At 38.3% G+C, this 64,787-nt stretch overlaps 3 protein-coding genes and 2 pseudogenes across 3 annotated transcripts; 3 read left to right on the top strand and 2 right to left on the bottom strand.

Annotated features, from left to right (window-relative positions):
• Nucleotides 1-12,169: 12,169 nt before the first annotated feature.
• LOC109246949 (olfactory receptor 5B2-like) lies at nucleotides 12,170-13,138 on the bottom strand. Its single transcript, XM_019415315.2, has one exon. The coding sequence runs from the start codon at nucleotides 13,118-13,120 to the stop codon at nucleotides 12,170-12,172; it is 951 nt and encodes a 316-aa protein (XP_019270860.2). The 5' UTR covers nucleotides 13,121-13,138.
• A 12,158-nt stretch (nucleotides 13,139-25,296) lies between these two features.
• On the bottom strand, nucleotides 25,297-26,235 carry LOC109246950 (olfactory receptor 5B3-like). The gene has a single exon (XM_019415316.2). The coding sequence runs from the start codon at nucleotides 26,233-26,235 to the stop codon at nucleotides 25,297-25,299; it is 939 nt and encodes a 312-aa protein (XP_019270861.2).
• A 1,539-nt stretch (nucleotides 26,236-27,774) lies between these two features.
• LOC109246951 (olfactory receptor 5B3-like) lies at nucleotides 27,775-30,827 on the top strand (annotated as a pseudogene).
• Nucleotides 30,828-52,923: 22,096 nt separating this feature from the next.
• LOC109247010 (olfactory receptor 5B2-like) lies at nucleotides 52,924-53,868 on the top strand (annotated as a pseudogene).
• Nucleotides 53,869-57,752: 3,884 nt separating this feature from the next.
• Nucleotides 57,753-58,700, top strand: LOC109246952 (olfactory receptor 5B2-like). The gene has a single exon (XM_019415317.2). It carries the CDS (start codon nucleotides 57,756-57,758, stop codon nucleotides 58,698-58,700), a length of 945 nt encoding a protein of 314 aa, XP_019270862.2. The 5' UTR covers nucleotides 57,753-57,755.
• Nucleotides 58,701-64,787: the final 6,087 nt, after the last annotated feature.

The following is a 64,787-nucleotide window of genomic DNA, read 5'->3' as shown; positions in this document are numbered from 1 at the left end:
ATCATCACTGTAGCAGTAGGGGCTCGGACAACCAGCAGAGGCAGTCTGGGGAGGGCATGGCATTGAGTATAAAGCTTGGGCTCTGGGACCAGGTTCATGTCAGTCTTAGCATTCACCACTGAGGAGTCTTTAGTCCGAACCTAACTCCCAGTTTTCTTCATCTACAAAATGAAAATAGTAATGAGACTTCACTCAAGGTATTATTGTAAGACCACTGTAAGAATTAAATGAGGTAGTATATAATAATATAAAAATCAAAGTGAGCAAAATGCGGAGTATTTAGTAGAACCTGATTAGTGTAAGGGATAGTATTCTTAGTAGGATGGGATGGTAGCCTCTCTGTTGGCTTAAGAAAGGTCTGGGGTGACACACAAGCTCAGCGTGGTTGAGTGGTCTGCTGGCATCCCTCTTCAATATGCTTTATATCACACACTCGGTTGGTTTCCTGGGCTCTTCTGTGCCTTCAGAGTTTCTCAGTCTGTCTGTCTTCTGCCTACATGAGTGGCTGTTTCGGCTACCTCATGGGAGCCATTCTTTTGCTTCATTTCTTTCTTAAGATCCATGTTTTAGTTTGTGTTGAAATTGTCCCCTTTCTTAAACTCATTCTTTCTCTCTTTATTTTTATCCCACAGTCTAATTGCAGGGATCACTGGGTAGAAGTTCCTAGTTTGTTGGTCTTTAGCCTGAAGATCTGTGTTTTGGCCAATTACATGTTTTGAAATTGTTTACTTGAATGTCATCTTGTGTAGGAATCGTATTTTTAATCTTTTCATTTGACTTGGATGCCTTTAGAAGGACATTTGTCCCTTGCTAATCATTGGTTCAGGGCTGTCCTCCTTAATTCTTTCAACAGATAGTGAACAAGATAAAATTAACAGCTACTCAATCAGAGCACACCTATCCATCTATTTTTAAAATCTCTTTTAGGAGAGCAGCATGATAATGTTTCACAATGATCAGTAAACTCCCCACAGATGGAAGTCTTGATACATGTGTCTAGCCTCAAACCACTGCTTTAGACGTGCCAATGAGGAAAAATGAAATATGGTCTTTTGTAGCAACGTGGATGGAACTGGAGAGTGTTATGCTAAGTGAAATAAGTCATACAGAGAAAGACAGATACCATATGTTTTCACTCTTATGTGGATCCTGAGAAACTTAACAGAAGACCATGGGGGAGGGGAAGGAGAAAAAAAAGTTAGAGACGGAGGGAGCCAAACCAAAAGAGACTCTTAAAAACTGAGAATATTCTGAGGGTTGATGGGGGGTGGGAGGGAGGGGAGGGTGGGTGATGGGTATTGAGTAGGGCACCTGTTGGGATGAGCACTGGGTGTTGTATGGAAACCAATTTGACAATAAATTTCATATTAAAAAAAGAAATTTATTTCTGTGCTTGCATAATTCATAGTATGTGTAGATGCCCTATTGGTTTTGCTTGAATTACATTTCTCACTGAAAGTGTATATAGGACATAGAAGCTTACCTTGCTGCTGGGAAAGAAGGAACAGTCAATCCTGAAGAGTTAGCTTGGAATCAGAAATTCAGCCATGGGATGATGCACACATACTGTGAGAGATAGTCTTTACCAGGTACTAGTCAAATAGTTCCAACATGTTTAAGGTAAATAAAGATGAAGGGAAGAATGCGACATGGAGCCAGGAACCTTTGTTGAAGTGCTGAATCCACGATGCAATCTTTGTGTACCTTCTTATCTCTAAAATGAAGCAGAAAATTACTTCTCCCGCATGATTCGAGAAATTTGTGAAACAGGCTCTATGACATGCCTGTCCGAGGGGTTATCATTCTAAAGTCAATGAATATAATTTTCATCTTGAGGCGTGTTCCCTGGCCATCATTGGAAGTTCATGACAAATCCTCAGGTGAGGATTTGGCGATGGGAGGAAAGTGTATGTACTAATGACTACTAACATTCAGACAAATATATGATGGCCAAAGGGGTTCAGCACATGTCTGCTCCTTTTGAAATGAGATCACATTGAGACATACTGGGAGTTTTAAAAGCTATTTCATGGGGATTAGGAGGGAATTACAGAGACATAAGGTCTCTGGGGATGTCCCTCAGGAGGGCATCTGTAGCTCTTATCTCACTTTTCTAGGAAAGTATCAATTAGCTTTCCTATGGGGACTTAATTGGATATGTTGAGGGTGCACACATGTTTTTATATTACTTGTTTTCTCTGTCTCCTTGCTTTCTAATTTTTAAAAAAAAATTTTAATGTTTTATTTATTTTTGAGAGAGAGAGAGAGAGACAGAGCATGAGCAGGGGAGGGGCAGAGAGAGAGGGAGACACAGAATCAGAAGCAGACCCCAGGCTCTGAGCTGTCAGCACAGAGCCTGACGCGGGGCTCGAACACACAAACTGTGAGATCATGACCTGAGCCGAAGTCGGATGCTCAACTGACTGAGCCACCCAGGCATCCCCCTGCTTTCTAATTAAAGTGTAATCTACAAACAGTAAAATTTATAGTTTTCAGTATTGTAGTTATTGAACAACTGTTCAAACTGGGTCAAATTCATCCAGTCACACCACCACTAACACAAACACAATATAGAAGAGTTCCATCATCTGAACAAAATCTCTGAGCTTCTTTGCCATCAACCCTCTTCCTGCCCTAAGGTGACTACTAAACCATTTTCTGTCCATATTGCTTTGTTTTTGTAGGAAGGTCATTTAAAGAGAATCTTAGCACATGTAGACTCTGATTCTGGCTTCTCCCAGTTAGCATGGTGCATTTGAGACCCATCCATATTAACTATATTAATTTCCTAGAGCTGTCATAAAAAGTTACCACATACTGGATGTCCTATATAACAGAAACTTATTATCTCACATTTCTGGAGGCTAGAAATCTAAGATCAAGCTGCTAGCAATGTGGTTCTGTTGGTTCTCTCTGAAAGCTGTAAGGGAGTATCTGTTTCATACTTTTCTCTTAGCTTCTGGGTGGTTTGCTGGCCATCTTTCGCATCCCTTGTCTTCTGCTATCACATCCTGATCTCTGTGTTCATCTTCACATGGTGTTGTCCTTGTGTGTATGTCTCCCCAAGTTTTCCATTTTTATAAAGACACCAGTCATAATGACTTGGAAGCCCATTCTTTTCCAGTGGGACCTTATCTTAATTATTACATCTGTAGGGACCCTATTTTTGAGCAAGATCATCTTCTGAGGTACTAGGAGTTAGGACTTCAACATATAAAATTTAGGAGACACAATTTGACCCATAATACATCAGTAATTTTTTTTTTCATTGCTGGTTATATTCCATTATATGGACATTACAGGTTATTTATGTGTTTCCCAGTTGGGGGACACTTGTGTCCCATCTAGTATCTCAGAATTAGGAATAAAGTATATCTAAACATTTGCCTATTTTTTCATGAACTAGATTTTAATTTCATTTGGGCAATTATCTCTGAGTTAGATTGCTGGGTCAGATAGTAAGTACACATTTAATTAAGTAGAAACTACCTAACTGTTTTTTTGAGTGTTGACATGGAAAGAACCTACCCCTTCCCAGACAACCTGTGTTATGAACTTGTACTATCATATGTGGGAAACAAATCTGTAGTACACTGAATAGTCACTGCCAAATATGAGATCTTGTCAACTGGAATGTGTTACGCTTTCCATATAGCAAAGACTTTGCAATTATGGTTAACTTAAGGGCATAATCTTGGTAGATTATCATGGGTTCATTTTCGGACCCTAAAGGCAATATCCAGGGTCTTTATGAGAGAAAGGCACAAAAAATGGAAGAGTAAGGATTCCAAGGGTCTGTAACTTCACAGAAACGCTAGCTAAACAAAACAAAAACAAAAAATAAGCCAAACTATCAGAAGAAACTTGGTTTCAGATATATGGAAAATACCAAAAGGTATAACAACCAAATAAATGTCAAATCATGAAAATGACTCATCTATAGTGTTTATGGAAACAGGTAGGTGACAAGCAGGTAAGTGACCTCAAGCTACAACAGAGGCATGAGACACCACACACAAAGCATATAGTCAATAATAATAGTTTAGAAAACTCATGAAACAAACAAATACAATCTACAACAAACAAAACAATAAAAGCAAAAACCTGAGTTGGAAGAATCTGAATTCCCAAAGTTAGCACACTATATATTCACAATATTCAGTTTTCAACAAAAATTGAAATATGAAGAGAAACAAGAAAGTATATCCCATCCACAGGGGGAAAAAAAAGAAATTAACAGAAACTTCCTGAAGAAGCATGACATTACACTTATTGGACACAGTAAAAATTGTACTGGACACAGATTTTTAAATCAACTGTCTTCAATACACTGAAGGAACTAAAGGAATCCAGGATAATTATGTCTCAGCTTTAGAGAATATCAATAATGATACAGAAATGATCATAAAAGAACTACATATAAGTTCTGGAGCTGAAAATACAACTGAAATGAAAATTTTACTAGAGAGTTTGATCATTATTTGATTAGGAAGAAAAAAGAATTAGCAAATTTCAAAATATTTCAAATGAGTTAATCATTGTGAGGAACAGAAAAAAAAAAGAATGAAGACAAGCCGAACAGAGCTTAAGAGACCTGTGGATCACCATCAAGTGTACCAACATTTGCATAATGACAGTTCCAGAGGGAGAGAAGAAAGAAGAGGCAGAAAGAGTATTTGAAGAAATAAAGGCTAGAATTTCCCCAAATTGGATTTTTAAAATGTATCTTTACATTGAAGTAGCCCATGAAACAGCAAGTAGGATATCACCACCGCATTCTGTGAGGTCAATATTACCTCAATAAGAAAGCCAGATAAAGACATTACAAGAAATGAAAGCTACAGGCCAATATTTCTTATGAATATAGATGCAACAATAACCAACAAAATGTCAGTGAACCAAATCCAGGTACCTAATAATATAATTGTATAGCAGGACTTAATAGGATTTATCCTAGGAATACAAGGATGGTTCAATATGCAAAAAGCAACCAATGTCATAAGCCACTAAACAGAATCAAGGAAAAGAATATGGTCACCTCGGGGTGACTGGGTGGCTCAGTCGGTTAAGCGTCTGACTTTGGCTTAGGTCATGATCTCGCAGTTTGTGAGTTCGAGCCCCAGTCAAGTTCTGTGCTGTCAGTTCAGAGCCTGGAGCCTGCTTCGGATTCTGTGTCTCCCTCTCTCTCTGCCCCTCCCCTGCTCACGCTCTGTCTCTCTCTGTCTTTCAAAATATGAATAAACGTTAAAAAAAAAAGAATATGATCATCTCATTGATTTATAAAAAGCCTCTGACAGGGGCTCCTGAGTGGCTCAGTGGGTTAAGCCTTTGAGTCTTGATTTCAGCTCAGGTCATGATCTCATGGGTTTGTGAGTTTGAGCCCCATGCTGGCTCCACACCGTCAGTGTGGAGCCTGCTTGGGATTCTCTCTCTCTTCACCTTTCCTACTTTCTCCCTCTTTCTCCCTCTTTCTCCCACTTTCTCCCTCTCTTTCAAAATAAATAAATAAACTTAAAAAAAAGCTTTTTACAAACTCTAACTACTTTTATTATAAAAAGAAAAATGCAGAAATCTAAAATACTGTGAAAATTCCTCAACTTGATGAAGGGCACTTATGAAGGAAACCACATTATTATTCAAAAATGGAAGGTAGAATTCTTTCCCCTAAGTTAAAGTGCAAAATAAAGATATTGATTTCACCACTTCCACTCAAAATTGCACTGGTAGGTCTAACCAGAGCAATTAGGGTGAAAGAAAGAAAGAAAGAAAGAAAGAAAGAAAGAAAGAAAGAAAGAAGAAAGAAAGAGAAGGAATCCAAAATGAAAAAGAAAAATTAATATCTTTAAAATTTTTTTAAATGTTTATTTATTTCTGAGAGAAAGAGAGAGAGAGAGAGAGAGAGAGAGAGAGCATGAGTGGGTGAAGGCAGAGAGAGAGGGAGACACAGAGTCCGAAGGAAGCTCCAGGCTCTGAGCTGTCAGCACAGAGCCTGATGCGGGGCTCGAACCCATGAACTGTGAAATCATGACCTTGAGCCCCTTCAAGCTGTGCACCTGCATAGTGCTGGCCCAATTCCTGTCACTGACCTCCACTGCTATAGATCACCTCAAATTTTCAAACAAAAGTAGCCTTCTCCAAGCATATGTTTATAAGCCTGTCTAAAATCACAAAGAAAGAATGTTTAAAGCAGCAAGAGAAAAAAATGATCTCATACAAGGGAATCCCCACAAGGCTATCAGGGTATTCTCAGCAGAGACCTGGCAGGCCAGGAGAGAGTGGGATAATATATTCAAAGTGTTGAAAGAAGAAATAGCTGACCAACAATACTTTACCCAACAAAGTTGTCCTTCAGAAATGAAAGTGAGATAAGGTCTTTCCCAAACAAACAAAGTCACAAGAACTGCCTTACAGGGAATACTGAAAGGAATCCATCAAGCTGGAATAAAAAGGTGTTAATTAGTAACATGAAAGCAGATAAAAAGAAATGATGCACTGGTAAAGGCAAGTGCATGGGCAGATTCAGAATATTCAAATAAATTAAGTTTATTTATTTATTTGGAGAGAGAGAGAGAGCACAAACATAGGAGGGGCAGGGAGAGAGGGAGGGAGAGAGAGAGAGAGAGAGAGAGAGACACAAAGAGAATCCCAAGTAGGTTCTTCACTGTCAGCACAGAGCCTGATATGGGGCTTAAACTCACGAACGGTGAGATCATGACCTGAGCAGAAACCAAGAGTCAAATGCTTAACCAATTGAGCCACTCAGGTGCCCCTTAACTTTTTAAATAAGAGTATGAAAATAGCTGTTGCTATGATAATTTCTTTTTTTTTAATTTTTATTTTTATTTTTTTAAATTTTTTTTTAACGTTTATTTATTTTTGAGACAGAGAGAGACAGAGCATGAACGGGGGAGGATCAGAGAGAGAGGGAGACACAGAATCCGAAACAGGCTCCAGGCTCTGAGCGGTCAGCACAGAGCCTGACGCGGGGCTCGAACTCACCGGCCACGAGATCATGACCTGAGCCGAAGTCAGCCGCTTAACCGACTGAGCCACCCAGGCGCCCCATATGATAATTTCTTAATAGGCACACAATATAAGAAGATGTAAAGAGAGATATCAAAAACATAAAATGGGAAGGGAGAATTAAAGAGTAGACTTTTTGTGTGCAATTGAAGTTAAATTGAAACCAGCTTAAAATAGAATGTTGTACCTATAGAGTGTTCTAGTCAGCATCAGAGTAACCACAAAACAAAAACCTATAGTAGAAACAAATGAGAAAAAGAACAAAGGATCAAAATATATCACAACAGAAATATTATCAGTTCACAAAGGAAGACAGAAACAAAGGAATTACAAAACATTCAGCAAACAAATAACAAGATGGCAATAGTAAGTCCTTACCTTTAAATATAAATGCATTAAATTCTCTAATCAAAAGATATAGTATGTCTGAATGAATAAAAAACCCTACAAGACCCAAGCATATTCTATCTACAAGAGACTCATATCAGTTTCAAAGACACACATAAGTTCAAAGAGAAGGGATGCAAAAAGATATTCCAGGCAAATGGAGACTAAAGAGAGCAGAGGTAACTATACTTATATCAGACAAAATAGGTTTTATGTCAAAAACAGTAATAAGAAACCAATAATCATTACATAATTATAAAAGCATCAATTCATCAAGAGGATATAATGATTGTACACACACACACACACACACACACACACACACACACATCCAACCTCAGAGCACCTAAATATATTAAGGAAACATAACAATACTAACAAATCTGAAGGGAGTAATAAACGACAATACAATGATAGTAAAGGACTCCAGTATCCCACTTTCAACAACTGAATAAATATCAAGACAAAATCAATATGGAAATTTTGGATTTGAACTATATTTTAGATCAAATGGACCTAATGGGCATATACAATGCACCACATCCCACAGGAAGAGAATATACCTTCTTCTCAAGTACACACTGAATATTCTCCAGGATAGATGCTATCTTAGGTCGCAAACAAGTTTTAGCAAGTCAAAAAGATTAAAATCAGATCAAAAATCTTTTCAACCACAGTGGCATGAAACTAGGTATCAATAACAGGAAGAAAACTGGAAAATTCACAAATGTAGAAATTAAACAACACAGTCCTGAACATTTAATGGGTCAACGATGAAATAAAATGGGAAATCAAAAAATATCTTGAAAATGTGAAAATGGAAACACAATATACTAAAATGTATGGATCGCAGCAAAAGTTATTCTAAGAGGGAAGTTTATAGCAATGCATTCTGACGTTTTAAAAATTTCAAATAAACAACATAATTTTATACCTCAAGGAAATAGAAAACCAAGAACAAATTAAGCCCAAAGTTAGCAGAAGAAAGGAAATAACAGATCAGAGCAGAAACAATGAAATAGATAAAAGGAAAATAATAGAAAAAAATCTATGTAATTACAAGGTTGGTTTTTTGAAAAGATACTCAAAAATACCAAACCTTTAGCTAGACTTACCAAGAAAAGAAGAGAAAGAGTCAAGTTAATAAATTTGTAAACGACATTATAACTGATGTCATAGAAATACGAAGGCTAATAAAAGACTACTATGAACAACTATATGCCAACAAATTGGACAACCTAGATGTAATGGATACATTCCTAGAAACATATGAACTTCCAAGGCTAAATGATAAAAAACAATTTTTAAATCAGAACAGATCATTAACAAGTAAGAGCCAGTAATCAAAACTTTGCTAAGAATGAAAATCTCAGGAACAGATGGCTTCATGGGTGATTTCTACGAAACATTTAAAGAAAAATTAACACCAGTATTTCTCAGCTTCGTCCCAAAAATTGAAGAGGTAGGAACGCTCCCAAATTTCACAGGGCCAGCATTATCCTGCTGCCAAAGCCAGATATGCATTCTACAAAAAAAGAAAACTACAGGTCACTATCTCTGATGAATGTAGTGGCAAAAATTCTCAATAAAATACTAGTAAACCTAATTCAACAGCACATGAAAAAAATCATAAACCATGATCAAGTGGGATTTATCCCTAGGATTCAAGGATGGTTAAACATATGCGAATTAATAAGTGCAATACATCACATAGATGGAACAGACAAAAGTCAGTAATTGTAAGTACAAACCAACACGATTAATAAGTGTCTCAATAGTTATATGGAAAGGATTGACAATATAGAGGAGGAAATTTAAAAAGGCAGGGAATGGAACGGAAAGGAAAGGAAACATTTCTTGAACATTTTGTTCTGTTTATGACATTGCACTATGTTCTAGCTTAATCAGTATATAATTGTGTGAGGCAGGCATTATTTGCCCCAACGGAAGCTCAGAACATTTGATTAGCTTGTCCTATATTGACAAGCTTGTTGGGGAGGGCACCTGTTAGGATGAGCACCAGGTGTTGTATGGAAACCAATTTGACAATAAATTTCATATTAAAAGTAAATGAATGAATAAATAAATAAATAAGAAAAGCTTGTTAAAATAGGGTTCATGTCGAGCTATTTTCTGTCTAACACCTGTGCTAATTTTATGTGTGCTAGCCATTTTTGTTTCGATTTGGAGACTGAGTTGAGGGCTCACAAATAAATAATTGTGGCATTAAATTGTGTTAGAGCAGTTTGACAGTTTTCCTCATCATATAGCCCCTCACTTCTGACTTACTTCAAACAGCATGTAGATCGACTTACAGGAAATGTTCTGTATTCGTTAGTGGGAATAATACCAGCTGCCATACAAGCAGATTCCAGTATTTCAGTGCCATGGTCATAGACGTTTTTGCTTACATACTGTTCAGTTCGTTGTTCTATGGGAAATCATCCTGTGGTTCAGTGACCCAGAGTCTCTCAGCTTAGTGGTTTTCCCATGTCTTGCAGTATGAATTCTATCAGCCGATGACAAAGACTGACAGTGAGCAGAAGATCACACGGAAAGTTTCAGGAGACTAACTTGAAAGGAGCACATGACTCACGCTCACGTTTCAGTCACGGGAACACAATCCCAGGAACTCAGTTTCTTGAGAGCTGGAAAATGGAGCCTACTAGCTACATGCTCAGGAATGAAAGAGAAATTGCTGGGAAAACAATTAATTGTATTTTCCATTATAATGTTTTGATCGGCAAATGTCCGTTTTACATTTCCTCCATCCAGAGGACACTTTATGCACCTGCACCAGGGAGACAACCTAAAATCCATAGACCCTAAAATCGCCAGAGAAGTTCCACATCCAGCCTAACGAATTGATTAAATTGCCTCTCCATCGAGTCTAGAAATGGCTCCTTATGGTCTGACAACTTACAAAATGAAAAGAAAATTGACCTCATTCTATAGTCATACCCAGCAAATAATGTTAGACCAGGTTAAAAAAAAAACCCTCCCATTCATAACAGAGAGTAATGGAAGACATACCAGACAGTTCACAAATCTTGCTGAATTGACATTACAAAGCCCTGGTGATGGGAAATATTTCTTTATGAGACTTGATTTTTTTTTTCTCTAGGCATAATTCGATTTTTCACTGTTTTCCTTGGTTCCTTGTTCCAACCACTTGAACGTTTTTTTTCTTACCCATTATTCTTTATTGCCACTTCTGAAACATATCAAACACAAAACTATGTCGCACACAACACTAACAAAAGTAGTTTATTTGTGAACTTGCATCAAAAAAAAAACCCCATTTCCAGTAAATTTCATTTCAGCAGGAGTTCAAGGGTGTTAGCAAAGAGTAAATTCATTGAGTGAAATGAAGAAATACTGAGCCAGTGTATATTTGGCAGGTGCTTTGTTAAGATATGGCTTTTGGAAGTGGGGGAGATGTTCTAACTGGTCTTCAGGTACATTTGTCACTGATTGGTTGGCTGCAAGTAGGCAAGTGAACAGTTAGGGAAATTTAAAAAGAGGAAGAATTATTCGCTGTTAGAGGTGGCGAGTTTTTGAGACTGCTAATTTTCTACAAGAGCTGAGATCATTATCAGGTTGATATTGGTGGTGTTCCCCCCTTGAAGTGAGTTTTTGTAACTCGCTTTCACCTATATAACTTGGAATTTCTGGAGTTGTTTTGATGCTCAGAAAAGTTATTTTTAAATAAGGCTCAAAGCTTTATTTTCAGTGAAATAACCATACAAAGCTATTGCTTAAAAGGACTTTCCATGCACTCGAGGGAAATAAATGAAATAAATAAACGTAAGAGCTGAATGTTGATAATGCCTATGAAAAATAGAGCAGGCTTAGGGAAAAAGTCCATGGAAAAGGAGTCACTATCTTGTAAAGTTCTCGTGGCAGGCGTCTACGGACTCCTTGAGTGGGTAACATTTAACCAGCACTCTGAAATAAGTGTAGAAATAGCCCATGGAGAAAATAGCTAATACCGAGACAAGGCAAGATTGGGGCTGTCCAGTATTTCCAGTACAAAGGTGAATGAGGTGGATGAGTGATTACTCCACTAAAGTACAAGTTAATGAGTGGCATTAACCATTTCAAAGCATTTATTACCAAAAAAAACCCCCAGGTACCATTATTATTTTTGAATGCATTTTTAATTTTAGTTTTGCATGTTTATTTTTGAGAGGGAGAGAGCATGCGGGGGAGGGGCAGTAACAGAGGGAGACAGAGGATCTCTGAGGAGACAGTGGGCTCTGAGCTGACAGCAAGGCTGAAACTCACGAAATATGAGTTTATGACCTGAGCCGAAGTCGGATGCTTGGCCACCCAGATGCCCCTTTAATGCAATTTTTAAGACAAAATGTGAAGAGTTGGTACTCAAAAGATAAAGGTAAAAATAATGTAATTACATCTCCTTTTATTCTAACATGCTTATTTTCTTTGGCAAACTTCCACGTGAATATACTCTTTTCTTTCCAAATCACTCAGTAATGACTGAAGCTTTAATTTGTTGAGTTGCTATCATTATTTGCCTCTGGATGGAATGTGCCAACAAAAGCACATACTTCATCATGAAATAAACTTTATTAAAAACCATTACTTTTTTTTTTTTGCATTTTAGAGGGTTGGACTTATTCCTCAACAAAAATAAATAATATTAGACCAATATTTTTTCTAATACCCCAAATGTCCTTAACATTTGAGTTGTGGCATGGAGTAAATCTAATAAGGATTTAATAGCTTTCTGTGGATTCTACTTCATTAAGACAAAACCTAGAGAAAAATTTGCCTTTTTAACAACCTTTTTGAATGCATTCTTGACCTCTTTGTTCCTCAGGCTATAGACCACAGGGTTCAGCATGGGGATGAGCACAGTGTAGAACACGGATGCGATTTTGTCTGTGTCCATGGAATGGCTGGAACTTGGCTGTAAGTACATGATGATGACTGTCCCATAAAATATGGAAACTGTAATGAGGTGAGACACACAGGTGGATAAAGCCTTCTGGTATCCCTCACCTGAGTGTATCTTCAGAATGGTAGTAAATATGAACAGGTAGGAAATAAAGATAACAAAAAGTGCAAAAAAGACATTGAAGCTTGAGATAAAAACAAGAATCAGCTCACTTTTGTGTTTCTCAGAGCACGTCAAAGTCATGACAGCTGGAATATCACAGAAAAAGTGATGAACCACACTGGACACACAGAAAGAGAGACTAAAGGTGTCTCCAATGTTTATAGAGGCATTTAAGACACCACAGGCATAGGAGCCTATGGCCAGACGAGCACACAAACCTGTCGTCATGGTGGTGGTGTAATGGAGGGGTTTGCACACTGCTGCATAGCGGTCATAGGCCATTGAGGCCAAGAGGTAATTTTCCACAGTGGCAAAGACTGCAAAAAAGAACATCTGGGCAGCACATGCATTGTAGGAGATGACCTTGTCTCCCATTAGGAGCCCAGCCATGACCTTGGGAGTGACTGTTGAGGAGTAACAAAAGTCAACCAGAGACAGGTTACTGAGGAAGAAATACATAGGAGTGTGGAGACGAGAGTCCAGCAAGATCAGCACGATCATCCCCAGGTTTCCAATCAGAGTGACGAGGTAGATGAGCATGAACATTATAAAGAGAGGAAACTGCAGTTCTGGGTTATCGGTTAGTCCCAGCAGGATGAAATCGGTCACGTCTGTACGATTCTTCATGGATGTGATTTGAGAATCACGAGACGCTCTGTGGCAAAGAATGATCAATAAAAAAAAGTTGCACGGAAATTGAAGAGCATGAGCATTATTTTATTATGGCCATACTTTATTTGTGAATATTCTCCATTTCTAAGCATGGGAATGACAAATGTAATTTAGTGATAACTTATCCATAAAAGAATAGACGTTTGTAGAGGAAGGTTCATCACAGATCGTCTTCCCAACTTATTTTTGTATATGAGTAAATTGAGTCACAGGAAAGTGTAATGAGCTGTCTAAGGCCACATGCCAAGAAATGTTTGAACTCCCAAATCAGATCTTTTGGGTTCACTAATCATTTCCACTTCAATAGTGTTTATGTGTATTTATTCATTCCTCTCCATATCCCCGTTAGATTGATTAGTTATTATGCTCATATATATCATAAATAACTTGGCAGCAAAGAGATTGAGTATTCAAGTTTACCCGGTTACTGACAGAGCCGTTCTTTAGACACATTCAGAACGGCTCCCAAACTAAATGTCATCAGTGAATTTGAATTGATTTTAATCTCATTCAATTTACACTTAATCATGGTATCCATTCTTCCAAACTTAATGCTTGGGGTTGCAGAGCAGTGCAATCCACAAATATATGTACATATATGCAGTGAGATTAGTGCAACATTAGAGACACATACAGTCAACAAAGGCAAAAGAAGGTACAGAATTGGGTGTAAAATATTGGACTCTGGGCTTATGTGTACATGCATTCACACAGAAGAAATCCATTTACCACCTGGGAGATATTGGTCCTAAATGAAGTTTCCTGAGCCTCATTTTATCCATCAGTAAAACGAAGGTGATATTGGAACCTACCTCTGTGTTCCTGTGAGTGTTAGATGAAATAATCAGGACACACAGTTCACGCGATGTGGGTATTCAGCACCATCCCGATGTGCTCTATTCATAATCTTATAATTAGGATGGAACAAGGTGCCAGTGGGTTTTGACATCCGGCACCTTTACTCTGATGTGAGTTTTCTGACACGCTATGCCTACTTAGATTTTTTGTGTCTTCCAGTATTTCTCACTCTGTCCTATATCCCCCGTGTTCGTGGCTTTGTCACGCATTCTGTGTGAAAACCCTCACACAGACCTCTTTTGTTTAATTTCTCCTTTTGGTCCACATTTTAGTTTGGGTTGAAAGACTCCTATTTTATCCTAGACATATTCTTACAGTCATTAGTGTCAGCATGTAGCTGGATCATATACACTGAGGGGTGAAAATCCATATATGTGAAGTTGACTCTAGTTTGTAGATTGTTTTTGAGCAAGCACAATGGTTTAAATCCTTTTATTTATACTTGAAGTGTTGAGGGACATCCATTTTCTGGTAACTACTATTTTCCACCATCTTCTTTCTGGCCCCTCTACACATTGCATGTCTGGAATTTAAGGAATTTGTGTTTGTGAACCCATCACTCAATAATAGTATCAAGTTATAATTTCTTGTTTAGCATTTGTCATGTTTTATGATGACTGGAATGCTCTTATTGGGCCCACGTGGATAATCCAGTGTAAAATTGTTATCTCAAAATCCTTAACTTTACTCATATGTGCACAATACCTTTTACCATGTAAGAGAACATAAGCACAGATTCCAGGATTAGGATGTGGGCATACAGGGGAGCATTATTCTGACTGCCACAGTGGGGATGAAAAGAATACATAATAGGTAAATTATGTAGGGAGTTAGACACTGTTGAAGCTGAGACACCTTCACAGATCTCGTGGCCAACTTTCTGATTGTGTATAATTATCAACAGAAAGAGGTATTAACTTATTCAGGGTCACATATCTGGAATAAATCCATTCCCAGATCATATTTCTGGGAATTAGTAACAACTTTAACCCAGTGTTTATGTGCCAGTATATCTCACAGATAAAAAATCAGAAACGACAGACAAGTAGGCAGGCAGAGAGACACCAAAGACAGGAATATAGAGGATGGATCAAGAAGGGATAGATGGATGGATGGATGGATGGATGGATGAATGGGTGGATGGATATAGAAGAGGAAAGGTATAAATTGTGTATATACACACACACACACACACACACACACCCTAATTTACAGTTAAGAAAATGAAGGATTTGGAAGTTACATGCCTTCTTAAAATTCTACATCTAGTCCGAGTTAAGATAAAAACCCATATATCACTGATTTTAATGCCTGTGGCTTGAATCATTGCATTGTTAGATTTTCTAGATGATCCAGTAATAAAAGGGCAGGTTGTAGGGAAATTACAGTAAAACTGGAGTAAGGATCTTGGTAGCTTTATGATGATCCTTCTGGAGTCTGAAGGAGTGTCATTTTGCCCTGTTTGGTTAGTTATCCCTTCAATAACAAGTCAACACATAATAAACAGGAGAAATTTACCACCTACCCAATCTTACCATCTATCATAGTTGCAGTGTAAGCCTCGACAGAAGGTTTTCTTTTTTCTAATGCAAGTGCCTGATTTATGGTTTGATTGCCTAGGTAGCCACCCAGAGAGACACCCACTTCAAAGATGTCTATCTCACAAAAAAAATGTTTATCTCACATGTTCTACCGACTGAGCCAATCAGGTGATGTCTATCTTGAATAAACACATTGCCAGCCACTAGATAAAGAGTTAGCTTCTCACCTCCCAGACTCCTTGGTTTTAGAGATCTTGGTGGATTTCAATAACCTACCATCCCAGGCCACTTGTTTTTCTCTTACAATGCTTTAAATTTCCTCTTTTATGCTTTAAATTCACCACTCAAGTGTGAACCCCAGATACCTTAGGTGTCCATCCACCACACCAATAAAAGCAGAACCCAGACCTGCTCTCTCTCCCTATCCATGACCTTGCTGTGTGGCCCCAGGAATGCCATGTGGTTTCCAGGATCTGTGAATAATAAACTTTATCTCTTTCAAGTCTCCTGATGGTTACGGCTGAGCAGGTCTTGCAGTCATAACGAGAACCTCAAGAGTCAGTTCAGCCACAAGTCTGGTTGCCAACAGACTTGGACCAGCATAAAACAATAGATTTTTGCTATCTTCTTAAGGAAAGCAGCACGAAATTTCGTAAATACTATTCTACCCTCTGAGGATTAGAATGTTGTGGTTTGTGGTTTGTTTTTTGTTTTTTGTTTTTTGGTTTTTTTTTTGCATTTGAATCCTATACTTAAGTCAAGGTTTCAGAAAAAGTGTGCAAACAACTAGATAGGAGCTCAAAAACTCTCAGAGGAGGTAGCTGCCTCGCTGCTTCTGCATCAATTACATTTTTCACTAAAAGCATATATTAAACAGAGAAGCTTACCTTGCTCTTGAAAAAAAATAAAAGACAATCCTGAACTGAGTCTGAAATCAGAAATTCAGACCTAGAAGAATGTATAAACAATTTTGGAGCATATCTCAGGTATTGGTCCCAAAGTTCCAAGGTACATGGAGAGATGAAGAAACGATCATAAACATGGAGTTAGGAAGCCCAGGCTCAAGTCTTGCATCTACCGTGGATTTTTCTGTGTATTTAGAAGAGTCATTTACCTTACACAGAGCTCAGTTTCCTTATTTGTGGTATAGACATAATAAAATTACTTGTCCCCCGATTTCACAGAATTTTGTCTGTGAATGAGAGTGGGTCTTTAAGGACCTTAGTAAGGGTTATCCTTTCAACATAAAATAATATAATTATTATCTTAGGGTGTTTCCCCTGGCTGTGGTTGCAGGGTCACTGCCAACACTCAGTTTGGGAAAACACTGGTGTGTGTACTAAAAAGCATTAGCATTCATTTAGATAAATGGTGACCAAAAGAGTCTACACAGAGTCTGGTCCCTTTACAATATTGTCATGTGGAGTCATGATATGATTTCAGGCCCTAATGAATGGGAACCAGGAGAAAATTTGTAGGTGTGAAATTCCTAGGGGACAGGCCCGTATGAGGGCAATCACTTCTATCTAGGGAAGAAGCAATTAAATTGTATACAGGGATATAATTTCTTCTGTTGAGTAGCACATAGATGCATTTGTGGTAATTTTCTTTCCTTCCCCAAATTTTATTAAGCTGTTACTCAGTCCATAACTAGTGGGTTTAATACATTCACATTTTTATATTATTGATATTTATATTAGATTATAAAAACTTACTTTGTTTCTTGTATGCCATCTATTTTATTTTATTTTTTTCCTTTCCATTCTTTTACTTGTAATTAAATTGTAGACTGTTGGAATTGTAGAGATTGATAAATGAAATCCTGTTTTCCTTCTTGGGTTTACAACAAAGCAAAAATATTACACATAGGCCAAAAATATGGAGAGTACATTCAGCTTTAATACTACTAAGGCCATTCAAAAATTTGATTCTGGTATGTAGACAGATGGGTTTCTTTTCCATCCTGAATTACCTTGTTGTAGTCAATGCAGCTGATGTTCTATCCAAATCCCCTAGGCACTCATGTGGCTCCAGAGGTAAAAGTTGAACAATCGAGAAAACAGGTAAAGGTGGCTAAAGGTACAAATATCTAGTTATAAGATAAATAAGTACTAGGGATGTGACATACACCACGATTACTATAATTAACAATACTGATACGTACACTTGAAAGTTTCTAAGATGTTAGATCTTAAAAGTGCTCATCTCAGGATAAAATGTTGTAACTATGTGATGTCATAGATGTTAGTCAAACATCGTTGCCATCAGTTCAAATAATTATGTTATATATCTTAAACTTATATAATGTGATTTATCAATTATATCTTAAAAAGCTGGAAAAAACAAAATTTGAAATCACTCAAGGTAACTAACCACTTTAATAGATTGAGGAGAAAGAACACATTAAATTATCTGATTTATTAATTCAGAAAAAGCGTTTAACAAAATCTCCAGTGCCTTCATAAAAGCAACCAGAAATCTGATAGAAGTGAACTTCCTCAAAAGTAGAAAGAGTACTAATGAAAAGCCCACAACTAACATACTCAAATGTGAAAGAGTGAAATCCTTCCCTGTAACATCACATATTAAGCAAGGATGCCTGCTTTCACTACTTACATTCAAAGTTGTACTGGAAGTTCTATCTAGAGTAATTACATAAGAAAATAAGAGTTAGAAGGCATATAAATTGGAAAGGAAGAAGAAAAGCCATATGATTTTCAGATGATATCTCACATAGAGAAAATCCAAAAGAATGTACAAGAAACTATTAGCTAACAAACTTATTCACCGAACAAAAATATGTAGTGCTTACATACACTAGCAATAAACAATCCCAGAAGAAAATTAAGGAAAAAATTCCACTTACAATAGCCTCCTTATGTTAAAATACAGAGGAATAATCTTAACCAAGGGTGAAAGTGTTATACACTGAGACTACAGAATAAATTGTTGAAATTCAGGAAGGCCTAAGTAGGTGGAAAGACATTCTGTGTTCACGGATTGGGTCATATGATACTGTTTACTGGCAATACTTTCCAAAGTGATCTACAGTTTTGATGTAATCCCTCTCATAATTCTAATGACCACAAGGAGAAAGGCTATTGCGAAAATTCAAATGTAATTTTGAGGGACCATCAACAGCCAAAACAATATTGAGAAGGAAGAACAAAGCGGGAGGACTCACCCTTCTGGATTTCGAAACTAATACAAATCTAAATTAATCAAAGCAATTTGATATTGCCTCAAGGATAGTGACGTCGGTCAAGTGAATAGAATTGAGAGAAAAGAAATAAACCCATGTGTCTATTGCCCGTTGATTTTTGACAAAAATGCTAAGTTCATTCAATGGCAAAAGAAATCTTCAACAAATGTGCTGGGACAGCTGGATATCCACATGTAAGAGTGAAGTTGAATCCCTTCTCACAGCATATATAAAACTCAACACAAAATGGTTGATGACTGAAATATGAGAGCTAAAAACATGAAACCATTAGAAAATGTGAGAAAAGTTCCAGACCTTGGATTGGGCAATGGTTTCTTATGTATTACATCAAAAACACAAGCAACAAAAGAAAAAAGAGATAAGATGAACTTCTTCAAAATTACAAACCTTTGTATATCAAAGTATATTTTCAAGAAAATGAAAAGAACGGCTTAAGAATGGGAGAAAAAAATTTGCAAATCACATTACTGATAAGGCTGTAATATGCAGGCTACATAAAGGACTCTTACAACTCAACAACAGAGAAACCAATAGACCCATTGAAAAATTGGCAAAGTCCTTGAACAGACATTTCTCCAAAGAAGATTTACTCAAAGCCAATAAGCACATGGAAGTATGCTCAAAATCATTAGGCATTAGGGAAAAGTAAGTCAAAACCATGAGATACCATTTCACACCCATTAGGATGGTGTGTAAAAGAAAATGGAAGCTAACAAATTGTAGCAAGAATGTGGGTAAATAGGAACCCTTGTACATTGCTGGTGGGAAAGAAAAATGGAACATTTGCTGTGAAAAACAGTTTCATGGTCTTCAAAAGGTAAGCATAGAATTATCGTATAAACCAGCCATTCTGTTCCTAGTGTTATCACCCAAGAATGAAAATAGGTCCTCAAATAACACTTGTGCATGAATACAAATATTTCTGCTGCATTATTAACAATTGCCAATAGGTGAAAACCATCCAAATGTCTACCAATTGAGAATGGATGAAAAGATGTGGTATATATGTACACTGGGGTATTGTTCAGCCATAAAAAGAAATGAAGCATTGATACATGCTACAACACAGATAAGCCTCAAAAACAATGAATTGAGTAAAAGAAGTCAGACATAAAAGATCACTTATATGATTCTATTTACATGAGATATCCATAATAGTTAAATCCATAGGTTATTGGTTCCCAGGGACAGGGGGCCTTCATGGGTACGGGATCTTCTTTGTGAATAAAAAAAAGTCTTTTGGAATTAAATCGAGGTGATGGTTGCAGAACATTGTTAATGTGCTAAATACTACTGAGTTGCACAATTTAAAACAGTAGATTTTTTATGCTAATCTCACATACATTAAAAAAGGCCAGGCAGAGGGAAATTAAACAGACAATAGGAGGAGAAAATAATGTGATCACAAAGGCAGAAACTGATGGAAATACCACTGAGGAATGCTGGCGGTCACCTGCAGATGAAATACACCAGGGACGGAGTCTCCCCTAGAGACTCCCAAGACTGAGATCTTTGTTTCATCCCAGTGAAACTGATTTCCAACAACTGGCCTCCGGAACTGCGAGAAAACAAATGTGTGTGGTTTTAAGGTCCCAGAGTGTGGTCATTTGTTACAGCAACCATAGGAAACTAACATAAAATCTTTATTATCTTTGCTGTGTTCAACCACTGGGTTTTCAATTTAACGTGTTCCTGCAGTATGAGCTAGCTTACTTTGTTGTCTGTGTTCTGTTTTTACAAACAGATGATGAGTTTCTCTGTTCGGTGTCAGTTCCTCTTCTCATGCAGTTGTTCATTCCTTAAAATCTTTTACTGAGCCTCAGCTCTGAACTCTCAAGAGTCTTTGTTAGTGAACAAATCAGAAATTGTTCCCGGCTGCATAGAACTTTTATTCTAATAGAGAAAACAAATGAAAGGAGTAAACACATAAAAATGAATAAACAATATTTTGACCACTGTTATGAAGAAGATGATAGAGATAAATATTGGTGCCCTTTTTTTCCCATGTAAATTTGTTCCTATACAGAATCACATTTCATTAGCTACTCTTGAGCTCTGTGGAATAAACATTAGTCTAGACTCTGAGAATACATATCTAGGTGAGATAACATCTGTGGGCTCAAAAGTCTTGCAATTCAGTGCTATAACTAAACCTATAAAAACAAATCAATATAATTCGTAACTGTTTTAGTAGTTCTATGGAGAAGGTTGGCATTATAGATGATTGAAAGAGAGATAAGAAAAGGAACAGAAGGGGAAGGATATTGACATGTTTTGAGCAGCTACTCTGTTCCAGGCACTGTGCTACAGTCTGGCTCATTCAGTGCCCGTTTAATAGAAGTCTGTGGGAGAGGCAGTAGTTTCCCCATTAGAAACTCAGAACACTTACATAACTTGCCCTACATCACAAAGTTTGGTTTGGAACGGAATTCACATTGGATTTGTTCTCTCTCCGAAACGTGTGCTAAGTTGGCGTTAGCCATTTTGGTTATGATTTGGAGGCTGGTGAGTTTTCAAAAGAAATCATTGTAGAATCAGGATATGCTGGAGAAATTTGATAGTTTTCCCAGCATAAATCCTCCCCACCCCCACAACATCCTCCAGATGATCTTATGGGAAGCTCTCTGAATCTGTTAGGGTCAATAATACTAGCTGCCTAGCAAGCAAACTGCAAACAGCAGTGACATGACCATAGACGTCTTTCGTGCTTGCATATTGTCCCATTAGTTGTTCTGGGGGAATCTCTACAGAGATTCAGTTGACCCTGATTCTTTCCATTATTAATTTTGTCATCTCTTGTGGTCTGAATCCTCTCCACCCAGCTGGTGACAAAGAAAAAGAATGAACAGGACATCACCTGGAGAGTTTTGTGGTTCAGACTCGGAAGCAGCATGTATGATCTGTACTCACATTCCATGGCTAAGAACACAAACATATGGTCAAAATTAATTGTATGAAGGCAGAGGAACAGAGCCTATGTTTTTTCCAGGAGTATAAAAGAAATAGTTTGGGAAAATAACCAACCAGTCTTTTCCATTGTAATGCTTATGATCATCAAATATTCATCTTAAACCTCCTTTCGTACAGAAAATTTCTTATTCACCTCCACCAGGGAGACAACCTAAACCCCAACTAATTAATATAGAAGCACAATGTCCAGGCTATTGGAGAAGTTAAAAGGTCTTCTCCACCCAGTCCTTGTGTGGCTCCTTGTTGCCTAGTAACTTATGCACTAAAAGGAAAACTTAGCTTCTTCCACATTCATTCCCAATAAATAAAATTGGACTAGAGTAAAGATAATGGGAAAAAAGGAGCTCCCATTCAGAATAGATAGTAATGGAAGGCGCACAGATTTCAATTTAGAAATCTTATGGAATCGACATTTTGAAGGCCCCTCAACCCTGGTGATGGGGTATATTTCTTTATAAGACCCTGATTTTTCTTTTTGGAAAAAATTCCATTTTCTATTAGTTTCCTTAGTACCTGGTCCAATCTCTTAAATGTTTTTTTTAATCCATTATTTTTTTTAACCTCTTTTGAAATATATCAGAGAAATAACTATGTCCAATGCCATATTAACAAACAACAACATCAGCATCACAGTTTGGTAATTTTTTTTTAAGTTTATTTCTTTATTTTGAGAGAGAGCATGAGCAGGGTAGGGGCTCAGAGAGAGGGAGAGAGAGAATCCAAGCAGTCTTGGTGTCTTCAGTATGGAGACCGATTCGGGGCTCAAACTCACAAACTGTGAGATCATGACCTGAGCTGAAATCAAGAGTCGGTTGGTCAACTGACTGAGCCATGCCCTAAAGTTTGGTAGTTTTTTATTTAGTTATCTTGTTAGATTTATAACTATTTGATTTGGGGGCTTCTAATAGGAAAGGCCTCATGTTTTTAATTTCAGTTCCTGTTTGTTCATTTCAGTATATAAGAAAGTGATCAAATTTAGTATATTAGCCCTGCATCCTACAATCATTCTATAATCACTTATTAGTCCCAGGAGGGTTCTTTTCTCCTATTTTTTCCTATTTTTTACGTAGGCATTCATGTCACCTGTGAACAAAAAACAGTTTTTATTTATTCCTTCCCAAGTCTCCGTGTCATGAGATTCCATTCACGTACCGTAGGGATGGAGGAAAGCTCAGTGGTTTCCACAGATGAAGGAGTAGGGACTGGCAGTCTATAACAGAAATGGAAAGGGAAATATTAGAATTATAATGTATTCTCCATGGTACAGTGCTGGTATGACACTTGATCTTAGCCAAAAGGCTGAGAAGTGATAGGGCAGTGCTGGTGAACACAATGCTCTGCATTTGTTAAAACCCTTAAAACCCTACATGGCAAAGTAAAATTAATATATACAAAGCTTGGGTTCCTAGTGTTACAAATGCCCCATGGTAATATAAAATTCCTTTTTAGAGGAGACTAGGTGAGAGTTGTATTCATTTTCTATGGCTGTTATAACAGATGACCACAAACCTAGAAGCTTACGCAACACATATTAATTCCTTCACGGTCTAGAATCCAAAAGTCCAAATCAGGTTCTCTGGACAAAAGTCAGTGTATTAGAAGAGCCACCCTCCAACCATAGGCTCTAAGACAAAATCCATTTCTCTCCTCTTCCATTTTCTGATGGCTGTTGTCATCCATGATTTGTGGTCACATCACTTCATCTATTTCCAATGTCATATTGTCTACTCTTTTATCTGTGGTCAAACTTCTTATAATTATACGTGGGATTTCCTTCCTGGTCCACACAGAAAATATGGGATATAATCTTTAAGTTAATCAACTCTACATAGTCCTTTTAGGCCATATAAGGTAACCTTGGAAGATTCCAGAAATTAGGACGTGGATCAAGTCATTATTCAGATTGCCACAGGGTTACACTGAACATTCTGCACTGTTCTGAAAATTTTTTGTAACTCTAAAATAGTTCTAAAATGAAACAATTATTTAAGATAATTATAAAAATTTAGGTAATAATGTTTTTGACAGGAGAAATATTTCCATAAACGTAGAAGTGAATGTTTGTGTTATATTACACTGCCCCCAAATAGTAGGATGAAAATACTAGTATATTCAGGCACAGTCTTACAAATATTGAAATATCAAAGCCTCTTATTATCTAGAGGTAACATATTAGTTGAGGGTACATATTTATGTGGGTAGATTTTTATAGTATAAAGCTTTCTGAGGATCAAAATTAAAAATATAAATATTGTGCATTATACTAGCATATTGAATGTACATTATCTTTATTATTGACAGATATTGTCGTATATATTTCTATGTAGATATCTAGAATCATTTCAGTTAATTATATTTCATACATATGAAGTAATTTTCAAATATAATGGGATACTAACATTTAAATAATTTTTTTGAGAGAGAGAGAGAGAGAGAGAGAGAGAGAGAGAATTTCAAACAGGCTCCACATTCTGTGTGGAGCCCAGTGAAGGGCTTGATCCCACGACCCAGGATCATGACCTGCGCCGAAATCAAGAGTTGGACACTGAACCGATTGAGCCACCCAGGTGTTCCAACACTTCAAATAATTTTAAATTTAATGTCTTTTTATGATTTACTAAGGAGTATTTATTTGATACGTTACTTCCCATTTAATGAGGCATCACTTCAAAGTAAAAATTATAGAATTGTTTCAGATGATTCACTTGATTATGGGATCCAGGAAATCATTGTGCCCAAACTTTGGAGTACGAACACTGAGTGAAATAAAAATATTTCAGCAAAGCAGAAAATAAGCTGTGCCCCCTTAGGGTAGATACACTCATTTAGTAGTATATTACTTTAAGTATATTCTCAAGGTTATTCTTAAGTTAGGACTCTTTGAACAGCATTTAACTAATGAAATAAAAATATTGGACATAAATTTCTATTCTAATACATGAATTAAATATTTAAATTATTATTATTAAAAACTAACAAAATTCCAGTTAATTCTGGGAAATTCCCTACTCCAATGTGTATGTATCCTCATGGCACATAAGGATATGTGCCCTTCTGTTCATGGTCTCATTTGTGTCCCTATTTTATGTGTTTCTGCATTGATGTGGTAGAAACAAATTCATGTAGAATAAATGAAGAAATCAATACCTGCTTTTACAAGTAGGCCCCAGGCGATTTTTTTTTGACAGAGAGAGATGGGGAGCCAGTGAGCAAAGGGCAGAGAAAGAGAAGCAGAGCTCACTTAAGTGGGGCTCAAGCTCACCCAAGACGTGGCTCCAGCTCACCCGATCTGGGGCTCCAACTCAAGAACCCTGAGATCATGACCTGAGCAGAAGTCACATGCTTAATGCCTGAGCCACCCAGGCACCCAGGCACTGAGACATCTTAATCATTATTGTTCAGGTTATTACATTTCCGGACATATGTTTTTTTCCTTCAGGATAAGAGGCATTGAATAAGCAAAGATATCACTTCAGAAACTTAATTTCATGGTGGTCTTAATGAAACTAGATTAGTGTACATTGTACAATGTTAAAAAATCACAATCTTAAAGATAATTTTGCCTCTGAAACGACCTTCGTGAGTGCACTCTTAACCTCTTTGTTCCTCAGGCTATAGACCACAGGGTTCAGCATGGGGATGACCATGGTGTAGAACACAGATGCCATTTTGTCTGTGTCCATGGAATGGCTGGAACTGGGCTGTAAGTACATAAAAATGAGTGTCCCATAGAAGATGGAGACTGCAGAGAGGTGAGAAGCACAGGTAGATAAAGCCTTCTGATATCCTGTAGATGAGTGCATCTTTAGGATGGTGATAAATATGAATATGTAGGAAATCAAGATGACCATGAGAGCAAAAAAGCTGTTGAAGCTCACTACATAAACAAGAACCAGCTCACTGACACGTCTATCAGAGCAAGAAAGAACCATGACTGCAGGAACATCACAAAAAAAATGATGAATCACATTGGACATACAAAAGGAGAGTCTGAACGTGTCTCCAGTGTGGATAGAGGCATTCAGGAAACCACAGGTGTAGGAACCTATGGCCAGACGCGCACACACACCTGTCGTCATGGTGGTGGTGTAATGGAGGGGTCTGCACACTGCTGCATAGCGGTCATAGGCCATTGAAGCCAACAGGTAACTCTCCACAGTGGCAAAGGCTGCAAAAAAGAACATCTGAGCAGCACATGCATTGTAGGAGATGACCTTGTCTCTTATAAGTAATCCAGCCATGACCTTGGGAGTGACAGCTGTAGAGTAACAAAGGTCCACGAGAGACAGGTTACTGAGGAAAAAGTACATGGGAGTGTGGAGACGAGAGTCCAACAGAATCAACACTATTATCCCCAGGTTTCCAACCAGAGTGATGAGGTAGATGAGGGTGAACACGATAAAGAGGGGAACCTGCAGTTCTGGATCACTGGTTAGTCCCAGCAAGATGAACTGTGTCACTTCTGTCCTGTTATCCATCAGTGTTGAGAACCACAAATGCTGTGGCAATGAGAAGAAAGAAATGGGTGATAAACCAAGAGACTTATATTGAAAAGTGTATACATACAGTATGTGTTATTTCATTAGAGCAGTAGCTTGTATATCAAGTTTCTCCAGATAAAAAAAAATTAGCTTGACAACAAAAGTCAGCGCATTAATGATGTGTAGATTTGCAAACTGTTGAATCTGAAGTATGGAGCATCTCTTCAATTCTGAAGTTTTAGAAATCTGTAAACTGAGACGTAGAGAATTAAATAACTTGATCAAGATGGCTCGTCCAGAAGGAATGTCTGGCCGTTCACTTCCCCCAAGCCTAGTGAAAGCAGGTACTTGCCCATGACTCACCCACCAGGAACTGCTGCAGACCCTGTAGAGGTACAGACGGTCCCCAACCTACGATGATTCGATTTAATGATTTTTCCACTTTACGATGGTGCCACAGTGACGCACATTCGATGGAAATCAAACTGTGACTTTTGAATTTTGACCTTTTCCCAGCCTACTGATGTGAGGCTTGACTCTCACGATGCTAGGCATTGGCACCAGCCACAGCCCCCAGTCAGCCACGCAATCATGAGGGTCAACAACCCAGACACTGGCAACCGTTCTGTGGTTCACTTTCAGTGCATTACATGAGATATTTATTAGAAAACAGACTTTGTGTGAGATGATTTTGTGCAACTGTAGACTAATGTAAGTGCTCAGAGTATGTTTGAGGTAGGAGAGGCTAAGCTATGATGTTCAGTAAGTCAGGTGTATTAAGTAAATTTTCAACTTACCATATTTTCAACTTACCATGGAGTTATTGAAACATAAGCTCATTGTAAGTCCTGGAAAATCTGTATATTCCTTACATCCTCTCAAGAACATCATGAGTTTAATTTGTTATTACGGTCATTTAAATTATGATGCACAAGGGGTTCCTGGGTTGCTGTCACTTGAGTGTCTGACTCTTGATTTTCGCTCTGGTCATGAGATTGAGCCCTTGCATCAGGCTCCACGCTGATTCTCTTCCTGTCTCTCTGCCCCTCGCCTGCTTGTGCTCTCTCTCTCTAATAAATAAATATGCACAGGACATTGAGTAATTTTTTATATTTATTTATTGAAAAAAAGGTCTAATGTTTATTTGTTTTTGAGAGAGAGAGAGAGTGTGAGCAAGTGAGGGGCAGAGAGAGAGGGAGACACAGAATCCAAAGCAGGTTCCCGGCTCTGAGCTGTCAGCACAGAGCCCAAAGGCAGAGCTCGAACCCGTGCACCATGGGATCATGACCTGAGCCGAAGTTGGAGGTTTAACAGACTGACCCACCCACAGGCCCCGATTTCTTATATTTAAATGAATATTAGTTGACAAGCCATGCTTTGAACCAACTTTTGAACCCACACTGAATGGTTCCTAAGATGACAGTCTAAAATATATTGAAATGAAATTGAATTTAACTCAACTTACGATTGCTCATTGTCTCTACTGGTCCAAAATCAGTTTGTGGTTTCCCACTGAAGTGTCTGAGAGGCACATGCATGGTGCACACGGTGGGCTACCTGGAGCTTGAGGAGCTGGGATAGTCAGTACTCCTCCATAGGAAGAGTACTATAAATCTGTTCACTTAAACTTGAAGCCTTGGAAGGGCATCCCTCTTCTGCTAACTACTCACATCTTCCTCCTAAACTTTGACAATTTCCCGTACAATAGGGGAATTACTTGCCAACATTAGACATTGTGGACATTGTTGGCCAGCCTTAGCACACTTGTCCACTTGGATCCTATACTACATTCTATAGCAATAATACAGGGTTTATCTGTAAATGCATGTGTGTATACATACGTAGGTGGTATTATCATTCCTCCTTCACCATTGTGGAGCATGAAGATTTGAGAAGTTATGCGATGCTCTAAAATACACAGCTAGCATGGGAAAGAGTCAAGATTCAAGAGTTAAATCCACCTTCTGTGTAATCAAAAGGCTCTGCTTTTAGCCATTCGCTGTCAACATCTGTGGTTGTACTGCTGACGATAAGCTTGAAATTATAGGGAAAAGTTATAGGGAAATTATAGGGGATCTTGTTAATTCATATGAGGGATTTTGTTTAAAGGTTTAAAGGGTAGTTTAAAGGTTATTTCACTCTTGCTCTTGCTTGTTTGTGCCCAATGAGAGGCCAGCATTGAGTGACCAGGATGAAATCACCACTCGATCAATTAGAGAATCATCTGTGGCTCTTTTGTTCATATCTTCAGCAAAGCAGAACGATGTTCCTTAAGTATCAATAAACTCCCTTCTGAAGGAAATTTTGACATGTATACTCCAGTCTCACCTCCGTAGTTTGGAAAAACATTGAAAACATCGATTTCTGTTCTCGAATAACTCGAAGTAAGCAGAGCTGCCCTACTGCTTTTGCATGGATTACACTTGTTAAAAATGTTTACGGAATATGGATGCTTACCTGTCTTCTGGGTGAACAGGAAGAGCCAATGCTGAGTAGCGGGTCTGAATCAGAATCTCAGCCATAGGATAATGCATAAATCTTACTACAGGAGCTCTCTCAGGACATGGTCATAAGGCTCCAAGTTCTCTGAGGCAGGGAAAAATGGAGGAAAGCATATTAATATGGTTCAATTTCTGAACCTACCATGCATTCCTTCTGTGTCCTTAGAGGAATCACTGACTTCCTCCTTATTTGTAAAATAAAGATGATAAGATTACCTCTTACATAATTCACAGACTCGTGTCTGTAAATAACAAGCAGGGAGGGTCTGTAAAACATCTCAGCAAGAAATTATCATTTTTGAAGTCAATCGATGTGATTTTTCTCTTGGGGTGTTTCCCCTGAATGTGGTTGCAGGCTGATAGAGAATCCACGATAAGACTTCTGTGCACTAGCAAGTTTAACATTCACATGAATAAATGATCACCAAATGGGTTCAGCATGCAGACTGGTGCCTCTACAATGATGTCATATGGAGTCATCTTGGGATTTCATTGGCTAATGCATGGGGACATGGAAAGAATTATAGAGACACAGGGACTTCTGGGAATTTCTCCTGGGAGAACATTTCTGGCACCTCATCCCACCTTCTCAGGATGGAAGCAATTAAACAGCCTGTGGGAGCCACTCTGGTTATTTTCACTGAACACACACGTTTTTGTATTACTTGTTATTTTTGTCAGTTTATAATTAATGCATGATTTCCATACAGTAACATCCACAATCTTAGCATATAGTTTTAGGAATATTGTCAGGTTCATGTCAAGTAAGCACTATCACCTAAAAAAATTCATACAAACCTCTCTGTGTAAACCCATTCTCCCACTCACTGCCCCTGGAAACCCATAAACTCTTTTGTCCAAATAAAGTCGCCTTTTCTAGAGTGTCCTTACCCATAATCTTAGAACATGTACTGCGTAGGTCTATAATTTTTCACTCAGCATTTGAGGCCCATCTGTATCGTTTCCTGTATCAAAGGAGAATATTTTTACTGCGGGGTAGAATTTTACTATCTGGTTGTTACTGATGGTTTATCTTATTCTTAGTTGAAGAACATTTGTGTTGGTGCTAGTGTTTTGCGATTACAAATAAAGCTGATTTAAACATCTGCCTCGAGTTTTTTTGTTTGTCTGTTTTCATGGCAAAAATTCTTATTTTTTAATGGAAATGTAGTTAGCACAAAATGTTACATTAGTTTTAAGCATACACCACAGTGATTTGACAACTCTATGCATTATGCTCTGCTCACAATTGTAGCTACCGTCCGTCCCCAGGCAGCACCATTACAATACCATTGACTATATTCCCTGGGCTGCACCTTCTATCCTTGTGACATATTCATTCCATTCCTGGAAGACTGAATCGCCCACTCCTCTTCACCTATTTTGCCCTTCCCCCACATGGCTCTGGCACCACCAGTCTGGCAACCCAGTCTGGCACTGGCAACCACCAGTCTGTTCTCTGTATACATGGGTCTCTTTTAGCTTTCTGTGTGTACGTAACCTCTGTCTGGTGGAATGTGTTAAGTCTTCCGCTGTCACTCCTACGGTGACGGAGGGCTTCTCACAGAGGAGGAAGTCATCTCCTATGACGTATGCGGTGCTCGGAGGTTCTTCCTTCTGGCTTTTGCCACCGTAGACGGCTTCCTGGTAGCTGTCGTGTGTAGAGTGTCAGCGCTTACTTGGCACCCGCCGCTCTGACCACCATCGTGTGTGCTCAAATGGTGGTAGGCAGGTACGTTTGGGGCTTGCTGAATTTGCCATCCACACTGGAGTCACCTTCGGCCTCTCTTTCTGCCATTCCGATGTGGTCCACTGCTTTTTCTGTGATAGCCCCTCGATCCTGGCTCTTTCCTGCTGTGCCATCTACGTAAATGAGATTGTGCTCTTTAATTAGTGGATTTCTAAGTCCGTTTTGCCCTTATAGTTATCTTGACCTCCTATCTGTTCACATTCCTTGCCATCCTGAGGATGCTCTCAGCACAGGGACAGCGACTTGCTACGTGCACGTGGGCTTACTCATGCGGTTGCATATCTGCTGCACAGTCAGCCGGGCTCAAAGGCTCAACATGGCATTACTCACGTTTCTGACCGTTGATTCTGGTTATTCTCTCCCTTTTCTCCACATGCTCTTTCGTCTTCCAGAGGTTGGACCTGCTTTCTTACATAATATTTTCAGTGTGAAAGTAAAACCGACTCCAAACTCACACAAGATTTTCTCTGCCACATCATCCTAATCCATGATGTCAAAGGGCTGGCCCCGATGCAAGCATGGATCGGGCATGGAAGACTCCATCTCTTGAGGAAAACAGCTGCAAAGAATTTGTGTCCATAGTTCATCTATCACAATTGGAAATTAGATTAAACTGCTATAACGAAGAAAGCCAAAACACAGTGGCTTAAATACAATACCAATTCATTTCAAATGGTGGATACCTGGGGTAGGATAAATATGAACTCTCTGGACATGGCACCCATCGGTCATTCTGGGCCAAGTTCAGTCCACACAGCCTCTCTCTATCATCTTGCAGAGTGTTGAAATTCTGTCCTTATCATCACTATTCTACCTGGAGGAAAGGAGAAAGGGATGGGTTGAAGGAAATATAATTTCTTTTCAAGAAAGTGATATAATAGCTGCTCACATTACCTCTGAGTACATTCCACTGGCAAGAGTTCAGTCATAAGACCACAAAAAAATCAATGATAAACCAACCACAAAATTTTACCTCTGCCTGAAAGGCAATGTGCTTAGCTGAAATCTCAATAGTCTGGAATTTTAAAAAAATGTTCCTTGAGGAAAGCCAGTATACTGCCACACAATTAGGAACTGAATCTGAACTTCTACTCTGTCTCCAAAACTGTGTCTCTGGCTTGTTTTTGCCCTAGTGGAAAGTCCTTTTCCTGGATCTCACACTGCTTCATTAAGAGCCCTTTTCTCAATCACACCATCTAAAATAGCTTTTTATCTCTTATCTGCTCTTATCTTCTTCAGATATTTAAATAAATCTCTTAAATTACATTTTATTTGTTTAATTGCTTATTTTGGTTTAGCACTGGAGCAGAGGTACAAATTTGGAATTTTCAGCATGTAGATGGTATTTAAACCGTGAGAATGAGAACATAGGTAAGAGAATGTAAGTAGAGAGAAGCAAAGTGTTTCAAGGACCAACACCTGGAACTTTCTCAATGAAAGGTCAAAGAGATGAGGAGCCAACAAAGGTGAGTGGTGTCCTGGAAACCAAGTGATGAGAAATGCATCAGTAGGGAACAGACGTGTCAAATCTGCTGGTAGGTTAAACAATGTCAAGACTTAGAACTGGCAATACGTCATAGTGATATGAAGTTGGTGGATGACTTTGAGTGGTTTTGGTTGGATGGTGGGGTGACAAATCTCATAACGGTGTACTCTACAATCTAGTCCACGATTTTTCTTTGCTTTACATAGCTTCTCAGTATTGTCCCAACCTGTATGATGGAGTAAATGCATACTGTCTTTTCCCAGAGAAACGAGAGAGATAGGGCTTTGAGACTTTCAACTCTGAGAAGAGAGAAGATGGACAGAGGCTAACAACATGGTGGGAAGCCAAGGTTTTAGGAGAGAGTTGACTGGGAGGAGATGTTTGACAGTAGATGATGCTTCATGAACCTGAAGGTCAGTTTTATATCAAATATTTACTTTGCAGCAGTTCATCGATCTGGGCTTCACTTCCCCTCCATTCTGACTGAGTACAAGGTTACTGTTTATTTGTTTCTCTGGAAGAATGAAGGAGAATGAGTAGTTTATGTTACCTTGGGGAAAAGCAGTGGAGACACAGGGGAAAAAAAGGCTCAGGAGGAGGTGTGGTGCTTGAAGTGATGAACAAGTAAGAAAAAGGCAGGGACTTAGAACAGGAACCGAGAGACTAAAAGAGAACTTATGTGCACACAATCCCTACCCCAAGATGCCTCAGAAAATTTAGGAAGGTCCTTAGCCTCCTGTAGCTAGTCGTTATTTCATTTTCCAGTTAAAGGAAAGAGGGCTGGAGGGTTTGGGTTCATTTGAGTTTCAATGGAGAGTGAGCTGGACTCTTTGGAGAAAGAGCTGATGACTGGATTGGGACCGGAATAGCACAACAGGAGCCTGGAATGTTTTATAGTTCCAGAAAGTAAGGAGGAATTCAAAAAACAGAAAGATTGAGCAGCTCACAAGGAAACAAGAGTAAAACTGCAAGTGCCCCTGATGGTCAAAGATGGAGTGATCTGAACAATAAAATAAATAATATAGTACAAACTGTACCCCAAATTTTAAAGCAGATCAATGTAAGTACATACTGACGTAAGTAAGAAATTAAGTAAGTAAGTAAAGTTTTCTTATAGAAAAACCCTAAATAATATATTTAAGTTTCCCCTAGGAGGTGGAGTGTAGTCCCTTCCACCATGACCGTGACCTGAACTTAGTGACATGTTTCTAAAGTGTAGAATTTGCAGGGGGAGAAAGGTAGCATTATCTGAAGCACCCAGAAAACATATCTTGTTTAGATGACCAAGATTAAGATCCTCAGTGACAAGTCATGTAGGTAATATATGTCCCCTGATCGGAGGTGATAAGAATGGTACTTGTCACTCTTTCTCAAAGACCAAACCTCTGTGTAACCATGACAAAAAGATCAGGTGAACGCAAATTGAAAGACTTTCTACAAAATACCTGAGTAGTACTTCTCAAAGCTATTAATGTAGTGAAAAATCCAGGAAGAACTGAGACACTGTCACAGATCAGAGGAGACTAACGAGACAGGACAATATATGCAGTGTTGTATCCAGGGTCGGACCCTGTAAGAGCACAATGACATTAGTTAAAAAATAATAATCTAAGTAAATTCTTGAATTTTAGAGAATAGTAGTGTATCAATGATGGCTTCTTAGTTTTGACTAATGTATTATGATAAGGGAAGATGTTACCATTAGGGGAAACTGGGTGAGAGGTATGTGGGACTTGTCTGTAATATCTCAGAAACTTTTTTGAAACTTTAAAATCCTTTTTCAATGTAATGATATATTTAAAGTAATTATTAAGAAATGGTTCCAGAAAAGGACCTACCATTTTTATAGACTTCAGACACAGATATATCCATATATCCATATACATATCCATATCCATATACATATATATATATATATATATATATTTTTTTTTTTTTTTAGAAAATCTGAGTAGCCCTGTATTTTTTTAATTGGATCTGAAATTCAAACTTTTTCTCCAAAAAAATTCTAAGTATAGATATCTTTACCAGTAAATTCTACAAACACGTAAGAAAGAAATAAAACCAATCTGAGTGTATTCTTTCAGAGAACTTAAATTTTTTTTGTTTATTTATTTATTTATTTATTTATTCATTTATTTATTTGCCAACCCTAGTTTATTTACTAAACAAAAGTCCTTTAAAAAAAAGGACACCTAGTAAATAAGTTACAGATGATCCCTGACCCCAGGCAGACCATGCCTCTCTCATGTTTAGCTTCTGTAGCACTGACTGATGTGTGTGTGTGTGTGTGTGTGTGTGTATACATGTATATATATATATATATATATATATATATATATATATATATATCATAATTTATTGTCAAATTGGTTTCCATACAACATCCAGTGCTCATCCCAACAGGTGTCCTCCTCAATGCCCATCACCCACTTTCCCTTCTCCCCCACCCCCCCATCAACCCTCAGCTTCTTCTCAGTATTTAAGAGTTTCTTATGGTTTGCCTCCCTCCCTTTCTGTAACTTTTATTTTCCCCCTTCCCCCTCCCATGATCTTCTGTTGTTTCTGAAGATCCACATAAGAGTGAAAACATATGGTATCTGTCTTTCTCTGCCTGACTTATTTCATTAGCATAATACTCTCCAGTTCCATCCACATTGCTACAAATGGCCAGATTTCATTCTTTCTCATTGCCAAGTAGTGTTCCATTGTATATATGAACCACGTCTTCTTTATCCATTCATCACTTGATGGACCTTTAGGCTTTTTCATAATTTGGCTATTGTTGAAAATGCTGCTATAAACTTTGAGGTACAAGTGCCCCTATGCATCCTCACTCCTGTATCCCTTGGGTAAATTCCTAGTAGTGCTATTGCTGGGTCATAGGGTAGGTCTATTTTTAATTTTTTGAGGAACCTCCACACTGTTTTCCAGAGTGGCTGCACCAGTTTGCATTCCCACCAACAGTGCAAGAGGGTTCCCGTTTCTCTACATCCTCGCCAGCATCTATAGTCTCCTGATTTGTTCATTTTAGCCACTCTGACCTGCGTGAGGTGGTATCTCAGTGTGGTTTTGATTTGTATTTCCCTGATGAGGAGTGACGTTGAGCATCTTTTCATGTGTCTGTTGGCCATCTGGATGTCTTCTTTAACGAAGTGTCTATTCATGTCTTCTGCCCATTTCTTCACTGATTATTTGGTTTTTGGGTGTGGAGTGTGGTAAGTTCTTTATAGATTTTGGATACTAGTCCTTTTCCGATATGTCATTTGCAAATATCTTTTCCCATTCCATTGGTTGCCTTTTAGTTTTGTTAATTGTTTCCTTTGCAGTGAAGAAGCTTTTTATCTTGATGAGGTCCCAATAGTTCATTTTTGCTTTTAATTCCCTTGCCTTTGGAGATGTGTCAAGTAAGAAATTGCTGCAGCTGAAGTCAGAGAGGTTTTTTTCTTGCTTTCTCCTTTAGGGTTTAATGGTTTCCTGTCTCACATTCAGGTCCTTCATCCATTTTGAGTTTACCTTTGTGAATGGTGTAAGAAAGTGATCTAGTTTCATTCTTCTGCATATTGCTGCCCAGTTCTCCCAGCACCATTTGTTAAAGACGCTGTCTTTTTTCCATTGGATGTTCTTTCCTGCTTTGTCAAAGATGAGTTGGCCATATATTTGTGGGTTCAACTCTGGAGTCTCTATTCTATTCCATTGGTCTATGTGCCTGTTTTTTGTGCCAATACCATACTGTCTTGATGATTACAGCTTGGTAGTAGAGGCTAAAGTCTGAGATTGTGATGCCTCATGCTTTGGTTTTCTTCTTCAATATTACCTTGGCTATTAGGGGTCTTTTGTGGTTCCATACAAATTTTAGGATTGCTTGTTCTAGCTTTGAGAAGAATGCTGGTGCAATTTTGATTGGGGTTGCATTGAAAGTGTAGATTGCTTCAGGTAGTATTGACATTTTAACAATATTTATTCTTCCAGTCCATGAGCACGGAATGTTTTTCCATTTCTTTGTATCTTCTTCAATTTCCTTCATAAGCTTTCTATAGTTTTCAGCATGCAGATCTTTTACATCTTTGGTTAGGTTCATTCCTAGGTATTTTATGATTCTTGGTGCAATTGTGAATGGGATCGGTTTCTTTGACTTTCTGTTGCTTCATTATTAGTGTATAAGAATGCAACTGATTTCTGTACATTAATTTTGTACCCTGCGACTTTGCTGAATTCACATATGGGTTCTAGCAGACTTTTGGTGGAGTTTGCCGGGTTTTCCATGTAGAGTATCATGTCGTCTGCAAAAAGTGAAGGTTTGACTTCATCTTTGCCTATTTGTTGCCTTTGATTTCACTTTGTTGTCTGATTGCTGATGCGAGAACTTCCAACACTATGTTAAACAACAGCGGTGAGAGCAGAGCTAGTTGTTTTTGTTGCACCACACAGACATCTTAGGACATTCAAGCAGTTTCACAAATCTTGAGAAGTTGAGTGTTTCTGAAATTATAGAGATAGAAAAGGAAGGTGGGTATATATTCCTTTTGGTAGGTTTCTTATAAAAATACCTCTCCTAAAAGCCAATAAAATACACCATTATTATCTATTATATTAGCACATTAAGGTAGGATATGTAATATTGTTGTAAAGAATTTCCATACTTACATTTTCTATGGATGTTTAGAATCATTGGAGTTGATTGACTAATCATTTATCAAGAAATTTTGCAAATTGAGTCAGTTAGGAAACTTTTTGCAGTATCAGATTTTGTTATTACACTTCACTAAATGTAATGTATTTCATGTGTTATTTTTCATTTAGTGAGAAATTCCTCATAGAAAAGAATTATAATGGTTTTTGTATGATCTGTTTGACAGTGTGGTTTCCAAAAAGTTATTGTCCAAAAGTGGGAAATGTAAATAGAGAATGAGAGAATGTTAAAAAAAGAAAAAAGAAAACGGCATCTTATGAAATGCTCTAAAATTCCTTTCTAAAGAACTATATAATGAGTAATCAACTATAATTATCCATGGTTCAGACATAGTTACTGATGGACTCAAACGAGTAGTTTATTCATTCACTTAACCAATGTTTGTTGAGAAATTAGTACAAACCAGGCCATAACTCAATTATTGGGGATGAAGTTGTAGCAAGGAACACAAATCCACTCTTCTCGTGCAATGTACATTCTAGGTAGATAGAGAAATGAATAAACAAAGAAATAAATAGAAATAGTTGATCACAACCATGAAGAATAAAGTAAATTGGGCACAGTGTCCATGGGGGTGGGGTGACTATGATACCGTAACATTTAAGCAAAGACTCGAGGGAAGCGAGGGGGCTTTCTGAGCGTTGACAACAGTAAAGAGCTCAGTGTGAGTGAAGAGGAGGGAGCGAATAGGGGAGCAGAAGACACGATGTAGCTCATATGAAACTAACGGAGGGGCACTAGCCATCTCATAGTATTTCCAGACAGAAAAATAGATAACACTATCATACTCAGTGTATTTATCTTACAAAGTTGAAAAGTTGGTAGCCCTACACGGAAAATTTTTTAAAATGTCTTTACTATCCACTGACCATTTTCTTCCCTTGTATTTTGGTCTTCTTGCTTTTGAAAATGATCCTGTGACCATCCTGTTTCTACCACACGCTCCTGAAGATAGAAAAATTAATTCCTTTGATATATTGTATGTTTATAGATCTGAATAAACGTGCCCCCAAAGCATATAACTTTATTTAAAAAATTATGTTATTGCACCCCAATGTTTATAGCAGTACTATTGACAATAGCCAAATTGGAAAGAGCGCCAATGTCCATCGACAGATGAATGGATAAAAAAAAAAAAAAAAAGATGTGGTATACTACTCAGCGATGAAAGAGAATGAAATCTTGCCATTTGCAACAACATGGGTGGAACTGGAGTTAGTGTATTACACTAAGTGAAATAGAGAAAAACAAACATCATATGCTTTCACTCATATGTGGAATTTAAGAAATAAAACAAATTAACATAGGGGAAGGGAAGTAAAAATAAGATAAAAAGAGAGAGGGGGACAAACCATAAGAAACTCTTAAATACAGAGAACAAACTCAGGGTTGCTGGAAGGGTGTCGGGTGGGGGGATGGGCTAAATGGGTGATGGGCACTTGTTGGGATGAGCATTGGGGTGTTACAGGTAAATGATGAATCACTAAATTCTATTCCTGAAATCATTATTACACTATATGTTAACTAATTTGGATTTAAATTAAAATTTTTGTCATGTTTTTCTTCATTTTGGTCTCTTGAAATAGTTTTTCTTTCTTTTCCAGTTTATTTATTTACTTTGTGAGAGACAGCGTGCGCACCCACGAGCAGTGGAGGGGAAGAGAGAGAGGAAGAGAGAGAGAATCCCAAGAAAACTGCACACTATCAGGCTGAGACCAATGCAGGGCTTGAGCTCAACAACCATAAGATCATGACTTGAGCCAAAATCAAGAGATGGAAACTTAACCAAGTGAGCCGCCCAGTGCCCCAATAGTTTTTCGCCTAGAGAAAAAAATAATGTCGGACACAAATTTATATTCTGATATCTAAATTTACTACTCAAACTTTTTAAAACTAGAAAACACTGCATCCAACACCTTTAACAAATTCCCCATTCCTTTTTGTCTGTGCACATATGGGATTCTTGCGTATGCTTCTCTTCATGAGCTTATGTGTGCCACGATTACATAGAGGTATGCATTGCCACATGGTAGACTAAATAAGACATAAAGTTATAAGGTTGATTAAAAACAGGGCTCCAAAATTTTAAGGCCCCTTTGGCCATCCTTGTTCAGGTATCACATATGTGAACATACCATTTTCTTTTCCAGATGAGAGACGTTTGAATAAGAAATGACATCACTCCAGTAATCTAGGTGCAGTATGGCCAATTATATGTCATGTGTGGATTCAGTCATATGTGGAATTTGAGAAACAAAACAAATGATAAAAAAAAAGAGACAAGAAGTGACAAAAAAAAAGCTGACTCAAATGTAGGGATCTGGTGGTTGCCAAGAGAGGAGGTGGATAGGAGGATGGATGGAAGGGATAAAGGAGATTAAGAGTTAAGCTTCCAGGGGCACCTCGGTGGCTCAGTTGGTTGGGCCTCCGACTTCGTCTCAGGTCAGGATCTCACAGCTTGTGAGTTCTAGTCTCGCGTTGGGCTCTGCTCTGACAGCTCAGAGCCTGGAGCCTGCTTCGGATTCTGCGTCTCCCTCTCTCTCTGCCCCTCCCCCACTTGCACTCTACCTCTCTCTCAAAAATAAACAAACGTTTAAAAAAAGAGTTAAACTTCCAAAATAAATAAACTTCCAAAATAAATAAATAACTTTCAAAATAAACTTACAAAATAAGTAAGTCATGGAAACGAAAACTACCGCATAGGGAATATAGTCAGCCAATAAGATGGTAATAATGTTGTTTGGTGACAGATGGTGGCTACAATTATTGTGGTGAGCACTAAGTAGCATATAATTGTTGAATCATTATGTTGTACACCAGCACTAATATAACATTATACGTTAATTATACTTTGATTTTTAAAAATGCGAATCATTGCCTATTGGGGATCTGAGAAGAACAACACAGGTCACTGTGGATCTTATAACTTTAAGAGGCAACGCTTAGAGACAATTTTGCCTCCTCAACCACCTTCTTGAATGCGTTTTTCACCTCTTTGTTCCTTAGGCTATACACCAGGGGGGTTAGCATGGGAATTACCACAGTGTGGAACACGGACGCAATTTTATCTGAGTCCGTGGAATGGCTGGAGCTGGGCTGGGCGTACATGAAGAGGACTGTCCCATAGAAGATGGAGACTGTAGTGAGGTGGGAAGTGCAGGTGGACAAAGCCTTCTGATATCCCTCACCTGAGCACATCTTCAGGATGTGCACTAAATCCATATCTTTCAATAATAACTCTGAATGTAAATGGACTGAATGTTCTAATCAAAAGACATATGGTATCAGAATGGATAAAAAAAAAACCAAGACCCATCTATATGCTGTCTGCAGGAGACTCCTTTTAGACCTAAAGACACCTGCAGATTGAAAGTGAGGGGATGGAAAACTATCTATCATACTAATGGATGCCAAAAGAAAGCTGGAGTAGCCATACTTATGTCAGACAAACCAGACTTTAAAACAGACTGTAATAAAAGATGAAGAAGGGCAATGTATCATAATTAAGGGATCTATCCATCAAGAAGACCTAACTATTGTAAATATTTATCCCCACATCCTCAACCACCAAAGTATATAAATCAATTAATAACAAACATAAAGAAACTCATTGATGGGGCGCCTGGGTGGCTCAGTCGGTTAAGCACCCAACACCAGCTCAGGTCATGATCTCACAGTCTGTGAGTTTGAGCCCTGTGTTGGGCTCTTTGCTGACAGCTCAAAGCCTGGAGTCTGCTTTGGATTCTCTCTCTCTCTCTCTCTCTCTCTGCCCCTTCCCACCTCGCACTCTGTCTGTCTCTCTCTCTCTGTTTCTCAAAAATAAATAAACATTAAAAAATAAACTTCTTTTAAAAATAAAAAAAGAAACTCATTGATAATAATACAATAATAGTGGGGGACTTTAACATCCCCCTTACATCAATGGACAGATCATCCAAGCAGAAAATCAACAGGGAAACAATGGCTTTGAATGACACACTGGACTGGATGGACTTACCAGATATATTCAGAACATTTTATCCTAAAGCAGCAGACTACACATTCTTCTTGAGGGTACATGGGACATTCTCCAGAACAGATCACATACTGGGTCACAAATATGCCCCCCTAAGTTCAAAGAGATCGAGATCATGCCATACATATTTTCAGATCACAAGGCTATGAAACTTAAAATCAATCACAAGAAAAAAATTGGAAAGCCTTCAAATACATGCAGGTTAAAGAACATCCTATTAAATAATGAATGGGTTAATGAGTAAATTAAAGAAGAAACTAAAAAAATACATGGGAGCAAATGAAAATGAAAGTACAACAGTCCAAAACCTTTGGGATGTAGCAAAGACAGTCCTACGAGGGAAGTATATTGCAATTCAGGCCTATCTGAAGAAGTATGAAAGGTCTCAAATACACAGCCTAACCTTAAACCTAAAGGTGGCAGAAAGGAGCAGCAAACAAAGCCCAAAGCCAGCAGAAGAAGGGAAATAATAAAGATTAGAGCAGAAATAAATAATATGGAAACAAAAAAAAATCACAGAACAGATGAATGAAACTAAGATCTGGTTCTCTGAAAGAATAAACAAAATTGATAAACCCCTAGCCAGCTTATCAAAAAGAAAAGACAAAGGACCCAAATAGACAAAACTCACAAATGAAAGAAGACAGATCACAGCCAACATCACAGAAATTAAAATCCTTATTTTAGCATGAGTCAAAAGAGTGTCCTTTCTTAAACTCATTCTTCCTCCCATTACTATCATCTCATAGTTGAATCACCAAGATCAAGAGTTGAAAAGTCCTGGTTTGTTGGCTAGCTTGAGTCTTCAGGTATGTTTTGGTGGAGAGCTCCATGTTTAAAAATTTTTATGTGATATGTTCTTGTGTAGGAACCGTGTCTTAAATCTTAATTATAATCTGAGGCCCTTTAGAAAGACAACTATCCTCACAAATCATTATCTACCATTGTTCTCCTGATTCTTTCACATCCTCATTCTCTAAGCCTAGCCCCTGAAGTCATTAGGTCTGTCAACCATCAACAGTCATAACATCTCAGAATATGGAACGTCCTGCAAAGAGTAAGAACTACATGCATATATATTTCTATGTATGCATGTGTACATATATTTATGCATGTGTAATATAATGTATAAAAATATACCATTTCATTTAAATTCATTCTGAGGTAAGTAGAATTTTGATTATTCCCACTTTACCATTAAGACACCTGAGGATATGAGAAGGTATATAATTTGGCTGATCTTTTTAAAGAAAGCAGTTGATGTTATTCCATAGATATCACTAAACTCCCCATTGATGGAAATTTTGATACTAAAATCCCAGCCTCAGCTCACTGCTTTAGGAATAATGTTCAAATCATCTATTTCGGTGCTCAAATAACTCATAGTAGGTAGAGTGCCCCATGGATTTTGCATGAATTATACTTCTTACTAAAAAAAAAAAAATACACGCAACATAGAAGCTTACCTCGCTGGCGGAAAAGAAGAGACAGGCAATCCTGAATAGTGAGTCTGAAATCAGACTTTTTGCTATGAAATAATGCATATATACTGCTGGAGATGTTCTCTATCAGGTACTAGTGAAAATTCCAAGACTTCTAAGACAGGTAAAATTGGAGGAAAGATCCCAACATGGAGTCACAAACATGATCCAAGTCCTAAATCCACCCTTACTTCTGACTATGCTTTTGGAGCAGCCGCTTGTTCTCTCCCTATTTGTAAAATAAAGGATAAAATCACCTCTCCTACATAATTCACAGAATTGGGTGATGATGAGCAAAGGAGGGAAGCTCTAGAAAACACCTTGCTGAGGGGTTCTCACCTGGAACTCAATCAATATCATTTCCATGAGAAGATGTTTTCCCTGGCCACGATCGCAGGCCGGAAACAAATTCTCAGGTCCAAGGTCAGGGAGGAAGGTCTGCATGTACCAGCAAGGATAGCAGTCAGCTGAATAAATGATGGCCAGAGGGGCGTGGCACATGGCCTGGTCCCTCTGAAATGATGTCATGTTGAGTCCTACTGGGATTTCAGGGGCTATCTCACGGAATCAGGAGGGAGTGAGATAGACACGGAGTTCTCCGTGCATGTCCCCCAGGAGGGCGTCTGTAGCTTTCATCCGCCTTCTTAGGGAGAAGCAATTAAACAGCCTGTGGGGACCTAACTGGATCTGATCAGGGTGCACACCTGGTTTTGTGTCACATGTTCTTATATTTCACCCCTTGTCCCACCTGCTGTCCCTGGAAACCAGGTAACGGCTCGTCCATGTAATTTTGCCTTTGCAATAATGTCCTGTAAGTTGAGTCCTAGTGTGTGTAGCCTTTGTGTCTGGATTCCTTCATGTAAGATGTATCTGAGATTCATCCATATTGTTGCCTATATTAATTTCCTAAGACTGCTCTTAAAAAGTGCCACAAAGAAGGTGGCATTAACAGAAATGTATCGTCTCACATTTCTGGATGCTAGAAATCTGAGGTCAATGTGTCGATGGGGTTGGTTCCGTTGGTTGCTTGAGAATTCTGTAAGGGAGAAATTGTCTCATATCTGTCTCCGAGCATCGGGGTGATGTGCTGGCGTTCGTTTGCATTCCTTGGTCTGCTGATCATTCTGACCTCTGTCTTCCTCTTCACATGGTGTTATTCCCTTGTGCCTGCATCTGTCTAAATTTTCCCTTTTTAAAGGGAGTCCTATTAGACTCCTATAAGATTTGGGGCCCACCCTACCCCAGTGGAACCTCATCTTAAATAAGTAAATCTGCAACAATCCTACTTCCAAATAAGAACACACTTTGAAGTACTCAGGGTTGAGATTTCAACACACAAGACATCGATCTGGACTTTGCACTTCTCATAAGGGTGTTTCGTTACTTATAGTGTTAAATTTGTTTTTCTGTCAGGGAACGTGGATATTGATTTCCTATCCCTCTGTCCTGCTAATCTCACTCTCCAGTCATTTATTTATGTGGCTAATGACTTGCAGAACTAATTCAGCAAAGTGTATCTATTTCCCCTGAAGTATGCGGGTTCTGATGTCCTTGACCCTACCTTTTCCCCTATTTATCTTTTAGCCTGCCTGCCTATGGATTACTCTTGGGACTCATGCACCATTTCCACATAAAAAATTGTTCTTAAATCTCCTGAATCAGGTAGACACCAATTTTCACATTTTACCATTGGATGTTTCTGTGTGTTGGATATGGCTTTCACAGTTCAGCGACATTATAATTTTGCCCTACGTTCATCCAGGGACTAGAAATTTTCCTTCCTATGACTCTCCAGGGAGTGTGACCTTGGGAATGCACAACGTCTTCCAGATCAACAGGGATAAGCATGACTTTTTTCAGACACTACTCCTTTAGAGTTATACCTGGATTACAGTAGTTTATTCTTCATCCAGTGTTTAGTCGAAGGTTGTGCTTAAGTGTGCAAAGGGTTCAAGGCTCTTTGCTTATGGATCACTGTGTGGTTTGGTAAAGCTTTTGCATTTTCTCTGCATCCTGCTTTTATGACTCTTAAGTGGATGCAATGTAAGGTATGTATTCAGCCCTCAGGACCCTTAGGCATGAGTATGATTTTAGGAGGACTTTTCTTGACTATCTCTTGCTCCTGTTCTCTCTTGAAATCTACTGGATGCTCTGCCATTTTATGTTTTGCTACCAGTATCATGAAATTTTCCAACCCTCTTTTAATTGCTTATCACCAAATGCTCCATGGTTTTCCATAATACTCTTAGGCATGAACTTCTCACCTGCTCTAAATAAAGTCATTCACCTCAGGCAAAGCTTCAGAGTTCTTGTCTTCATTGACTGCCTACTCTCTGAATAGAAACTCTGTGCCATTGTACTAGGACTGGAGGAGGAGACAGGATCCAGCTCTCCCAGAATGATACTCTTCTTCTTTAAGCAAGTGCTAGGGGGAAGACCATAGCCCTAGGTTTCTTGGCCTGTCCTTCCCAATGTGAAATCACTACCCAACAAACAAATTGAGGCAGAGGCCATTGGGTCCCTAAACTCTCAGCCTTCTGTATGTTAGACAAAGCTTTTACCCTATTAACTGGATGGGAGATGACAGCCTCTGCCCCCCTCTCCCAGCCTTGCTCATTGGGAATCATGCTTCTGCAATGTGGACGTGGAGAGAATGAGAGATGCCTGTGTCCCACCCTGCAGAGAATGATACTGTAGCCCACAATGGAACCTGGAGTTAGAAAGTACCCCTGCCTTCTTGGACACATTTGCCTGTAACAGAACTTCTACCGCACAGAGCTGGGGAAGGTGATGGAAGTGGATCATGGCCTAAATGCCACAATGCTGTTCTTAGGAGACTGAGCAGATCTCCTCAAGCACATGTTTCTCCATTTGCTGTATGTCCTTAAGACAAGTTCAAAGGATTTCAAATTGTTGGGGTTAAAAAAAATTTCCACCAGTGAGGATGTTGTTTCACTGAAGAGAAGTTCTGTTGAGCCCTTTGTATGCCATCTAGAGAGCCCACTGTTTAAATTATTTCTCATAAGCTTTTTTTTTTAAAGCAAAAGAGCCTTTATTCGAGCTAGCTCGAGCTCAATCCCCTACCTGCACCAACGCAGCGGTGAGATACCGGGGAGAGAGCTCTCATAAACTTTTAATGTTGGAATTGTTTTGGATTTACACAAAAGTTTCACAGGTAGCACCAAGAACTCCTGGATATCCACTCACCTAGTTTCCCTCAAAACTTTGCACCTAAAGTTTTATTGTCTTACGTTATCATGTTGCATTTTTCAAGGCAAAGAATCCAACGTTGGTACTTTACTGGTAAGTGAAGTCCAGAGTTTATTCAAACTTTACTACTTTTTCCCATAACGTCTTTTCTTTCTCCCCTTTGGTCAGCATCCAATTTTGGATACCACATAAGCAAGTAAAAATCATTGTAATTTTAAACCACAATCTATTAGTCACCAACAATATGTCAACCATAGTCTTTCCTTCTTTCTTCCTTTCTTTATAGTATTTTTAGTAGTTTTGGGTTTTTATTTACATTCCAGTTGGTTAACATATAGCGTAATATTAGATTCAGGAGTAGAATTTAGAGATTCATCACTTCTAAATAACACCCAGTGCTCATCACAACAAGTTCCCTTAATACCCATCACTCATTTAACCCATTCCCTGCCCCCCCTCCAGCAATCCTCAGCTTGTTCTCTTTAGTTAAGAGTCTGTTTTATGGTTTGCCTCTCTCTTTTTCCCCATTATGTTCATGTTTTGTTTCTTAAGTTCCACATATGAGAGAAATCATATGGTATTTGTCTTTCTCTGACTGACTTATATTGCTTAGCATAATACTCTCTAGCTCCATCCATGTCATTGCCAATGGCAAAATTTCATTCTTTTTTGTGGCTGAATAATATTCCATGGTATTATAAACACCACAACTTCTTTATCCATTCATCAGTCAATGGACATTTGAGCTCTTTCCATAATTTGGCTATTGTTGATAGCACTGCTATAAACATCAGCATCCATGTGTCCCTTAAAATCACAGGCATTATTAAGTTAAGAGAGAAAGATACAGGAGTAAGGAGGAAAATAAATAAAATAATCTAGAGAGCTATATCTAGAAAATAATTTGGGGTGTGGTGACTAGAATATGGGACCAAACGGATAAGAAACATCCAGGTTTTTTAAGGAGCTGCATCTCTAAGAAGGTTATGCCTTCATTGAAAAGTCTTAAACCACCTGTAGAAATTAAAAAATTGCATGGGTGGAAGTAAGTCTGCCAAATGATGTTCCTCAAAGAGAACAGACCATTCAAAATCACTTCACAAGTTGTAAATAAAGAATAATGGGTAAGAAAACAATTTCCAAAAAACTGAACGAGGTTCTAGGAAAAAGAATGGCAAGTAGAGTTCGTCACAAAAATAAGAATCAAGATATAATGAAGAATTATCTATCATCCTCATGGTGGAAGGGCCTTTGTCAACTCAGCAAAATTCTGGAATTAACTTTGTCTTCCTTTGTTCACTTTTATGAATGAGTTGGTGGCTTTTTCCTTATTATCTTTACCCTAGTTCAATATTATATATTGGATGTGTATACGGGATGAGCTAACTTTTCTTCTTAGTTCATAAGCTATTGGATTGAAAGGACCCACACTTGCAGTGGATGGAGAGGATAAATTTATCCCTTAGATACACTGAGCTTCTAGAGTCGTTATAATCACTAGAATTTCAGCTGCTTCCTCCCAGGAATTTTGATTGGAACTCTAAAAAGTCTTCATGGGGGTGCCTGGGTGGGTCAGTCAGTTAAGCATCTGACTCTTGATTTTGGCTTAGGTCATGATCTCGTGGGTAGTGAGTTTGAGCCCCACATCAGACTCTGTGCTGACAGTGTGGAGCCTGCTTGGGATCCTCTCTCTCCTTCTCTTTCTGCCTTTCTCCTGCTTGTGCTCTCTCTCTCTCTCTCTCTCTCCCCCTCAAAATAAGTAAACACTAAAAATATACAAAAACTAAAATAAAAAGTCTTCTGTCCTTAATGTCTTCAGAAGTTTCCAGAGCAGTGCCCTAGCACCTCACTCCTTTACCTTCTAAAGACAGATATATCTTGTGAGTGATATTGTCCTTGTGCCTGAAACAGACTTCCTTCCTCCAGTAGTTATTTGCTTTTTTTGTATAATGAGACCGCAGAGGATTTTATTCGACCTCTTTAATCTACCAAGAGTTTGTCCCAATTCTCCAGCCTCTCCAGTAACCCCAACTTCAAATACTACCAGTGAGGTAAGAGGACTCTCCTTTACCACAGCTGTACAAGCATCTGTTATTATCTGTTTACTCAATGGCAGCCATACAAATGTGTGTGAACTGGTGTCTCGTTCTGCTTTTCGTATTTATGCTTATTGATATTTTGTATCTTTTCATGTGCTTCTTAGCACTCATATGCTTTCTTTGTTAGCACATCTCCTCAAACCTTTCCCCGCTTTTTAATCGAAATGTTTGTTTTCTCATAATTGAATTGCGAGATGTCTACAGTCTCAAAATGAACTTTTAAATCAGCTCTTGTATTTGCAAACACTTTCTTCCAATTTGTGATTTGTCTTTTTAAAAATTGTATTCATGGCATTGCTTGATATGGAAAAACAATTGAATTTTGATGCGGTTAAAATCTGGACTCCAAAATTACAGCTTCTTCCTTTTTTATAACTTTCATCTTGTTTATTGCTATTCTTTATTAGATGAATCACTGGCATCATATTTTCCTCTCCTTGTTTTCTTCAGTTCTTTGAATATATCTGACCTCCCTCAGAGAGTTTCTACTGACTGTTCTCCCCTTTGTTTGGACCACATTTTTCTCCTTATTTTCATGCCTTACAATTTTTTTTTTGGCTGAAAAAATGGGCCCTTCAGATCACATAGTATAGAAACTTTGAATTCTGACCATCCCCAGAGTTGTTGTTTGATACTCATTCTTGTTTCATTGATCGAACTACACTGATTTTAGAGTCTGTTTCCCTTCTGTGTGTAGCCTTTGAAGTTTCAGCCCAATCTTTTCAACCCTTGTTCTTATTTATAAGCCTGTGCTCTTAAGGGTAGCCACTGTATCAGTGGTCAGCAGAAGTTTTTCTTAGACCCATTTTGAAGGAAGGTTCTGGGAATGGTTTGGGGAATTTATTCAAAGTTTGGGCAGTTGACAAATCTTCCCTGGTTTTTGCTTTCTTCTTGGCGGGGAACCATAAGATCAGCCAGGAATAAGTAACTGGCATCAGCTCTGTTTTTACCTGCATACTACATGTGCATACCCAGAAATATGTCAGAGCTTTACAAAGCCCCTGTATCATTTCCTGAATATCCCTTTTTAATGTTTGACTTGTCCCTTATTTTCCCCAAACAGTATCACAGCTCTTGGCAGCTGTGATTTGCCCTTCTGCAATAGTTCTGCCACATGCTGTTGTGAGGCTAATGGACTTCTCTTGCTCTGTAACCAACATAATTTCTCACAGCCTTAGAATTTTCATTCAGGCTCTTTGTTCTGTCAGCAATACTCTACCCTGGGGTAGACAGTACTAAGGTTTGGCAATGACATGAGGAAATTGAGATTATCATGGACTACCAATGGAAATACAAAATAGCGCATTACTCAAAAAAATTGTTCAGCTGGGCGCTGGGTGGCTCAGCAGATTAAGCGTCTGAGTTCTGCTCAGGCATGATCTCATGGTTCATGGGCTTGAGCCCCATGCTAGACTTTGTGCTGACTGCTCAGAGCCTGGACCCTGCTTCAGATTCTCTGTCTCTCTCTTTCACTCTCTGCCCCTCCCCCACTTGTGTGCTCTCCCTCCCCCCCCCACTTTCTCTCTCTGTCAAAAATAAAAATAAACTTTAAAAAATCATTTGGCAATGTCTGATAAGGTTAAACATAAATCTACCATATCTGCTAACAATCTCACTTCAAGGTATTTACTCAAACCTATGTTTATACAACAGTTCTGTATGCAAATGTTTATAGCTGATGTAACTGTAATCAATACAATCTAGAAATAAATGGTGTGGTTAGGTCCACATAATAGAATACTACTCGACAATAAAAAGGAACAAACCACTGATATGTGCAAGAAATGGATGAATCTCATATACACCTTATGCTGAGTGAAACAAGCCAGACTCAACAAATTAGATAGTGTATGACCTCATTTACATGACATTTCTTCCAGAGGAAAAGTCTCAAGAACAAAATCAGTTTCAGGATCTGAGGGTGGCAGGAGGGCTTCACCACAAAGGAACACAGGGACCTTCGAGGACAGACGGTACTAGTCTTTATTTTTATTGTGTTGGTGGCTCACGATCATACGCATTTAACCAACTTTCAGGACTATACACAAAAATGCATGAAATTTGCTGTAAGTGAATTATGCCTAAACTGAAAACGAGGAAGAAATGGCAAAAAAAAAAAAAAAATAATAATAATGTAAATGCATCTGTGTGTTCACTCAACACATTAAGCTAGGTATTCACAGATGGTTAATTGCCTCTCCCTTAAGTAGTAGGAGAAAGTCCTAGAGCTGCCCTCACAAGGGCCTGTTCCCCTGAGATCTCCAGGTTTCTGGTTCTTATTCATTATTATCTTTTAGAATCCCAACATGGTTCTTCTGCCTGACATCATTTTGAAAGGAACAGACTATATACCAAGGCATCTGGGTAATTTATTTACTCGTGTGAATGCGAATGGTTGTTAGTACACATGCTGATCTTCCCCCAAATCGTGGAATTTCTGTGAGTCTGCAACCATCGTCAGGAAAACCCCTAGCATGAAAATTGTATTGAATGCATTCCAAGTGATAACCCTTTACTGAGTTGTTTTATAGCCTTTTTATTTGCTATTCACAGCCACAGTCCTGAGAATCATGCCCATGTGTTAATAACACTCTATTTCACAAATAAAGAAATTAAGTTTGACATCAGGTAAGGGACAACTCTAAGGGCACCTTTTGATTAGCTTCCAGGAGGGAGCTTTGTTGATGGGATTGCTACATTCTTCCCCCGCAGAGTTTCAGATCAATGACTAAACATTCAGGATTTCCATCGCCTGTTTTCAAGGACCAGGTAAGTAACCTTTTGTATTTCACACACATTTTTAGTGAGAAGTGTAATACATGTAAAAGTAGTAGTGAAGCTGATGTTATGAGTTATCTGAGCTCAAAATAGGATGCCATGAACATCTTTTCTGAAACGCTTGGGACTTTATGTCCAATTAAAAACCACTTCCGTTAGTAGGAAGCTCAGTGGCACTTATGAAACGTTGTTATGTTCCTAAAGAGGATGGGCAAAGACGGAAGGTGGATGATGCTCTGATTGAGCAGGAGGTAATTTCCTCCCATTTTCTATCTTTTCCTGTCATTGTAGGGGAGGTTCACAAACAAAGTTTGATTGGACAGTTCTTTAGATGCCAGAAGGATCTTCATGAGATTATTTAGATCTGTACTCCACTTTAATATTCTTTACCCCCGAAGCTCACCCTCTTCCTGACATCTAGAAAAGTCGACAGAGCAGTCATTCAGTGCGTAGGTTGTAAAATAGATCATAGATACATTTGATTCTCAGAGCTGCTTCCTCTTAGACACGTAATTTTAGGAAGTAACTTCTCAAATCCTCTTTTCTTATTTGTAAAATAGGGATACTAGTGCCGACTGACGTTTAATGTTATCATGAAGATTAAAGTGAAACATATCTATATCTGAATATGTCATTCCCTTATTAGTGGTCATAGAATGCAGCACATTCTATTTGCTTTAAAAGTTGTAGGTTATATTATCATGTATGTTAGAAATTTATAAACACACAAGTGCCTTTAGGGACAGGAATGTAAAGTGAAGTTGCAAAATGGCCAGGAGGAAATAGAAGGTAGAGAGGAGATAGAGAAAAGTAGTTACCAGAGAATGGACATGCTACCAAAAGCTCCAAGGTCAAATTAAAAATTAAAAAGCAAAACCATGGAGCTGACCACATAACAGATCTGCAGACTAGAATGAAATTCCTGGTCCATGACTCTTCAACTCTCCATCTCTGTGACTGTACAAGAGGCTGGGGGCTACCAGACTTCACACTGCCTCCACATCTTGAAGCCCTGCATCCCACGCCCACCTGTCCTTAACCAAGATGGAGACCATCGTTCCATCCCAATAATAATGTAGTAACTCATCAAGATTGTGATGAATGCCCACATTGTGCTTTTTAAAAATGAATTACCTCATTTAGATTTTGTAAAAAATCCCTTTTGAATCATCCCATTACCATCTTTATTTATTTATTTTTTTAAGGGGGTTCCACGCCCAGCGTGGCTTGAACTCACCATCCTGAGATCAAGACCTGAGCTGAGATCAAGAGCTGGAGGCTTAACCAACTGAACCATGCAGGTGCCCCACCATCTTCATTTTATAAAGAAAATGAGGCTCAAGGAAGTTATGTTAGGACCAATGTCTCCTTGGTTGAAAATGGTAGGGCTGCTTTCTGAATGCTTATGAACCTCTTCTCAGAGCCCAAGCTCTAACACCCAATACCATACCTTCTTCAGAATTGAATTCAACTGGAATTCCTGGTTGTACATGCCTCTACTGTAGTTGTGCTGTTATCCCAGTACATCTAGTTTGTATATACATAGCTATTCTACTGAACACCTACAAGTACTGAGTTTGGCCTAATGAACACAATGAATAAATGTGAACTCAGTTAAAATAAATTCAATTAAACTTCAGTTAAGAGCCTGGGTCTAGGAAATCACTTTGCTTGGGTCCAAGGCTTGACTCTATTGGTTGATACTGATGTAGACTTGCACAAACACTTAGTCATTTGTGAGTTTGTTGAGAGGATTAAGCATATTTCAACATTAGACATAAGCGTGTACTTGATGTGAGCACTGTATAAATGTTAGCTGTCAATAAACTCAGGAAATCTGACTTAGGAAATGTTGGTACAGCAAATATGTGACCTTGGATAAATCATAACCTCTTTCTGCGCCTCTCTTTGTGCATTTGCACAAGTAAGAAGTTGGCTATGGGACTTGTAAGGATCTTTTGGCTTCAACAGTATGTAACCATATAGATCATTTATCTGAGTCCTAAGTTTTTTGTTCAAATCTATGCTTTATATCAGAGAATCACGAAGAATAAATTATTACCATAATTAAATGGTGAAATAAATGGTGTATTTATATATTTAAATTTCAGTGCAGGGGGGCCGGGTGGCTCAGTTGGTTAAGCATCTGACTTGGTTTCAGCTCAGGTCATGCTCTCACAGTTCTCTGAGTTTGAGCCCTGTGTAGGGCTCTGTGCTGGCAGCTTAGAGCCTGCTTGGGATTCTCTTTCCTTGTCTCTCTGCCTCTTTCCCTGCTTGTGCTGTTTCTGCCTCTCTCAAATAAATAAACATACTTATGAATAAATAAATAAATAAATAAATAAATAAATATATAAATTTCAGTGCCATCTATTTTCTTATGAAGCTACTTTTTTTTTTTTAATGTTTATTTATTTTTGAGACAGAGAGAGACAGAGCATGAACGGGGGAGGGACAGAGAGAGAGGGAGACACAGAATCGGAAGCAGGCTCCAGGCTCTGAGCCATCAGCCCAGAGCCCGACGCGGGGCTCGAACTCACGGACCGCGAGATCGTGACCTGAGCTGAAGTTGGACGCTTAACTGACTGAGCCACCCAGGCGCCCCAGTGCTATCTATCTTCTGTTTACCAAATATTCCTTTCTTTCTCATTACTACAAAGAATTTAGTAATTCCCATGGACACTAATACAGAAGTGACAGATTTCATCCTGATGGATCTGACCAATACTCCAAAACTTCAGATTCCACTTTTTATTGTGTTCACCCCTCATTTACTTCATCAGTGTTTGGGGGAACCTGGGGATGATCATACTGATCCTACTGGACTCCCATTGCCACTCTCTCATGTACTTTTTCCTCAGTAACCTGTCTCTGGTGGACTTTGGTTACTCTACAGCTGTCATTCCCAGGGTCATGGCTGGATTCCTTATAGGAGACCAGGTCATCTCCTATAATGCGTGTGCTGCTCAAACGTTCTCTTCTGCAGCTTTTGCAACTGTGGAACGTTATCTCTTATCCTCAGCGGCCCGTGACCTCTATGCAGCAGTGTGAAGCCCCTCCATCCCACCACCACCATGACGATGAGCGTGTGTGCTCTTCTGGCCATGGGTTGCTACATCTGTAGTCTCCTGAATGCATCCATTCAGGCTGGGAATACGTTCAGTCTTTCTTTCTGTAAGTCCAATGTGGTCCATCACTTTTTCCTGTGATATTCCAGCAGTCATGGCTCTCTCTTGCTTTGATAAACACATTAGTAAGGTCGTTCTTGTGTATGTGTCAAGCTTTAATGTCTTTTTGCTCTTCTCGTTATAATCCTATCCTACCTATTCATATTTATAACCAGCTTGAAGATGCAGTCAGCTCAGGGGCACCAAAAGGCTTTGTCCACCTGGGCTTCCCACCTCACTACAGTCTCCATCTTTTATGGGACAGTCATCTTTATGTATTTACAGCCCAGTTCCAGCCATTCCATGGACACAGACAAAATGGCATCCGTGTTCTACACTGTGCTCATCCCCATGCTGAACCCTGTGGTCGACAGCCTGAGGAACAAAGAGGTCAAGAATGCTTTCAAGAAAGTTTTGGAAAAGGCAAAATCATCTCTCATACTGGGATTTTAATATTATATTATGCACAATAATCTAGTTTCATTTCTCTCGGTTTATCCCATTCATATTTTTAAGACTTACCCTGCATTTAATTCCTCAAGTTATATCCCTAACACTTGAAAAGTCTGCTGTCTTGTAAAAATAAAGTATGTCCAAAATATAATACTTGAACTAGTATGGCTCAAAGAAAGCCATGAAAAGCCAGGGGTCCTTCTTCTCAAAACATTTACTAATGGCATTTTTTTTATTCGCTTGTTCCACATGCATTTTCTCTACCACGTGCCTGTGTAAACATACATGTAAATCAGTGGGAAAAACGAGTCTATGAGCAGAGACACATACACACATCCTCTATGACTCTGAGGACATATACACATGGCAGTGGTAAATTTGGCAGAGGTAAACGAAGTGTCAGTGGTTTTGAATAAAATGATTTTAAATAATTTGGGGGTTAGAATATAAATTTGTGTCTAATAATATTTGTTTCTTTTGCTGAATTCCTGTTGTAAAATCTTAACTGAAGAAAAAGTAAGTAATTCTAAATAGAAGTATTTTCTTTGTTGGCACATTTGATTGAAAGACACATAGATATCGCATTTAAATGGAGTCGTATTGGGGCGCCTGGGTGGCTCAGTCAGTTAAATGTCCAACTTCAGCTCGGGTCATGATCTCACAGTTGATGGGTTTGAGCCCTGCGTCAGGTTCTGTGCTGACAGCTCAGAGCCTGGAGCCTGCTTCGGATTCTGTGTCTCCCTCTCTCTCTGCCCCTCCTCTGCCCATGCTCTGTCTCTCTCTGCCTCTCAAAAACAAATAAAAATGTTAACAATTTTAAAAGAATAAAAAGAGTTATATTTCTGTCTTGACTGAGTCATTCTGTAGAGTCAACATATTCACATTACACTTTTTAAAAGGACAAAAGATCTAGACTACACACACAAAAAATGGAGGGAAATAAACACATTTTCCGTTATTCACATGTAACCTCAAACTCTCATAATGCTAAAAAAATGAACAGAGACTATCAAGAATGCACACTTTTCTGTCTAAAAATGCTTTGAAATGGCTAATGTTTCCTATTTTTCATACTGCAGTGTTGTTAGGTCATCTCTTGTCCCTCTCCCAGACTTCTCCCTCACTTCATCCACAGTGATTTCCTTGGTATTTCTGGACAACTCAAATACACTTCCACCTCAGGGTCTTTGTACTTGCTGTTCCTTCTGAAAGAAATCTTCTCTTAGTCCATTCAGGGTCTCCTTAATCTTAGAGGCCTTCTCTGCCTACCTTTAAAAATTCGTCACTTTCTCCTTCCCGCATACACCAACTTCTCACCCTGCATTATTCTTTGTCACCCTTACAAACACTTGCCTGTTGTATAGTTATCGGCCTTTTACTTTGTGAACTATCTCTCCTAACTAGAACCTAACTCCATAAGAACAGTGACTTTATCCGTTGTATTTACCACATGATCACCAATACCAAAACGAGTATGTGACTCGTTGTAGATTCTCAATAAATAATTATCTAACAAATGAATAAATTGAGTCCAACTGGACCATATGTTAGGTCCTTGAGTCTTTGGGAATTCTCTGTAGCAACTGTCTAGATATGCTCCTAGAGCATTTCCTGTATTATAGCTTATTTTCCACTTTGCTGAAATATTTTCATCTACGTTCTCACTCAGTGCTTGCAGCTGTCACTTTTGGCATGATTGCCTGGAAATCTCAACAGCTGTGTGACCTCAAACCATTTTATAATTTTTACTCAGAAGTATGGCTTGCAAGGTGTCAAGGAAGCACAAGATAAATGCTATTTAGTAAATTACAGAAATACATTAAGAGGAGATTATATAAAATTTGCTATATGATTTAATTTGGAAAATTACTTCATGCACTCTGGAACATACACCTAACTGAAATGGTTCAAAATATCCTTATAGAAGATAAACCAGAAAATAACTGTCAGTAATAAACATAACGTACTTTCAAAGTCCCAAAGTAATGCGCAACATTTATGCATTTAATTTGCCCCGCAGGGAGCCCCATTCTATACCGAAGCTACCTCTGGGAATGTGCACTCATGGCTCCATTTTTTGGTCTCTGTCTAATTACAGGCTGCAACATCTCCATATTTGTAAATTTTTCTTCAATGTACAGAAATGTCATGCTACTACTTGTGGGACAGTGTAGCCTATTACAAGACTCACTTTTTTTCTTTATAGGGATGTTTCTCTTGTTGAAATCTAATTATTTGAATGTATAATTTTTTTAGAGTTACAGAAAGTCTTCAAAGATGGTGTGGAATGTCCCCATATGACCCATTGTAGGCTGAAAATAGCTAAATCATACATTCAGGGGGAAAAAGAAATACCAAGTAATGACAACTGTGCATACCCATTCAATACATGTAGCGAGGTCCCCGTAGGTAGTTTAATTGCTTCTTCCGTAGGAAGGTGGGATGAAGAGCCATAGATGCTCTTGAAAGAGCCTCCCCTGAGCCCCATATCTTAATAACTCATTTTTGGTGCCCTTATATCAGCCTCTGAAATAGCAACAACAGTCCACATAGCATCATTCTAGAGAGATCAGATTGCACACTGGGCTCCATGATCATCCTACATTCATCTGAATGTCAGTGGGCATCATTGCCCTCAGGCCTTCTCCTTCCCTGAAGAGTTGCTGTCAGCCTGCAACCATGACCAAGGAACGCACCTCAAGACAAAAGTTGTATTGAGTGGCTTTAAAATGGTAACCCCTTACTGAGTTATTTTATAGACCTTCCCTTATTTGCTATTTACAGACACAATTCTGTAAAATATGTGGGAGAAGTATTTTTACTATGTTTATTTTACAAATAAGGAGAAGGTAAGTGACTTCTCCAAGGGCACAGCATGAATCAATGGTAGATTCAGAATCTGAGCCCAGGTTCTTGGGTCCTTGTTGGTGTGTTTTAGTTCATTTTTTGCTGCCTTGGAGAACTTGGAAACTTTTGACCACTACCGAACATATAGCTTCTCTACAGTTTGTGTGGGTTATTTCTTGGATGATTTTCTCATGAATTTCACACTCACTATTGAGGACTGACTGTCTCTTCTCTTCAAGGAGCAAGGTAAGCCACTATATTCCATATACATTATTAGTGAAAAGTGTAATTCACACAAAAGGAGTATGAAAGCTAAACATGCTGTGAGTTGTTTGAGCAGAGAAATTGATGTTTTGAAACATTTTTTTCTAAAATAGTAAGTTGAAGCTGGAGTATAAATTCAAAATTCCATTAGCAGGGGATTTAATGATACTTATAAAATACCCTGTGGCTTCCCTTGAAAAAATAAGATAGTTGATGCTCTACTTGAGTATATGGTAATTTCATTTTGTTCACTATCAGATGGTCTCTCATTGGAGGTGAAAGAAAGTGTGAAGTGACTCTTCTTTAAGCTACAAAGGGAATTGAGTGATTTAGTAAGATCAAACTGCAGTGTAACCTTTTCTCCCTAATCTCATCCTTATTGTTATTGCCACCTTTAAATATTCCAAGTGAAGGAGTTAAAAGTGCACAGATTCTGGTTAGGTCAAAACTGAGTTTCAAACTTGAATCTTTTTCATACTAGTGATATCATTGTAAAATATCACATAATTCCTCAAATCCCTAATTCCTTCAATGGTAGAATTAAAATAATACTATCCATTGTACACACACACACACACACACACACACACACACATACTCTAACACACATATTTATATGTAAATCCCTTAACATTAGACCAGGATCATTCTGAAGTACAAATTATTAATGAAATAATGCACGTGGTATTTATACATTTCAATGTCATTAGAATTTCTTTTTGTTTTCTCCTTTATTTCTCTTTAACAGGACATCTCATAATTCCCTGATCACATTGATGGATAACAGGACAGAAGAGACACAATTCATCCTGGTGGGACTAACCAGTGACCCAGAACTGCTGATCCCCCTTTTTATCATGTTCACCCTCATCTACCTCATCAATGTGGTTGGGAACCTGGGGATGATGGCGCTGATTCTCTTGGACTCTCGTCTCCACACTCCCATGTACTTTTTCCTCAGTAACCTGTCTCTGGCGGATCTTTGTTACTCTACAGCTGTCACTCCCAAGGTCATGGCTGGATTACTTATGGGAGACAAGGTCATCTCCTACAATGCATGTGCTGCTCAGATGTTCTTTTTTGTAGCATTTGCCACTGTGGAAAATTACCTCTTGGCCTCAATGGCCTATGACCGCTACACAGCAGTGTGCAAACCCCTCCATTACACCACCACCTTGACCACAGGTGTGTGTGCTTCTCTAGCTATAGGCTCCTACATCTGTGGTTTTCTGAATGCCTCTTTCCATGTTGGGGACATATTCAGTCTGCCTTTATGTAAGTCCAATCTGATCCATCACTTTTTCTGTGATGTTCCAGCTGTCATGGCTCTCTCTTGCTTTGATAAACACGTTAGTGAACTGATTCTTGTTTTTATGTCAAGCTTTAATGCCCTTTTTGCTCTTCTGGTTATATTGATTTCCTACCTATTCATATTTATATCCATCTTGAAGATGCAGTCAGCTCAGGGGCACCAAAAGGCTTTGTCCACCTGCGCTTCCCACCTCACTACAGTCTCCATCTTCTACGGGACAGTCATCTTTATGTATTTACAGCCCAGTTCCAGCCATTCCATGGACACAGACAAAATGGCTTCCGTGTTCTATTCTATGGTCATCCCCATGCTGAATCCTGTGGTCTATAGCCTGAGAAACAAAGAGGTCAAGTGTGCATTCAAGAAGGTGGTGGAGAAGGCAAATTTTTCTACAGGATTGGGAATTTAACATTACAGCGTGCATAACCTTGTTTAATTCCACTCAGACTTTCCCCATGCAATGAGCTACTTTTTAAGACCCATGCTGCATTTAAACTTCTGAAGCGACATCCTTCTCTCTTCAAAAGTCTATTGTTTGGCAAAAAGAAAACATATTCAGGGATGCCAGATGGCTCAGTTGGTTAAGTGTTTGACTTTGGCTCAGGTGATCATCTGACGGTTCGTGAGTTTGAGCCCTGTCTCAGGCCCTCTGCTGTCAGCACAGAGCCTGTTTGCGTTTCTCACTCTTCTCCTTCTCTCTCTCTGCCCTTCCCCTGCTGGCTTTCTCTCTCTCTCTCTCTCAGGCAGTCTCTCTCTCTCAAAATAAATAAATAAACTTAAAAAAAAATATGTTCAGAAATGTAATTCCTGAATGGGAATGTTAATAAAAACATTAAAAATTTGGGGACCCACTTGTCAAACTTGACTAATGATATTTGAATTATTCGCTTGTTGTACTTATATTTTTTTCTACCCAACGCAAACATACATGTTAAGTAGGGTTCAAAACAAGCCCAAGAACAAAGCACATGTATATGCCCCATATAGGCACATAAACATTGGAGTAGAAATTTTGTCAGAGGTAAATGGAGTGTGACAAGTTTTGAATAAAAATAATTTAAGTAGTTAATTGAGGTATTAAATATAAAGTCATATTTAATTGTAATTATTTCTTTTATTGAACAACTGTTTTAAGATTCTGAGTAGAAGCAGAATCATGTACTTTTAAATGAAAGTATGTACTGTTTTGGCACATTTCATTGGGAGGTACATACATATCAAATCTAAATGAATCTCTGTCTTGACTGAGTCATTTTGCAGATTCAACACGTTCACATCATAATTTTCAAAAAGACAAAAGAATCACCTAAATTCTATAACTTACCTTAGGGTTCTGTCTTGGTGGTATATACGCTATGGCTTTAGGCAAATGTATAAAGAATTGAATCTGTCATTGTAGCATCATACAGGGTGTTTTCACTGCTCTAAAAATCACCTGTTCTCTGCCTAGTCATCCTCCCCACCCCCACCCCCAAACCACTGGCAACTGCTGATCTTTCAGGTGTCTCCATGGTTCTGCCTTTACCAGAGTTTAATATAGTTGGAATCATATAGTTGGAAACCAGCCTTCTCAGATTGGCTTCTTTCACGCGGTAGTATGCATTTAAAATTCCTCCATGTCTTTCCTTTCATTTATCCATTAACCTAATGAAAGACATCTTGGTTGCTGCCAGTTTGGGCAATCATGAATGAAGGTGCTGTAAATATTCGTGTGCAAGTTGTTGTGTGCACATAAGTTTTCAACTCGTTTGGGTAAATACCAGTAACGATGATCACTGCATCATATGGTGAGAGTATGTTTAGGTTTTTAACAAATGTCCACACTGTCCTCCAAAGTGGCTGTCCCACTTTTCATTTTGACCAGCAATGAATGAAAGTTCCTTTTGCTCCGCCGCCACTGATGTTTTTGGTGTTCTGGATTTTGGCCATTTTTAATAGGTGTATAGTGAAATCTATTGGTGTTTTAATTTGCATTTCTCTGATGACATATGATGTGGATCATCTGTTAAAATGCTTATTTACCATCTGTATATCTTCTTTGTTGAAGTGTCTGTTAAAGCTTTGGCCCATTTAAAAATCCAGTTGTTTGTTTTCTTATTAAGTTTTAAGAGTCCCTTTTATATTTGGCATAATAGTCCTTTACCAGATGTGTCCTTTGCAAGTATTTTCTCCCAGTTTGTAGATTGTTCTCCCATTCTCTTGACATTGTTCGTCACAGAGCAAAAGTTTTTAACATTGGTGAAGTCCAGTATATTAATTATTTCTTTTCTTATATGTGTTTCCAAAGTGAGCACTAATTATTTCTTTTATGAATTATGACTTTATTGTTGTATCTACAGAGTACTCACCATACCCAAGGACATCTAGGTTTTTTCCCCTATGTTATCCTCTAGGAATTTTAGTTTCACATTTTGCATTTTGGCCTGTGATCCATTTTGACTTAATTTTTGTGTGGGGTGTAAGTAAAGTAGGTTTCTAGATTCAGTTTTGCATGTGGTTGTCAAGTTGTTCCAGCACTATTTGTTGAAAATTATATTTTCAAAGCAAAAAAAGACAGGATGGGAATGTAAGCTGGTGCAACCACTCTGTAAAACAGTATGGAGGTGCCTCAAAAAACTAAAAATAGAACTACCCTATGACCCAGCATTTGGACTACTAGGTATTTATCCACGGGATACAGGTGTGCTGTTTTGAAGGGGCACATGCACCCCCATGTTTATAGGAGCACTATCAACAATAGCCAAAGTATGGAAAGAGCCCAACTGTCCATCAGTGGATGAATGGATAAAGAAGATGTGGTATATATATATATATATGTATATATGTATATATATATATATATACATATATATATGTATATATATATATATATACATATATATATATATATATACATACAAAGGAGTATTACTCAGCAATCAAAAAGAATGAAATCTTGCCATTTGCAACTACGTGGATGGAACTGGAGGGTATTATGCTAAGTGAAATTAGTCAGGCAGAGAAAGACAAAAATCATATGACTTCACTCATATGAGGACTTTAAGAGACAAAACAGATGAACATAAAGGAAGGAAAACAAAAAGAATATAAAAACAGGGAGGGGGACAAAACAGAAGAGACTCATAAATATGGAGAACAAACTGAGGGTTACTGGAGGGGGTGTGGAGGGGGGATGGGCTAAATGGGTAAGGGGCACTAAGTAATCTACTCCTGAAATAATTGTTCCACTATATGCTAACTAATTTGGATGTAAATTTTTAAAAATAAGAAATAAAATTTAAAAAAAAGAAATGTACTAGAGCCTCAAAGACAAGAGCTATGGTATGATTAGTTTTCAATAAATATACTTGCATGTACATCAATATATTAGAATTCTCTAGTTATCCAAGAATTTGACTTGGAGAACATTCTGCTCACTCCAGGTTTGCTCCCCACTATAAAATACAACTTTTAAATCATAAATATTAATCAGGCCCCATATCAAGAACTCCAAAATATTTTAAAATAATGTTATGAATAAATATGCTTTTATCCTTTAAAAAAAAAAAAGAAAGAAAACATAAGCAGTAAGCTCCTTGACATCAGTCTTAGTGATGGTCCTTTGGATCTGACTCCACAGGGAAGGGGAACAAAAGTAAAAATAAACAAACAGAAATGTACCAAACTAAAAAGCTCTGAAAAGTGAAAGAAACCATCAACAAAGCAAAAAGCCAATGTACTGAATGAGAGAAGATATTTACAAATTATATATCTGACAAAAGCTTAATATCCAAAGTACGTAAAGAACTTATACAATTCAATGACAAAAAATAAACAATTCAATCAAAAAATGGGCAGAAGATCTTAACAGACATTTTTCCAAAGAAGACATACAGATGGCCAACAGGCACATAAAATGATGCTCAACATCACAATCTTCAGGGAAAAGCAAACCCAAACCATAATTAAATAACATCTTTAGCTGTTAAATTGGCTTTATCAAAAAGACAAGAAACAACACATGTAGGTGAGGGTATGGAAAAAAGTGAACCACTTTTGTTTTGTGTATTGTTTACGGGAACGTAAATCGGTGCAGCTACTATGGAAAACAGTATGGAAGTTCTTCAACAAAATTAAAAATAGAACTACCATATGATCCCAGAATCCCACTACTGGTTATTTATCCTAACAAAACAAAAACACTATCCTGAAAAAAATCTTTTCATAACAGCGTTATTTACAATAGCCAAGATATGGAAACAACTTAAGTGTTCACCAATGGATAAATAGGTAAAGATGTGTGTGGGGTGTGTGTGTATGGATGTGTATGGATAATATGTAATTTATATATAATGGAATACTATTCAGCCATTAAAAAGCATGAAATTTTGCCATTTGCAACAATATGGATAGACCTTGCGGGTATTATTCTAAGTGAAATAAGTCAGATAGAGAAAGACAAATACTGTATGACTTTATTTGTATATGGAATTTTCCCCCAATATATGAAGTTTATTGTCAAATTGGTTTCCATACAACACCCAGTGCTCATCCCAAAAGGTGCCCTCCTCAATACCCATCACCCACCCTCCCCTCCTTCCCACCCCCCATCAACCCTCAGTTTGTTCTCAGTTTTTAACAGTCTCTTATGCTTTGGCTCTCTCCCACTGTAACCTCTTTTTTTTTTTTTCCTTCCCCTCCCCCATGGGTTTCTGTTAAGTTTCTCAGGATCCACCTAAGAGTGAAACCATATGGTATCTGTCTTTCTCTGTATGGCTTATTTCACTTAGCATCACACTCTCCAGTTCCATCCATGTTGCTACAAAGGGCCATATTTCATTCTTTCTCATTGCCACGTAGTATTCCATTGTGTATATAAACCACAATTTCTTTATCCATTCATCAGTTTATGGACATTTCGGCTCTTTCCATAATTTGGCTATTGTTGAGAGTGCTGCTATAAACATTGGGGTACAAGTGCCCCTATGCATCAGTACTCCTGTATCCCTTGGGTAAATTCCTAGCAGTGCTATTGCTGGGTCATAAGGTAGGTCTATTTTTAATTTTTTGAGGAACCTCCACAGTTTTCCAGAGCGGCTGCACCAATTTGCATTCCCACCAACAGTGCAAGAGGGTTCCCGTTTCTCCACAGCCTCGCCAGCATCTATAGTCTCCTGATTTGTTCATTTTGGCCACTCTGACTGGCGTGAGGTGATATCTGAGTGTGGTTTTGATTTGTATTTCCCTGATGAGGAGCGACGTTGAGCATCTTTTCATGTGCCTGTTGGCCATCTGGATGTCTTCTTTAGAGAAGTGTCTATTCATGTTTTCTCCCCATTTCTTCACTGGGTTATTTGTTTTTCGGGTGTGGAGTTTGGTGAGCTCTTTATAGATTTTGGATACTAGCCCTTTGTCCAATATGTCATTTGCAAATATCTTTTCCCATTCCGTTGGTTGCCTTTTAGTTTTGTTGGTTGTTTCCTTTGCTGTGCAGAAGCTTTTTATCTTCAGAAGGTCCCAGTAGTTCATTTTGCTTTTAATTCCCTTGCCTTTGGGGATGTGTCAAGTAAGAAATTGCTGTGGCTGAGGTCAGAGAGGTCTTTTCCTGCTTTCTCCTCTAAGGTTTTGATGGTTTCCTATCTCAGATTCAGGTCCTTTATCCATTTTGAGTTTATTTTTGTGAATGGTGTGAGAAAGTGGTCTAGTTTCAACCTTCTGCATGTTGCTGTCCAGTTCTCCCAGCAGCATTTGTTAAAAAGACTGTCTTTTTTCCATTGGATATTTTTTCCTACTTTGTCAAAGATTAGTTGGCCATACGTTTGTGGGTCTAGGTGTGGGGTTTCTATTCTATTCCATTGGTCTATGTGTCTGTTTTTGTGCCAATACCATGCTGTCTTGATGATGACAGCTTTGTAGTAGAGGCTAAAGTCTGGGATTGTGATGCCTCCTGCTTTGGTCTTCTTCTTCAAAATTACTTTGGCTATTCGGGGCCTTTTGTGGTTCCATATAAATTTTAGGATTGCTTGTTCTAGTTTCGAGAAGAATGCTGGTGCAATTTTGATTGGGATTGCATTGAATGTGTAGATAGCTTTGGGTAGTATTGACATTTTGACAATATTTATTCTTCCAATCCATGAGCAGGGAATGTCTTTCCATTTCTTTATATCTTCTTCAATTTCCTTCATAAGCTTTCTATAGTTTTCAGCATACAGATCTTTTACATCTTTGGTTAGATTTATTCCTAGGTATTTTATGCTTCTTGGTGCAATCGTGAATGGGATCAGTTTCTTTATTTGTCTTTCTGTTGCTTCATTATTAGTGTATAAGAATGCAACTGATTTCTGTACGTTGATTTTGTATCCTGCAACTTTGCTAAATTCATATATCAGTTCTAGCAGACTTCTGGTGGAGTCTATTGGATTTTCCATGTATAATATGACATCTGCAAAAAGTGAAAGCTTAACTTCATCTTTGCCAATTTTTTTGCCTTTGATTTCCTTTTGTTGTCTGATTGATG

The sequence above is a fragment of the Panthera pardus genome, unplaced genomic scaffold (genome assembly GCF_024362965.1).
Source record: "Panthera pardus isolate Hobbes unplaced genomic scaffold, ASM2436296v1 HiC_scaffold_12, whole genome shotgun sequence".
In the NCBI taxonomy this organism is placed as follows: Eukaryota; Metazoa; Chordata; class Mammalia; order Carnivora; family Felidae; genus Panthera; species Panthera pardus.
The sequence above is the reverse complement of the archived record's forward strand: the minus strand, read 5'-3'. Positions and strand labels throughout refer to the sequence as shown.

What these genes read in the sequence shown, in the direction of transcription:
- LOC109246950 (XM_019415316.2), bottom strand. Translation starts at nt 26,235, where the DNA reads ATGGATAACAGGACAGAAGTGACACAGTTCATCTTGCTGGGACTAACC.
- LOC109246949 (XM_019415315.2), bottom strand. Translation starts at nt 13,120, where the DNA reads ATGAAGAATCGTACAGACGTGACCGATTTCATCCTGCTGGGACTAACC.
- LOC109246952 (XM_019415317.2), top strand. Translation starts at nt 57,756, where the DNA reads ATGGATAACAGGACAGAAGAGACACAATTCATCCTGGTGGGACTAACC.